We start from the raw sequence: 72089 nt of genomic DNA, 5'->3' as shown, positions 1-72089 counted from the left end.
CTATAATCAAAACCTTCTTCTGACATACAACTCATCTGATTGAACACCGGTTCTATCACTTTTAACTATATCCCAGCCTCAGTCAGATTAGTCCCATAAAATCAACAACTTCTACTTTTTCGAGCTCTTTAAATTTTCTACCTCTTTACCTCATCATTGGTCCATGTACTCTTTGTTCTAAAAGTCTGGGTAATCCCCATATGATGCAACATGTATATGAGATGTTTCTACAATTAATTGATGATGCAGGGCGGCTGACCCTTCTCTCCTCAGTGACACATGTTCATGATAATACAAATGCTCATGAAACTTAACCAAAATGTATCATATGATATACATGAATGCTATGTCCCAGCGGGATTCTATCCCCGCTCTGATACCACCTAAACTGTCACACCCCAATCCTTTCTGATGTATAAACTTATAATAAATAAATTCAAAATTTATTTATAAATAATCCACTCGTCATGTAAATAAAACACACATATTATATCATTTCAAAAACAAACATTTATCAAGTACATATTTTAAAACATTCTAAACCTAGTGGGACCCTCTCACCACTCTATATACTATACATTTATGTAGATGCAAATATGATGAGGAGGAGAAGGTTGCCAAAATGCGTCAGCCGCCGACCCTGATAACATGTGGAGTTCCTATGACCCACGTCAACGAATAATTTCACTGATATCTTATTCCTGAAAAATATTAGTGGTTTATATGAGCCACAACTCAGTGTATATAAATATTACCTTTAATTCCACATCCCAGATATCAATATATTCTTTAACCAATATATAAAACAATAATCAGCAAATATTAAAATTAATTTCATATACGTATGCATATGCCACTCTGTTCAGTTTATTATTCTGTGACAAATCAAGCCTGGTATCTGCCCGGGATTCCTCTATGACCCAAAGGTCCCTCTGTAATTGGACTCATAGGTCCCTCTGTATTTGACCCGAAGGTCCCTCTGTAATTGGACTCATAGGTCCCTCTATGACCCGAAGGTCTCTCTATGTTTTTTTTTTTCAGATCCAGGGCAAGACCGTCACAGATCCTCTTTAATCACATGATTCATGTACTTTCAAAACCACATCATATTCCACCATCAATATCAAATAACATATAACCATTTCAGGCTCACATCATATAACTAAAATATTTACTCCAATTTAACATATGACAATCAACCACATAAAATATGTAAAATTAAAAGTGTGATTTATACACACCTGATTACGGCAGAAAATCTAACCAAGTTCTGAATCTGCCATGCTAACCAAGTTCTGAATCTGCCTCCTAATCAGTTTCTCGATCCTTGAATCTAAATAGTGCAATTCTATTTGATTTTAGTGCATAACTATATAAAATTTTGTTTTTTCAATCCACGTCTCCCTCTCTATTTTTCTTCTGTTTTCTTTTTCTTTTTCTTTTTCTTTTTTTTTCCTTCCTCAAGCTCACTGACTCTACGCATATATATAAGCATGCAAGGCGGTTATTCAAAAACAATAACTTAAAGCTACTTATATTAATTATAAATATTAAAGCAACATGCATGCTGTATATTATACTTTTGTTACACTTGTCCAACAAGATTAGTGGCACTGCTAACTACTACCACGTACATACTAACACATTTATATTTTTCAAACTATGCTACTATTATTATTTATTTATATTAGTTTAGGATCAATATCATTTTCTATTTAATATACATAAATATGTACGTACATAAATACTAGTACTACATATATAGTACACATGCACACACATTTACATAACTAATATATATATGTACTAATTTATACTATAATACAAAATATATATATATATATATATATATATATATATATACATTCATTTAATGATTTCCGTAAATAAGAGCTATCTATATATTCGATTATAGTGAGTCGATCATAACCATAAATATATTCTCTATGACACACTCATATCTCTGTAGTATAAATGACAATAAAATATGTCATGACAATATAATATGATAATATGCAATATAATGTAGGTTTCGGGTTAGGGATGTCACAGTTAGAATTTTTCAAATGAGTACACCACAGCCAGCATCTCCTTCTCGGTGGTGTCATAGTTCTTCTAGGCCTGGTTGAGAGTCTTTGAGGCATAAAATATGACATAACTTTTTCCTTCGATCCTCTGGCCCAAAACCGCTCTTATTGCAAAGTCACTGGCGTCGCACATTACCTCGAAGGGGTAATTCCAGTTGGGTGAGCGGATTATCGGAGCTGTTACCAGACGATCATTGAGTAGCTGGAAGGCTTGTTTACACTTATCATCAAGCCCAAACTCCACATCTTTCTGAAGAAGTCTTGTCAGGGGCTAGACGATTTTTGCGAAATCTTTAATGAACCTTCGGTAGAACCCAGCATGCCCCAAGAATCCTTGAATTTCCTTCTGATTCCTTGGGCATGGAAGTTTAGAGATCACCTCCACCTTCGCTTGATCCACCTCGATGCCCCTTTCCGATGCAACGTGTCCCAGCACTATCCCCTCCTTGACCATAAAGTGGCATTTCTCATAGTTTAGCACCAGGTTCTTCTTCCTGCATCTCTCCAAAACAACATCCAGGTGCCCCAGGCAAGTCTCCAACGAATCTCCATATACAGTGAAATCATCCATAAAAATTTTTATGCAGTCCTCCGGTAAATCTGAGAAAATGCTCATCATGCATCGCTGAAATGTCCCAGGTGCGTTGCACAGACCAAAAGGCATTCTCCGGTAGGCGTATGTTCCAAAGGGCCAGGTAAATGTGGTTTTCTCCTGATCCTCCGGATTGACATAAATGTGGTTTTCTCCTGATCCACTGTAGCCATCTAAAAAACAGAAGTATTGCTTTCCCGCCAACCTTTCCAGCATTTGGTCGATGACGGGTAGTGGGAAATGATCCTTGCGTGTGGCCGCGTTGAGGTTCCGGTAGTCTATGCACATTCTCTACCCCGTGACTAACCTTGTGGGCACAAGCTCGTTGCGATCATTCGTGACTACTTGTATTCCTGATTTCTTCGGCACCATGTGAACAGGACTCACCCACTCACTATCGGGAATGGATTATATGATTCCCAGGACCAGCAGTTTCAATACTTCCTTTAAGACTTCCCCTCTCATGTTGGGATTGAGTTTCCTCTGGAGATCCCGATGTGCCTTGGCTCCTTCTTCCAAACGGATGTGGTGCATACATAGATCGGGGCTGATCCCCACCAGGTCAGATAGAGTCCACCCTATTGCTTTTTGGTTCATCCCCAACACTTCCAATAACTTAACTTCCTGCTCCTTGGTCAGATGGTTGTTGATTATGACAGGTAGAGATTCGCCTTCGCCTAAGTAGGCGTACTTCAGACCCGGAGGAAGGTTCTTCAACTCTTTCTTTAGAGGGGGTACTTCAGGGGGCAACGAGTTCTTCTCCATACCTTTCTTGACTAGCTCGTCCAATTCTGGCAACTTTTCCACACTGGCCAGTTAGACTGATCCCTTGGATCCAGGGGATCCTGCTTCGCCACAGAAGTCCATTATTGTCTTTGTGATTTCTTAATCAGATAGCCCTTGCTTAATAACGGCTTCACACCATCCTGCAACTTCTTTTCTCATAGATTCAGTCATCTCCGAAGCATCAGCAAAATGGAGGTTTTCCACGTCAAGTGGTTTCCTCATAGCTTCATCAATGCTAAAGGTGAATTTCTCCCCACTGTAATCTAAATAGATGGTGCCATCAAAAATATCAATTATAGTCTTAGCGGGCCTCAAAAATGGTCTTCCTAAAAGAACGCCACTAGACTCAGCAGTTTCATTTTCACTCATCTTTATCACATGGAAATCAGCAGGGTACAGAAAATCATGCACTTTTACTATCACATTTTCTAATACTCCATCAGGGCTAATTCATGATCTATCCGCTAACTGGATCACCACTTTCGTATCAGTCATTCTTGCTCCTACCAGTTTTTTATATATGGAAAGTGGTAACACATTAATAGACGCACCTAGATCACACATAGCATGATTGACTCTAACACCTCTATAGTGATAGGTAAGGTAAACATACATGGGTCAGTCTGCTTCGACGTCATTATCCTATTCTGAATTACTGCAGATACATTCTCCCCGATCACGATCTTTCCGTCGGATTTTGCCTTGTCCGCAATGAACTCCTTAATGAATTTGCTGAACGGGGGCAGCTTCAAAGCTTCCAGGAATGGGAGATTGATTTCCAGTTTTCCAAAGATCTCCATGAAGTTCACAGGGTTGTCCTTTTTCTTCTTGGCATCTCCTCGGTAGGGAAAAGGTTTCACCCTCTTTGCTGCATTGGTAGGATCTTCTTTAGAGTGTTCTTCCGCCTCTCCTTTCTCCTTTTCAGTTTCTACCTCAGGCTCCGGGTCTAGGAAAAATGGGCTAGCCATTCGAGGTAACGGTATTCCCAAATCACCGGCTTGGATACCATCCTCTGCTTTGACTTCTTCTTTTTGCTGGACCGGGTGGATAACATCCTCGCTCATCGGGACTGGCATCTCATCATTTACCTTCAACTTGGGTCCTTCATATGCTTTCCCGGATCTCAGGGTAACCTGGCTGACATTTGCCCTTTCTGGTGTCTTTACTGAGGCTGAAATTCTCCCTTCATTCCCTCGCATGTCGCTCAGGGATGTCGCGATCTGAGATAATTGCTTCGACATCAGATCCATTGCGGCCTTGTGTTCCTGCTGAGCATCCTGGAGCTTGTGGACTACGTCATTATTGGCTAGTAAGTTGTTCTGCATGTGCTGTTGAGAACTCACTAGGTCATGGACCATATCATCCAGATTCCTCTGGGGTCTGGAGTTCGGTTGACTGCCACTTGGCCCTTGACCATGATTTGGTCCACTCCCTTGGTGCGGGCGAAAGTTTCCTTGACCTCCTTGGTTGTTGTTGTACTGATTCCCTAGTCCCTGGTAGTTGTTGTTCCTCTGGTGTGGGGGTACATATGAATTTCCCTGGTTATTTTGATTCCTATTGTTCCAGTTAGGCTGATTTCCTTGACCTCCTTGACTCCAATTACCTTGTCCTCCTTGATTCCAGTTGTCATGTCCTTCTTGATTCCTTTCGGACTAGTTGGATTGGCTCCCTTAGTTTCCTTCTTAGTTAGTAATCTGGAGTTGAGGGTTTTGATTCCCATCGGACCACCTGAAGCATGGATTGTCCCTCCACGGAGCTTCTTTAATTTTCCACTGGTTCCAATTACTGCCCTGATTATTTTGGTTCCAATTTCCCACAGCATTTACGTGGGCTGGACAATCCATCCCTCCTTGAGGTCCGTAACAATTGTATCCATCCTCTGGACCCAGTGTTTGTTTATCTTTTTCTATTGGACCCGGTGAGTCGTTCTTCCCCAGGGCGGTTAGAATAGTCTTCTCCAGCTGCTCCATTCTAACATCCATCCTTGCATCTACTCGAGCATCCATTCTTTCTTCACTTTGCACTATTACTGCATCTACACTTCCTCTCCTTAGAATGGTACGAGGTGAACCGTATGCCTTTTTTGCATCAATTAATCTTCCCAGGATATCTCGGGCTTCGCTCACCTTCCTCTTGGTGAAATTTCCTCCACTAGCGGTATTCATCAGGTCTTTAGACTCAGGTTTTTCCCCTTCATAGAATAGATAGTAGGTTTCGGCTTCCATCATCCTGTGGTTCGGGCAAGCATCGAGCAGCCCCTTAAATCTGAACCAGTATTGACTCAACGATTTATCATAGTCTTGCTTGCATTCCTGAATCTCCTTCTTAAGAGCATTCGTTTTGTTAGAAGGGAAAAAGTAATCCAGGAATTCCAACTTGAAATCCTTCCATGTGTGAATCGAGTCGGGTGGCAACCTAAACAACCACGTGTTAGCCTCTCCTTTCAGCGCAAACGGGATCTCGCGTAGGCGGTAATCCTCCTCTGTTATATCGTTGGGCCTCTTCTGAATACTGCAAAGCTTGCTGAACTCGTTGAGGAATTCGTATGGACATTCATTCTTCCGACCCGAGAAATTGAGTAGAATGCCCAGCACATTAGTTTTGATGTCGATCGCCCTCTGGCGCTGGGTAGAGACGATAGCCTAGGCAGGCTCACCATCTAAATGGGCAGTGAGCGAGCCGATCTCCGGGTCGTCTTCGCCTGCGTTGGCCATATCTTCAACGCTTTCCTCCTCTGTTTCTGAGGTTGACTTCGATTCCTTCTTAACTGACGAAGTTGACTCCTCGTCGCTCTCCGAACTAAGGTGAACTGGATCCCCTGTTGTAAGCCCCGATCTGGTGGTAACTGGGAATATCGCTTCCTTGACCCGCCAACTAGTCTGGGCGCTTCTCCAACAAGGTGAGTTGTTCCAGTGTCCGAACCTGGAGCTCCTGTTCATAAACTGAAAAAAGAAATAAAAGAAAACATAATAAGTAAACTATTTATACCAAAACATTTATAAACACACAAATAACACCATGCATCCCCGGCAACGACGCCATTTTGAAGTGACTGATAGAAGTGAAGTGCGTGCTGTTTGATATCACTCGATCTAACAGGTCCAGAGGATTCAACTAGGTCTCAGAGCCTAGAATATCATGAAACTATCAAAAAGGGGTCGTTGGGTGCACTTTCTTCAAAAACCTCAACCCACTATACTACAACTAGCACAGGAAAGTAAAGGATCAATCCCACGAGGACGAAGGTGTTACGGAACTGCATTTGAGGATGTTTTGGGAAAAAGGTGTTGGCTGCTGCCACGCAATTTTGTGGGTCGAGAACTTAAAACTACTGGGTCTGAGAGATAGGAAAAAAACTTTACTCTAACTACTGGGTCTAAGAAATGAGAACGTACGGAACATGCATGACTTTAGAGAAACGAGATATTTTAAAATTCTAAGACAACTGGAGTTAACTTAACTAGACGGACTTTCCTAATTTGGACAGACAAGTATAAAGCGAAAAGTGGGGCCAAGTTTCCTTAAACTACCAGGGTCTGGAAAAGCATGCAGAAAGTAAAAAGACAATGCGGATGGTACCGACAGGGTCTGGGGGACATGCAGAAAAAACAAAGTACATGTGCAGAAAGTACTGACAAAAGCAGATCTGGTTCGAACTACCAACAACTTCATCTTCTTCGGGAATCAAACGAGATTAGCAGATAAAACAGAGTATTAAACACCATGAAAACAGAGCAAACTTCAGACCTAAACTTGAAATGAGAAATTAAAGCCTAAACTAACAGATCTACGCTACTGGACCTAAAGGATGCAGAAACAGAAAGTAAATAGCCATAATCATGCAAACGTAAACAAAAAACATCAGATCTACGAAACTCCAACTCAAATCCACCACGATTCAACAAATCCAGACACCTCCATACGCAAATCCACAACCTCCATCAACAAACCAACAGATTTCAGCTCCAAACATCCAACAATAAACAAGAACGAAAGCTAAAAGCAAGAAATAATCATCAACTCAGCGAGATCCAACAAAAACCAACATAAACTTCCATAATAACGAGAACTAAGTTCGAATCCAGTAGATCAAAGTTAGAAACTAGAGTTACGAAACTTGAAAACCAACAAGTACTTGAAACGAAAACAATCTAAGCAAAGCAAAGTAAATATTGTTTCTTCGCCTTCACAAGACGGTGTTACACAGCAGCAAAACAACGATGAGAACCACGGTGGCCAGAATCACTCCATCTCCAAGTGTGCAGCAAGTGAAATGAGAAATTTGAAGTGTGGAACTAAGGAATGGAACAAGAGCTTGAACTAAAAGTGTGTAGAAGTGGTTGTCTTGTTCTTCAAGGTTGAGCTCTTTATATATGTGAGGCTCTGATCCCTAGGGTATCCCTCTGGTAGTTAGACACTTTTGCCCTTGAATAAGACTCTTTAAAATAATCTGCTCTTACTCCATTTTGCTCCTGTTGCCAACTTTTAATTCTCCCAGGTCCGAACGACGATTTCTGATTTTTACTTCAATTCCATCTCTTTTGCATCTTCCAGGTCAGGTAACAGCAACTCCTAGGTCCGGCAGATTTACTACGCACCTGAACTGATAAACACAAATTAGCGCCCCAAATGCACAGAATTTTAACCCAAAGCCAATGCATGAAATGGGCCTTATCAAAAATCCACATGCATTTATAAGGTGATCAATCAAATAAATGTATAAGCACAAGAGAAGTCAAAATAACCACATGAGCCAAGACATAGAAAAAGGAAATGAATTAAACATAAGAATCATTGTATCTCCCCCGTAGAACTCTACGAAAGATTTAGCTACTCATGTTCAACACAATAGTCAAAGAAATATTCAAAAACATTGTTTGAACAAGAATAAAACTAAAAGTAGAAACTCCGAGAATTGGATTGGGCGGATTGGAGGCTTCGTCAAATTCCATCAAGTTAAGTCGTCGAATGCACTTTTACTACTAACTCGTATAACACCTTGGATTCATGCTTCACTCAGGATGTACATGTGTGTGTATTCACCTCACTCAAAGTGTATAGGATACCAAATAACACTCAAATCAATCAAAAATGCATGGTTTACCATAGGCTTGCTCAATGTCTAACATCTCCTCTACTTCGTGTGACAATAAATCTAGAGTCCGAAGGTCTTTTATTTAGGTTATAATGTAGGCTCTTTGGTAAGTTAGGGTAATATTTGGCTAAAGTAACTAAATTTCCAATAAGATAAAATCCCAAGAAATCACAACAATCAACTTTTAACTTCAACCATTCTCAAAACACTACTCGATAATAATTAGACTTTGTCTAATTTCTTCCCAACTTCCAAAGAACTCAAATTATTCTCTTTATACAATTTTTTTTCTTTTTTTTCCTCTCTTTTTTTTCTTTAAGTACAACCAATTACCAACTTGATAAGCTAAACACAACCAATTTCTTTCAACAACTAAACTCTCCAAACTCTTCTTTTCATAACTCAACAATTCTAGATTCTAGGATTCCCAACCTCTTTGATTAGCTTGACAAAAGGAAAGGCAATAGGCTCAAACTTGGCTATCAAGGGTATTATATAATAAGGTTAGTGTTTAGGTAAAAATGAGGCTAACAACGATGGCCTAACATCTTCCCCTATCTTTAAGGTCACTATGTAAACTCAAGAAGACAAGGAGCAAGTTCTGGAAACACATACACAATTGATGATAAATCACACATGAAAAATTTAAAAGCTCAAACCTCACTGGGCAAATAGCATGAATCAAGGCAAATAAGCAATTCGTTACTTATGCATCCTATTACTCAAACTCTCAAGTCAATGATCAAGTGATAGCTCAAAATGGAAGGTTCTTTTATCATAGACGACTAGTCTTCACCCAAATTACTACCAACTTTTTCAATTCAATTTCAAAACCCAACCAATCAAAGCAAGCATTCAAAGAGTTCTAACAAAATAATTATATCCTAAAACAAAATAAAACAACAAAAGCAATAAGATACGTACCTCGTTAGTGTCTCTATCCACCATATCATCCCCCCAAACTTATTCAAAGCTAAGCAAAGAATTAGTTTGAAAAGTTGGTGGAGAAGAGAGACATACATGGTAAGCAAGCAACAAAAAACACACCAAAAACAAAATAAAACGATAAAATTAAAAGTTACCTACTAGGGGTTACCTCCCCTACAGTGCCTTTGGTTATCGTCGTTGGCTCGACGTCCTCCATGAGTTGCATCATGTCATGCCATAAATGGTGGTGTTGGATTTTCTATCAATCTTGGAAGCATATGATCTAGTCAATCTCTTCTTCCACCAAGTAGTTTTCAAACCTCCATCACAAATTTTGGTTTCCACTTTGGGTGAATTTGCAGCTTTTGTTTTCTTCTCCTTCACTTTAGAATTTGGTGCAGTCTCTTCTTTAGAAAGTGATCCACCACATGAACCAAACATCCACTGCGGCAATGAAAAATCCCCCAATGTGGACTCAATTGCTTGTGTCTTTTGGACCTCTACAACATGCACAACTTTGCATTCCATCTTCATAACAAGTTCCTCATCTTCACGACTCTTCATAGCATTATAGATAGACAAAATGTGTCGCTTCTTGCCCATACGAAGAGTGAGCTCTCCCTTTGCTATATCTATCAATGCATTTCCCGTTGCTAGGAATGGGTGCCCTAGGATAAGCGGCACATTCATGTCTTCCTCCATATCCAACACTACAAAATCGGCGGGAAATATGAAGTCATGTACCTTCACCAGAACATCCTCAACAATTCCTTTAGGATGGGTGACTGATCTATCTGCCATCTGCAGTGTGATTGTAGTCGGCTTGAGAGTGTCGATCTTCATCTTTCTAAAAAATGATAATGGCATCAAATTTATGCTCGCCCCCAGATCACACAGTGCCTTTGTCTGTCTGTCATTACCAATGACGCATGAGATATGAAACTCCCAGGATATTTAAGCTTGGCGGGTAGCTTCTTTTGAATTATCGCACTACAGTTTTCAGATATGTTTACCGTCTCATAATTAATCCACTTCTTCTTCTTGGAGAGCACATCTTTTAGGAACTTAGCATACGTAGGCATCTCTTGCACAGCTTCCACCAATGGTATATTAACATGCACCTTCCTAAAGATATCAAGAAATTTGGAGAATTGCTCATCCAACTTCTTCTTCTTCACCGCAAATGGGAAGGGCACTCTAACTGTCGTAGGAATGGAGGGAGGGGGCAGCTTTTCTGGCATTGCGTCTTTCTTGGTCTGAATGTCTGATGCACTATTTTTTAGCACTAAATAAACCTGCAAGTATACAGAGTATATATAGTATAGCCAAAGGTCAGTACCGGATATCGAACATGGGGAAGGCAAGCACAAAGTGTCTATCATCTACTAAGACTCAATTACTATCTGGAAAGCAGTAGGTTTCGGAAAACTTTTAAAAACTAAAAACAATAAAAATCATATAACAACTAAATGCAAATAAAACACGGATATAAACGATAAAGATAAGGGAATCTCAGGGATGTGCGTTCACAGTTATGGTTATACAAGTTCCAAACTACAATACCCTAGCATAGTTTATACTTTGAAAGGGCGAGTCACCTAGCTTATGCTCATGCGATGTAAACGTTGATTACAAAATTAGGGTTGTCAATCCTAACACGTAACTCCAAAAAACTCCTAAGACCCTTGAAAAGTCCTCACTCTCAATTAACAGTGCCATTTTAAGGGAAGCTAACTGTATCGTCTACTAAGTGAAGCTAACTCACTAGAACTCTGTCACAGTTATGAAGCAAGCTATATTAAATCATACACGATTGTGTCACTCAATCATGCAACATCAAAACTACTTAGGGAAGAAACAAAGTAAAAACAAAATGGATATTAAATAGAAAAATGAATTGTATAACCAAAGTCGTTACTAACATATCCCATGTTTTGTTGATACCTTCTTTTAGAAGAAATTTAATTTCAGTTTCTAAATTGGTTTTTGATGGATATTCGATTTCTTTCAATGGCAGTTGTGTTATAAAGAAAGATGGTTCTTATATCTGTCGTGGTATCATGGAAAACAATTTTTACACAATCATATCTACACAATTTAATAATCGCAAATTAGAACTCAATAATGCATCAAAAGTTTCAAAGAAAAGGAAACAACCTTCAAGTTCAATGAACGAAACGTACTTATGGCACCTAAGACTTGGTCATGCCAACGAAAGAAGGATTCAAACTCTAGTGGACCAAGACCTTCTTAAAGGTCTAGACACAGAGTCATTTTCTACGTGTGAATCCTGCTTGGAAGGAAAGATGACTAAGAGACCTTTTAGGGTGAAAGGTAATAGGGCCAAGGAAGCACTAGAACTCGTTCATACTGATGTGTGTGGACCAATGTCAACCGAGGCAAGAGGTGGCTTTCGCTATTTCATCACCTTTATTGATGATTACTCGAAAGTCGGATATGTTTATTTGATGCGCTTTAAGTCTGAAGCTTTTGACAAGTTCAAGGAGTTTAAGGCTTATGCGGAGACGCATCATGGAAAACGTATCAAGTGCCTGTGATCTGATCGCGGAGGCGAATGCATCAATGCCGAGTTTTTGGACTACTTATTGGTAGAGGGAATTGAATCCCAACTGACTGCGCCGGGCACACCCCAGCAGAATGGCGTAGCTGAAAAAAGGAATAGGACCTTGTTGAACATGGTCCGATCTATGCTGAGTTATGCACGACTGCCTATTTCATTTTGGGGACATGCCTTGCTTTCCGCGAGTGATATTTTAGACAATTTTCCGTCAAAATCTGTTCCTGCCACTCCATATGAGTTTTGGACTGGGCGCAAGCCCAATCTAGAACATCTCAAGATATGGGGGTGTCCAGCTCATGTATTGGAAAAGGATACAACTAAGCTGGGGTCAAGGACAGAGGTATGTTTGTTTATAGGGTACCCCAAAGGTTCGAAACCTTATGAATTCTATAGTCTCCGAGACAAGAAAGTCATAGTGAGTACTCACGCGACATTCTTAGAGGAAGACTTTGTTATGAATCATAAACCCAGCAGTGAGGTAGCTCTTGAAGAGCTCACTTCAGTCACAAGTTCCATTAACCAAGAACAAGTACCAATTGTACAACCTATTCCCGAACCTTCAACTTCTACACCTAATGTTGTAGTGCCGCGCCGCAGTGGGAGGGTCTCTCATGAGCCCGATAGGTACATTGGTTTGGGGGAATCCGTGGATCACTCCTCGGACAGCAATGTACTAGATCCCTGGAACTTTGCAGAGGCGCAGGCGGATGTCGATCATTGCCAATGGGTAAGTGCAATGGATTCGGAACTACAATCTATGATAGACAAAGACGTCTACGATTTGTCCGTCCTACCCGAAGGCTGTACTGCCATTGGGAGCAAGTGGATATACAAGCGTAAACATGGACCCAATGGACGAGTTAAAGTCTTTAAGGCAAGACTAGTGGCTAAGGGGTACACCCAAAAGGAAGGTGTCGATTACGACGAGACCTTCTCCCCAGTGGCCATGCTCAAATCGATCCGGATTCTATTGTCTATAGCAGCTTATATGGATTGGGATGTGTGGCAGATGGACGTTAAGACTGCGTTCTTGAACGGTAGTCTTGAGGAGACCATCTACATGGAACAACCCGAGGGTTACGCTGTCAATGGCAAAGAGCACATGGTTTGGAAGCTTAAGAAAGCCATTTATGGCCTCAAGCAAGCATCTAGATCATGGAATCAGTGCTTCGATCAAACTGTTCACAAGTTTGAATTCGAAAAATGCCCTAACGAGAGCTGCGTGTACAAGAAGGTTGAGAAAGGGAATGTGGTGTTCTTAGTTTTATATGTAGATGACATTCTTCTAATTGGAAACAATAAAAAGATGTTGTCATCAGTACGAACTTGGTTGTCAAACCAGTTCGAGATGAAGGATATGGGAGATGCGGGACACATCCTAGGTATCAAGGTCCTTAGGGATCGTGAGAAAAGGATGTTGTGCTTATCCCAAGAACCCTACATCGACACTGTACTTAGCCGTTTTAGCATGCAAGATGCCAAGAAAGGTTTCTTACCTTTTAGACATGGCATTCATTTATCTCAAGAGATGTCTCCTAAGACAACAACTGAGATAGCTGACATGAGAAGGATACCATACGCTTCGGCAGTTGGTAGTCTCATGTATGCTATGCTTTATACAAGACCTGATATTTGCTTTGCTGTTGGCATGGTAGCAAGATATCAGTCGAATCCGGGCCAAGGACATTGGACTGCAGTAAAGAACATACTCAAGTACCTTAAACGGACTAAGGACTATGTTCTAGTTTACGAAGCAGGCGAGCTCTGTCCTTTGGGGTATACTGATTCAGATTTTCAAGCTGATCAAGACTCGAGGAAATCTACTTCTGGTTATGTGTTTACCGTAGGAGGTGGAGCTGTGATTTGGAAGAGTGTAAAGCAGAAATGCATTGCAGACTCTACCATGGAAGCCGAATATGTGGCCACTTCAAAGGCTGCAAAAGAGGCTGTATAGCTCAAGAACTTCCTTATGGACTTAGGTGTCGTTACGAATCTGCCCAAGAGCATCACCATTTATTGTGACAATTCTGGTGCTGTGGCTAATTCGAAGGAACCAAGAGCTCACAAAGCGAGCAAACACATTGAGAGGAAGTATCATATCATCGAGATATAGTGCAGAGAGGAAACATACAAGCGGTCAAGATTGCGTCAGAGAACAACCTGGCAGATCCTTTTACTAAGGCATTGACGGTCAAACCGTTCGAGCGCCATGTGGAAGGGATGGGAGTTTGACTCGCTCCAGACCCAACTCGCTTTCAGTATAAGTGGGAGAATTAGACGTAGTGCACTTTTTTTTGTATACTCGAAAGCTGTTTTGAGTATAAGTGGGAGATTGTTAGAGTTTGTATACTAGAAATCATCTTTCGAGTGATTGAATACTGTTGAAACTCTTATTTTATTTTCCAAAGGAATAAACAGATTATTTTTGTCATAATGTTGTTATGTTTTACATTTAATGGATGTTTAATGCATGTTTAAATGTACAAGTAATTTAACAAAGTCTAAGTCTTTGTTTTAGTAGACCGGTTGTGGGCGTCGTTCACTTTAAGGTAACACGGTCAGTTCTAAACAAAGAAAAAGAATAATTTCACTTTAAGTCTGATTATTTCTAATCCTTACTTGAAATAAGATGACGTTGGTGTGGTATAGCACTGAATGGATCTAACAGCGAGATAGTCTTTATGCTATCTACTGAAAGACGAGGTCTCGTAAATTATTTCTCAATCAATGTACGTTAGCATTGAGCATACGGTATTGATTATGCACTACTTTGACTTACCAAATGGTGCGGGTTTATCGTAACCCAATAAGCCTGGTATATTAGGTAGTGGTGATTAATATCTAGCGGTGCTAGGATTACTATTATGTTGAATCGTGCACGAGGTGAGTCTCGTTTGATAACATCCTCAAGAGAAGCTTGAAATAAGGTTTTATTATTCGGAACCTAGCTAGTTGTAGTGTAATCACTCTATGAATAATAAATAAGATTTTCTTGCTGAGTCCTCTCTTGGAATAAATAAGATATTAATTAATTGAGTCCATAGCAGACAATAATTAATTAATGGATGTTTCTATCTTAAGCGCGGGAAATAAATATTAATTTTTGGAAACCCAAAGTACTTGTAATTTCGGATTTGGATGGGGAGTGCAATATTACTTCTGTAGTGGCTGCTCGTAATATTCCAATTTTAAGCTTAATTTAATTAGTAAAAAGCTAATTGGAGGAGCCCATATCCAAAGCCTTCCATAGATCCATGTCTGGGCCCAATATGTGACTTATTATAAATAGGAGAATAAAGGAGACAGAAAATATACTTGCTATATACTCCAAAATTTCGTCCCACTCTCTATCATCATAGGGGTCGAATTTCTCTCCTTTGTGGGATAGGATTTCTGTCTTCTTTATTTAAGTCCTAGTATACTGGTGAGATCAGCCTACCCTGATATCAGTTTAGAGTCCGGGAACCAGTCAGAAGATCTGTGGTTTTATACTAAAGATCTTCACGTGGAGAAGACCTAGCAATTTTCGATTCTTTGGAGAATCATCAAGGTATAATGGCTAAACCGTAGAAAAACATGTTTTAGGTTTCAATTGATTTAAAGCATGAGTTATTTGAGTTTTGAGCATGATACATGTGATAATTGCGCGAATAGAATTTATCTAAATAATCTGCTAATAGATCAGAATTATTATGTAATGATTTATGATAACCTAGCGCTTCCACTGCCAGTCCCTTCAATTGGTATCAGAACCAGTCTTTGGCTCTGATTATTTGGATTTAAATTTCACGAAATTCATGTATGCATGCGTTTTTATGTTCGAAGAATGTTCTTGTTTTTAATTGTTATTTTATTATGCATGATGAACTCAAGAACTATCGAAACAAATAACTCAAATTGTTGGAACGCACGAGACGTGCGATTCGTCGGCACTTGCGCCGAGACGAATCACGCGACATGCGATTCAAACTAGGGTTGTCGAGTGAGTGGGAGATTGGAGGGTGATTGGCCGGCGACACACGGACGAGAGAGGTCTCGTGTGCGCTGCCTGCGTGACCACCAGTTCTGCGGTCTCCGAGCACTAGCCGCCGATCGAGTGGGAGCTAGGGCGCGATCATGCGGCGACGCGAAAATGAGCGTGGGCTCGTCCGCACCACCGGCAAGACCGCAGCACCTTCTCCTTGGTTCAGACGGCAATCGACGATGGCAGTGGTCGATAGGAGCCGCTGCTCGTTCGAGAGCAGCGGCGGTTCCACTGCCAAGAAACCCTAAAGCTAGACCTAACTCTAACCCTAATCGGATTCCAGGATGCGCGGCGCCGAGCCGAGAGCTTCGCCGCCATGGGTGGACGTCGCTGGCTTAGGGCGAATCGCCGTCGGTAGAAGCAAGCCGCCAGAGCAGCGCGGCGATGCCCGCGCGATCGGCAACGTCGACGGGAGGGTTTTTCTTGGCACTCTCCATGTACTTGTCAGTTTTCTCCATGTACTTGGTAGTCTGATTCATGAATGCTGCCAAGATATCTTCAGTAGTAGGCTTTTTCTGTTGTTCTACCAACCCATTAGACACTGTGAATCCTGGCGGTGGTTGCAGAGCATTGTTTGGATTCCCATATGAGAGATTGGGATGCACATTGTTACCATAGTTGTTATAGTTACCACCACCTTGGTTGGGGCGATAGTTGTTGAAGTTCATGTTATTCCCTCCTTGGTGCACATAGTTGACACCTTCAACTCCTCCTTGCAGTTCTGGTCCAGGTTGTCTCATCTCCATGATCCCCAGTTGAGTGGTCAAAAGATCTAGCTACATTGACATTCTGTCTATCATATCATCTTCTGTAGCAGAGGCCACCTTGTATGACTTGTCTCTTTCATTATACCATCCTTAATCAGTGGAAGCTACTCTCTCAATTACTTGCATGACATCATTCTCTCCTAATTGAAGGAGTGCTCCTCCTGCGCTCCAATTCAGTTCACGCATTGCATCTGGAGTACATGTTGGAACAGATATACTAAAAAACATTTTTTGAGTTTATTTTGAATTTGATAAATTGCTTGTATATTGTAAGCACTCTTCATTTAATGAGAATAATAAATGTTTTCTTCATACTGTGTATTTTACTTTAATGAGAATTGACCGTATCTAACTATATATTAAATTATATAATTAAAATGCCGGAAAGTAAAATCAGTTTAAGTCTTCTGCATTGAAGGTTGGGTCGTAGAACAGGTCATCACAGTAGGTGGCCCAACCGGTACCTTGTAGAAGTAAAACTTTTTCACAACCTAGATAGGCCTTGGCTACCTATCGTGAAAGGTTGCAGTGTCCATCTGAAAGTCGTCTTTACCTTGAAAATGACTAGTGACATTGGTGTGGTATAGCATTGAATGGATCTAAAGTATAGACACGTCTTTGTTGCTATCTACTTTAAGACGATGTCTTGGAGATTTAATATTTCCTAATCTTTGTAATAATATAGGACACACGTTATTTAATCATACGCTGCTTTGACTTATCAATAGGTGTGGGTTTTTCGCAACCCAATATTCCTGATATCTTGGGTAGTAGTAATTAATAACTAGTACGGTGTCAGTTTTATTATTTATTACATTGAATCATGTGCCTGCGTGGTTTGACTATATCCCCAAGAGGTGTTCGAGAGAAGTTCTATTATTCGGAAACCCGGCCGGTTTGGATTTAATCCAAGAATAAATAGAAAAGGAAAAGTATATTTTGATATACATCTCGTACTAGACAAACTCTTGGAAATAAAAAGATATTAATTAAGTTAAAGTCTATAGCATACTACAAATTAATTAATGGATATAAAAAGTCTTAGACACGGGAAATAATATATTAAAGAGGTTAACCCGGATTGCTTGTAATCACGGATTGGATGGGCGGTCAGTATTTCTTCGATAGTGGCACAAGAAATATTCCATTGGCCTTATATTGAATTATAGGTTATAATTTAATTAGTAAAGAAGGTCCAATTGGGGAGGCCCAATCCAAACCCCATAGATCCCTAACCTAGCTCATCATAAATTTTATAAATAAGGATGTAAGGAGAGGAGACAAAACAACAACACAAAAAACCCTAGCCTCCACACTTAGAATTTTCAATCCTCTCTCTCTAATAGAGGAATTCGAAATTCATCTTTGTGTGTTCTTGGTTTTCTTGTCTTCTTCTTCAAGATCCTTATAATTTCTAAAAGATTCCTCCCACAAGGAATTTAGATCTATAGAGTTAAGGGTCATAGGTTAGAAGATCTTTGGTCTTGCATTCACAATCAAGCTTCAAGATCTACACGTGGAGAAGTAGCAAGCCACTTCGATTCTTTGGAGAATCATTATTATAAATATTCAACATCATAATTTAATTTAAATTATGTAATTAATTGCGCAATTATATGTCTCTACATGTTCAAGCGTGAAATTGAATCGATCCACATAATCACCTAAATAGATTCTTTTGTGGATTTATTTGTTTTTGCAATTTCCGCTGCGTTATTCCCCAACAATTGGTATCAGAGCTATGCTTTTAGGCTCTGATTATGTCGGTTTAATCTTTTTTTTTTCAAAATTACATGGATCAATGAAGAATATTTTAGATCTATAAGTGAATATTCTAGATCGGCTAAAGAACATTCTAGATCTATGAATTTTCTTCAAGATTGATGAAGAATGTCTTGATCTACAATAGAGTACTCCAACATCTATAGAACATATTCTAGATCTATTTTATATAGTTGTTAAATGGAATATTCTAGATCTATAAGAATATTCTTGATTAAGAATATTGTAGATCTATGATAGTTTATTCTTGATCTAAGTTTATTATGTTCTACTCATGTAGATGTACATGTTTGAAAAATGTGATGGATGATTGTTTTCATGCTTGCAATATTGCGTGATTGTTGAATCTTGTTGTTCTTCGTTTTATTGTAAACCCACGGGGGTTGACCGTGGTAGATTTGGTCTTGCTTTTCCTTGTATTTTCTTTTGTAAACAAATGTAATAGTTAGAATACAAAGTAATGTAATACAATGGAGCAAACAAGACGAAGAACGAGACCGGCGAGAGAGACCTAGGCGGCCGCCGAAACCCTAGCGGGTTCGGCCGCACACAGATCTGGTCGGCGGCAAATGGCGGCGGCAGCAGGACGCCATGCAATGGCAGCGGCTGCTTTACGAAGCAGCTGCAGCAGCGCTGCGTCGGCGGCTCCAGGCTGGCGGAGCCGATGGCGGCTGGGCAAGGCGGTGGCACGGGCTGACGGCGGTGGCTGGCAACGCTCGGCAGCGGGAAGGCGGTCCCGATGAAGACGACAGCGGCACGGATCCCTACAAGGCGGCGGCGGCTAGTTGTTTTTATTTAAGGGCGAAACCCTAATTAGGGTTTTAGATGACCCGATTAATAGGCAAGGCCCAATGTGTGGTCTTGACCTAATTTTTATGCCCTGGATATTTGATTTATTCAAATGAGGTATATATATCTTATTTAATCCTTTTTATCCGGAGTACCATGGAAAGGATAAATTGTGATTTATTTTAATTATTTAGTTTTAGACAATTAGTGGTTTAAAATCACATTATTTATTTGGTTATGTGTGATGTTACAAAGTGTGCAAAATTATTTGCCTATAAAATTTACATCTTATGTGAATTAAATAACTTTTTGCTTGCATGATAATCAAATGAAAACCATTTTATCTAAAAATGATTAAGCGATAATTACGAACAGTCATGTTGTATATGGTCTCCATAAATGGTATTCAAATGTGAAGTAAATTAGATAACATTTCGACCTTTCTTTAGAGGAGTTGTGTTATTAGTAATATTTACAGATTTCATAAGATTTGAATAACTAAAATGGTTCTTTTAAATGAAAGGCATATTTCTGAAGGAATATTGTGATTAGTAGGAGCAATATTATCATGAAGTGAGCATTGTTTAAAAGATGTTAACCATGGTCTTAGATTCTCATTGAGTGGCGTGCGACCTTTCTTTAGAGGAGTATTCAAAGCGAGATAAGATTCTTGAGGACTAGAATTATGGTACTAGCTTAGGCAATATTAGGAAGTCATGCCATTCTTATGGTCTCTGGACTATCTGTCAGTATTGTGACCAAGATTTTTTTTTTAAATCTAAATAATCCATGACATCTTTTGGTGCTTGTTTATTTAGCGTTTTAATAGCATATGTGATTCTAGAATGTTTTATGGTTTTTACCTTCCTTTATCATGTATGGTTGTGTGATGGATACCTTTTATTTTCTCAGTCAATATCAATTATGTCGCTCAATCCATTATCTGTGATCTTGAAAGAAAACAAACTCGAGGGGCCAAACTATGTAGACTGGAAACGTAATTTGGATATTGTTCTCATCGCTGATGATTATAAGTTTGTGCTTGAAACTGATTGCCCCGAAAAACCTGTTGGTACTTCTGCGGAAGATAAGGCCATGTACAATAAGTGGATAAAGGCAAATGAGATGGCGAAGTGCTATATTTTGGTTTCTATGTCAAATGTACTTCAACATCAACATCATTCCTACGAATCCGCTTTTGAGATCATGGAGAACCTTAAATCTCTTTTTGGGACTCAGAGTCGATCTGCTAGATCTCTAGTGATTAGGAGTCTCATGAATAAGACGATGAAGGAGGGCACGCCAGTTAGGGACGATGTCCTTGAAATGATGCGCCATCTCAATCAAATTGAGGTCTTGGGAGGATCAATAGATCCAGATTTTCAAGTAGACATAATACTCCAAAGTCTTCCGGCAAGTTTTCAACAGTTCAAAGTCAACTATGAGATGACTAAGCAAGACCTTAACTTGGCTGAACTTCTAAGCAAGCTATGTTGGTTGACCGCGCCTCCAGTTCCAAAGTCACTAGACCTAGGAAGGATGGCAAGGCGGAGCAGGGATTGAAGGCAAGGAGGGGCAAGAAGAAGGTCAAAGCAAGAAAAACTGGCAAGTGTTTCAAGTGCGGTGAAAAGGGACATTGGACACCTGATTGCCCCAAAAAGGGGAGCGATTGCAGTGGGAGCTGTTTATATTCATTTTTCTAGTAGTAGAGTTTTGGTATTAAACAATGCTTTATTGATACCTTCGTTTAGAAGGAACCTGATTTCGGTTTCTAAACTGGTTTTTGACGGATATTCTATTTCTTTCAATGATGCTTGCATTATAAGGAGAGATGATTATTTTATCTGTCAAGGTATCATGGATAATAACTTGTATACTATACGCTCTACGCATCATCTTGTTGAGTCGAATAACATATCTGTTTCTCGCAAGAGAAAAACTTCACCACACGATATGAATGATATGTACTTATGGCATCTAAGGCTTGGGCATGCGAATCCGAGAAGGATCCAAAAGTTGGTAAGCCTTGGCTCAATTGAGGGACTAAGTTTAGACCCTTTTCCAACTTGCGAATCCTTCTTGGAGGGCAAGATGACCAAAAGATCCTTTAAGATCAAAGAAAATAGAGCTAAGAAAGTACTAGATCTCATTCACTCGGATGTTTGTGGTCCATTCCAAATTCAAGTTAGGGGAGGCTATGCATATTTCATCACCTTTATTGATGATTATTCAAGATTAGCCCATGTCTATTTGATGCAACGCAAATTAGAATCCTTTGAGAAATTCAAAGAGTTTAAGGCATTTGCAGAAACGCGTCATAGTAAGACTATAAAAGCCTTACGATCTGATCGAGGAGGCGAGCACCTTAGTGAAGAATTTTTGGGCTACTTGGCAGAAGCTGGGATTGAATCCCAATTGACCGCTCCTGGCACACCTCAACAAAATGGGGTTGCAGAAAAGAGAAATCGAACATTTCTTGAAATGGTTCGGTCAATGATGTGTTATGCTCAGTTGCCAAAATTGACCTTAATACCCTTATTGACGTTTTTAGTTCATCGTATTGACATTACGGGGTTGATGATCTAGGCCCTTAATTTGAATATCTAATGACTATTATTTAGTTGTAGTTAGCAATTAAGTATTGAGTTAACAATATAACACTCCCCATTGCACAGATTTACTTTTAAGTAGTGATTCTGTTTGACAATCTTTCATACTACGATTCTAAAAATATTACTCCCTCCGTCCCATTGAAGATGACTCACTTTCCTTTTTAGTTTGTCTCAACTAAGATGACTCATTACTTAAAATGAAAACACTTTTATCTCTACTTAATTCCCTCTCTCTTACTTTACTCTCTCCTCTCAACACACAAAATAAATTTGCATAAAATCCCATGCCGCCCAAGAAAGGGGTCATCTTCCTTGGGGCGGAGGGAGTACTTCATACGTTCTGATAAATACTCCAACCGTTCCAAGATAAACGAGTCATATTCCTTTTTGGGATGTCCCATAATAAGTGAGTCATTTCCCTTTTTAGCAAAAAAATCCACTCTCTTACTTTATTCACCATCTACTTTATTCTCTATTTACTTCTCTACTTTTCTTTCTCTTATGTGTTATTCTCGCTACTTTAATTATTTAAATATCAATTTCTTAAATCACGTGCCCAAAAGAAGTGTTTCGCTTATTTTGGGATAGAGGGAGTATGACATATTGACCTTTTTAGTCTCAAATAAGATGACAGGAGTATATTTTTAGTTTTGGAAATTTTCTATCTTCTCTTTCCAATTAAAATAAGAATAGTGATTTAGAGACATAATGTCTTCATGCCATAATACACTTATGTATTTTTGCTATACATATAATTTACAATGTGACTATATTACCCTAACATTATAGTATTAAATAGATATATATCTGATTAAGGAAAATTTAACCTAAACATTATAGTATTAAATATATATATATATCTAATTAAGGAAAATTTAACCAGATTAATTATTCTTATCTAAATGCATATATGTTAATTGGAGATAAACTTACTCATGGACTAGAGTGATGAATTTAAAAAAAATTCAATCAAAACCATTCTTGTCGTGTAAATTTTAAACAATTAATTAAAAAATCAGTAATTTAGATTATCAGTATTAATGAACACACTACATAACTAAATTTTTATATTTAATTGTAAAATAATTTGATAACTTAAATAGCATTATATGATTTTTCAAATAAATTTTTATTCAATCATTCTATGATTTAATATTCAGCCTTTTCTTTATCCATTGTGCTATTCTTTCATAACTTATTTTTTTCGTTAAATTTTTTGAAACATTTTCATTGTGCTATTGCATCAAAATATTAAAGAATTGAGCAAAGAGCTATAAAAAAGAAAATATTAATTATATATATTTAAATATTAAATATAGATGAGTTAAGAAAACGTACGTATAATTTTTTATATTGAGATTCTATGTAACGTTCCAAAAATTAAGAATTAAGAAACTGAAATTTTGGATAAAAAAACTAAAATTAAAATTATGAAATTATTAAAATCGGAACTGTAAACTTAATGCATACTATATCCTATATAAAATTCTAATTTATAGCATGCTACAGTAGTGACGAAGCCACTATGGGGCCTGAGGGGCCATTGGGCCCCCTAGCTTATACAATTATTATTATATATATACTATTACAAAGATAAAGATTATGAGTAGCCCAATTGGTTTTAGCCCAAGTCATTGTTCTTGCACTACCTGAGTTCGAATCCCTAAGCCAGCAAATTGTTCATTTTTTTATCCTTTGCACAATTTACTTGCATTTTTATGCTCCCAAGTCGACCCCTTGAGCCTAAAATTCAAATTTTTTTCTTTGCTTTATTTTTTACACTCTTATATCTAGGAGTTTGTTTAATGTTCCCAAAATTCAATTCATTAAGTAACAAATCATTATTTTTACACTTTTACTTCCTAGAATTTGTTTTAGTTTCTTAATTACAGTATATTTTTTTGTTTCCAAGTTCAAATCCTTCTACCTATAAAAAAAAAATATCCTTATTTTATTTTCTTACACTTTTATGTCTAATAGTTTTACTCTAACTGCTATTTTATTTGCATATATCCAACTTTTAGTTTTATATTACTCTAATTTACTTGCACCTTGTTTTATAAGGATAATAAGCACATATAGTACTAGCATAATTCTAATTTCTATTATGCATTCTTTTTTTTTTTCCTCTCATTATTCATCTACTATATCTTTTGCAATTCTCCATTGCTGATGCTAAAAAAAAATTCAACGATGCCAACACTAGAAAATACCTAGCCTCAGGCCCCCCAACGTAAAGTTTCTGGCTTCGTCTGCTACAGTGATTTGAGCTAAGGTAATGGTCCATACAGAAAAGAGAAAATATTAATTACATATTTTAATATTAATTACATATTTTAAAAATATTAATTACATATTTCAAAAATTATAAATTAAAGAAATTATAATTCTATAAAATAAAGAAATAAAATTAAAACTACAAAAAATTCTATAAAATAAAGAATTAAAATTAAAACCGTAAACACTAAACTCAATTAGTATTAGTACACCATATCAAATTTTAATTTATTGCATGTCATAGTTAAATCAGCTAAAAACTCTAATATTGCAGTATTAAAAAGAAAAAAAAATATTTTAATATATTTAAAATATGAAATATATGATATAAGAACATATGATTTTATCGAGGTTCAACCGTAATGATCCAAGATTTAAGAATTTAAAGAAATCAAAATAAAAAAATTAAAAATTAGAACTATAGAATTCTTAAAATCAAAACCACATACTTATTAGTCTACTCTGATTAAAAGTATGATTTATACACACCTGAGTTTGATTTATACACACCTGAGTTAAGATAATAAGTCTACTCTGATTCTTTATTTCACCTATTGATTTACACCCTTGATCTATCTCTCCTGGACCTGCTCTCTCCAGCTTTCTTCTTCCTTTTTCTATAAGTCGACGTGTTTCTCAGCTCTATTGTTATTCCACACTCTTACAAAGCTAATCAATTCTTAAATTGAGTACCATAGCATTTTATAATAACTTTAAGAACACATGATTTTCTTGAATAAATTCTTCCTCTCCTACACTAACTATTTATTGAGGCCAAAGTCGGCTAAACTGAGTATCGATTTTAATATTCTTTTTTATTATTATTAGTATAAAACTTTGCTTTATTTATATAATATCACAGCATGCAAAATTTTATGATCAAACGTGGACGTGACGTTTTATTTATTCGGAGAAGCAATTTGTATGTTTATCGTCTAGGAGCTTTATATTTAATTCTCTTACTAATTAAATGAAGTTACATATCTCGTAACATGCATGGAGACTATCGGTTGACAATAAAAATATTAATGCATTTCCAAATTACATGCTATATATATTTGCATCACTTTAATTATATTTTTATATAATACATTGATGTAATTTACAGATTTTGTATTCATCTCCTCCGTAAAAATACTTTCATAAATATTCAGTCAAGTGTATATAATTAATCTTTCATGTCTTATATCATTTAATATACTTAATTCAATTAATAATAAAATAAAATAAAATAACATATAGGCTACAGTATCATATACTCCCGTAATATATTTATTTTACAAAGCTAATATACACCTACATAAAATATAGTATTAGGTAGGACATGCAAAATTGAGGTAGAGTCTCAAACATGCAGCAACGAGGAAACGAGAAAAAAGAATCGAGCAAACTACGCATCGGTTAGGATGACACATATAAAGAAAGGACCGACGGTAGTAGCAACCTTTAAAAATCATGTTGCTTGGTCTCCAGTTTCAGTTGGTGAGTTTGCTGAAATGAATAAGGATTTCTCATATCTTCTCTTCTTTGGCTACCTAAATTTCAAGAAAATAAGCGTTGTCGGGAATATCAAATATGTGACTTTTTCTATCTCAAGGAATTATTTATGTAATTATACACTACATGAAATCGTCAATAACAAGGAGTTTTCGTTTGTTATGAACCTCCTTTTCCTTAACAAAGAAAATCGATCCGGTAAGGTACGAAACTCAAGAATCCGGCGCCCTCGAGATGAGAGTCGGCGGCCAACGGTTAAACTGGCGTGGAAGAGATCTCCGTCGGCAGTGATTTAGGGTTGAGTGTGTTACGCAAGTAATTGGGCGATAATATTCTTCATTAATTGATTGTGAAATTAATGAAATGCCCTATTTATAATAACTAGGACCCTAGGGTTGGTTCGACCTAATCCTATTCATCGGGAAAGAACCAACAAAGAAAACCCGACGGAGCTTATAAAACGCTCGACTCAATAATTGTTTAAAATTAAATAAATAATAAAACGACAACCAAAAATAACTAATATTCTCAATCTAAATAAACTAAGCTAGCTGATGCATTTCCTCGAACATCTTCGGCGCCTATTTGGCGACGAAGTCTTGAAAACGATCCGGCGCTTTTAGGTCCTTTCTCGGTCTCAAGTTCCTCGCCGGTTCTCCTCTTATCACCTTCTCTGTCCCGGTATCTGCTGGCTGTTCTTCTGAACGTGGAGCTGTTGAACTTGGTTGCTCCTCAGTCGGCGTGGTGTTCGTCGTATCCTGTTTCAGCCTCTGTTGTAGTAGATGAAGATGCATTCGTAACAACTCCCCTCTCCTTAGCAACCGCCTTGTCCTCAAGGTGGAGAGTAGGGAAACGGCGTCGCAACACCTCCAGCGGTTCCCACGAGGGAGAATCGGAGCCGTCAGACCACCTAACCAAGACATGTTCAACTGCCGCTCCTTCATGCCACATCACTTGGGAATCCAAAATGGCGACGGGGTGCACAATTGGGCGATTTCCTTTGAAGTTGGACGGTAATGGTTCGACCTCATCGCCCTTCACAAATGCTCGTAATAAGCTCACATGGAAGACATCATGAATTCTGCTCCCAGCTGGCAAACGGAGCTTATAGGCGACCGGCCCAATGCGCTGCAAAATCTCGAAGGGGCCATAGAAGCGCTTTGCTAGTTTAGCCGACACTGGCTTCGCCACCGAGTGCTGGCGGTACGGCTGCAATTTCAGCCAAACAAAGTCCCTAACTTCAAACTCAATATGTGTCCGGTGTTTGTTGGCTGATGCGCTCATGCGTTGCTGAGCCTTTGCTAAATTCTTTCGGAGCTCAACCAACAATTCTCCCCGTTCCCTAATCAGTTCTACCATATTAGGTGGTGTTTTCACCGAAGGAACAACGGCTACCAGCAAAGGTGGTTCCCGCACGCTTTAAATGGAGACGTTCCTAGCCCTGAATGATGGAAGCAATTAAGCGATAGTTCAGCCCAAGGCAGGAAATTGGACCACGTAGATGGGCGATCGGCCGTAAAGGCACGCAAATATTGTTCAAGCCCCCGATTTCGGATCTCCGTTTGACCATCGGATTGGGGATGGTAGGCTGTGGAGAAGTTTAACTTGGTTCCGCTAAGGCGCAATATTTCCTCCCAAGTTGCATTCAAGAACACGGAATTGCGGTCCGAAACCAAGGTCTTTGGAAACCCGTGATGGCGTACAACCGTGTTGATAAATAAATGGGCCACGCGCAGGGCGTCGAAATGCGTAGGAAGTGGCGCAAAATGAGCGTACTTCGAAAGTCTATCCACCACCACCATTATAGTGGTATATCCTCTGGATTGCGGCAACCCCGTGATAAAATCCATTGAAACATCCTCCCAAACTTGTGAAGGGACCGGCAATGGTTACGATAATCCCGCTGGTTTTTGGGTGGAATATTTAGTCGATTGGCATATGACACACTCATCAACAAAGTCCTTGACGTCCTTCCGCATTTTAGGCCAAAAGAAGCTCGCTGCCAGGAGTCGGAAGGTACGTTCATGGTCCGGATGACCCGCTAGAGGGGTGCTGTGATGTTCCTCTAATAGTAGCCTCTTCATGGTCGACGAGGGGCTGACGAAAATTCTGCGATTGTAGTAGATAAGGCCATCGACAAATGACAGGTGGATAGGAGCCGCGCCCGAACTGATTTTCTCTGTCAGTTCAATTAACTCCTGTCGAGTTGCTGTCTCCTGCCGCAAAACGTCGAGCAACTTGGGGATCGGGCGAGCTGTCGCTGCGAAGATGACCCCATCGGTGTCCCACCCGTCGTGACCCAGGGCAGACCCAGCTGACGGCTGGGCTTCCTCCGCCGGCTCCTTGCCTTCACGGCGGGATAAGGCGTCCGCCGCCCGATTAGTCGTTCCCTTCTTATACTCAATGCGGAACTTATACCCCATCAACTTCCGCACGTAGAGTTGCTGATCGGGAGTCTGCACCACCTGTAGAAGCAACTCTTTAAGGCTTTTCTGATCGCTGCGGATGACGAATTCTCTTCCCAATAGGTATTGACGCCATTTCTGAACCGCTTCTACTATAGCAAACAACTCCTTGTGATACGTAGACGCGGCTTGGTGGCGCGGGCCCAGCTTGCGACTGAAAAAAGCAATGGGGTGATTGTCCTGAGTTAGCACCGCCCCGATGCCAATGTCAGAGGCGTCTGTCTCAATAAAAAATGTCTTGTTGAAATCTGGTAATCGCAGCACTGGGGCTGATGTCATGGCTGTTTTTAGCGCCTCGAATGCTGCACCCGCCTCGTCGGACCACCCGAAGGCATCTTTCTTCAACAAATTGGTCAACGGGGCGGCTATGGCAGCGTAATTTGCAACAAAGCGCCTATAATATCCCGTTAAACCAAGGAATCCCCGCAGTTGTTTCACCGTGCGAGGCAAAGGCCACGCCGTCATGTCCTCTAGCTTTGCCGGATCTGCTCGCAATTTGCCATCTGAAATCAAATGCCCCAAATATTCAACAGTGGTGCTACAAAAAGAGCATTTCGATAATTTAACAAAAAATTTGTTGGCGAGCAGGAGCGATAGTACCTCGGCCAAGTGTAAACAGTGTGACTCCAATGTTGGACTATATATCAATATATCGTCGAAAAATACAATCACACACTTCCGAAGGAGAGGCTGAAAAATGCCATTCATTGCTGCTTGAAAAGTCAACGGAGCATTGGTCAAGCTAAACGGCATTACCAAGAATTCGAAATGGCCGTCATGCGTTCGAAACGCTGTTTTAAAAATATCATCTTCATGCATCCTGATTTGATGGTACCCCGAGCGCAAGTCAAGTTTTGTGAAAAATTTCGCCTGCCCCAACTCATCAAATAATTCGCCTGCTGTCGGGATGGGAAAATGATCTGGTACCGTCGCCAAATTTAATGCTCTATAGTCGATGCAAAACCGGAAGGTACCATCTTTTTTTCGAATTAACAGCACCGGAGAAGAAAATGGACTCTGACTCCGTTGGATGATCCCCTGATCCAACATTTCTTTGACTTGCCGCTCAATCTCATTTTTTTGGAAATACGGGTAGCGATATGGTCGCACATTCACTGGTTTGGTGTGTGGCAGCAAATGGATTCGGTGATCGAATGGCCGAGCTGGTGGCATTCCCTCTGGCAGATCGAACACCCTGCTATTCTCCTCTAGCACGCGGCAGAAATCTGCTGGCAGATCCGAAGGAAAGTCCGCCGCTGCAGTCAGCAATGTTGCCGTCGGTTCAGCGGGGTCCAGTGGAATCAATTCATAGAATTCGTGGGCTGGGGAAAAAGAGGCTAGCAAGGCCAACGAGTGTAATGAAATCTGGCGGGGAACTGGCAGATCGCCCCGCAATAAGATGCGATGATTATCGCGCTGAAACTCCAATGTCTTTCCCACAAAATCGGCTGATATTTTGCCTAAAGATTCCAGTCATGCCATACCAAGAATCACGTCAGGTCCATGGATATCTAATATATGAAGATCAATTTCGAACGCTACCCCTTGCATAGAAAGTTTGGTGCGCCGAGAGACATGGGAGCAGACCAAAGACCCTCCGTTCCCAACATAAAATCTGAACGGCCGAATGGGGGTTAAGGCTAGCTGAAGGCGCTCAGCTATACATGGGTGAAGAAAATCATGAGTACTGCCCGTATCAATTAGGACCGTGACCTCAGTAGTGCCAATTTTGCCCACCACCTGGAATGGCTTCGAGCGGCTGTTCCCGTTTAAGGAATGTAGATGGGATAAATCCGCCGTTATCACCTGGTCCCCAAGCTGGTTTCCTTCTTCAAGTGCCTCACCTTCGTCCTCCTCATCATCACCAATGTAGCAAAGGAGTTTAACGGCACACACATGGCCGGGGACGTACTTCTCTGGACAGTGCCAACATAGGCCCTTGCGCGATCGCTCGGACTTCTCGGCATTGGATACAAGAATGGGAACCACTTTTGGCCTCTGCGAATCGCGAACTGTCGGGACTCCACGTGGCTGAGTTGGCAGTAATTTCGCATTCTGGGCTGGGGTGGAAGCGGCACTCAATCTCGAATCCCGGCCTGACCAACTCCGTTTCTGGAATGAACCTGCCTGCTGGGAACGGCGTTCCTGCGACGCCCCCAATCGGAGGGCCAATGCCATCGCCTCTGCGAGCGAGTGCAGTTGTCTGAGCTCCACTTTCTCCTGAAGGTCGGGTAAGAGGCCCTCGACAAAAATTGGGATCAAGGCCTCGTCCGAAAGGCCTTGCACTCTGTTCAAGTACTTTTCAAACGTATCATGATAATCCGACACCGATCCGGTCTGGACTAACTTCGCCAGAGGTCCGATAAAATTGCGAAAACTCTGTGGATCAAACCTGTGGCGGACATCCTCCAAAAACTCCGGCCAAGTAACAAATGGATTATTATCGCGATAATTAAAGATCCATTCAGTAGCAGGAGGGTCAAAAAGCATTACCGTGTAGTGAAGACGATCCTCCTCCGGAACCAACATATGATCGAAGTAGTATTCCACGCGGGAAATCCAATTTGTGCCATCGGAACCGTCAAAGTGCGGTGCGTGAATTTTAACTCCTCGTTGTATGTCCCGGTGGCGGTTTTGATGGTGATTCGGCATATGCGGTGGTTCCCAATACGTGGTGCGACGGCCACCCCGTCTAGCGCGCTGCCTAGTTTCTGGCGGATCCCAACACGAGCGTTGCCGTGGATACGTGATGGCCAATCGGTTGTCTGAGGCATATCCGCGTGGGGAATCCCTCATCTGACGCCGATCATGACGGGCATGGAGAACCCCACGCTGGCAGCGCCGGCCGTGTCGCGTATCACGCAAGTCATCTCTCCTGCCCACGGGTGGCAACGGAGACCAGTCGCGATGTTCTGCATACTCTCTGTCATCAGAATCAAACCCGTCATCAGGAGGGTCAGAATCCTGTGGAATCGGGTTCTCCAATCCATCGATGCGGCCTTCTAATTGATCGAATCTGGCCATGATTTGGTCTAAGCCACGCGTGATGGGGTCTCCTTGGTTATCAGCGTGCGGCCTTGTAAGCGGTAGATCGCCGCGTGGTGGGGGGCGAGGAGCACCCTGCAGATTGCACCAGCCCCCTTGTTGTTGCCGGCGTGACGGACCGATCGCCAACTCCTGGGCGTTGCCTCCAGTCAGTGCCACCGGCGAATTGATCGTGTTATCTACAATTTCCATTGAGTTCGAGATGAAAGACACCAGTTGTTATGAACCTCCTTTTCCTTGACAAAGAAAATCGATCCGGTAAGGTACGAAACACAAGAATACGGCGCCCTCGAGATGAGAGTCGGCGGCCAACGGTTAAACTGGCGCGGAAGAGATCTCCGTCGGCTGTGATTTAGGGTTGAGTGTGTTACGCAAGTAATTGGGCGATAATATTCTTCATTAATTGATTGTGAAATTAATGAAATGCCCTATTTATAATAACTAGGACCCTAGGGTTGGTTCGACCTAATCTTATTCATCGAGAAAGAACCAACAAAGAAAACCCGACGGAGCTTATAAAACGCGCGACTCAATAATTGTTTAAAATTAAATAAATAAAAAAACGACAACCAAAAATAACTAATATTCTCAATCTAAATAAACTAAGCTAGCTGATGCATTTCCTCGAACATCTTCGGCGCCTATTTGGCGACGAAGTCTTGAAAACGATCCGGCACTTTTAGGTCCTTTCTCGGTCTCAAGTTCCTCGCCGGTTCTCCTCTGATCACCTTCTCTGTCCCGGTATCTGCTGGCTGTTCTTCTGAACGTGGAGCTGTTGAACTTGGTTGCTCCTCAGTCGGCGTGGTGTTCGTCGTATCCCCTGTTTCAGCCTCTGTTGTAGTAGATGAAGATGCATTCGTAACATCGTTGCTGGAGTTATAGCAGACGCATCGATGGATGATCGTGTTGCAGAATATTATCACTATTTCTTTAATATTAGAAGTTACGTATGGATAAATATAGTTATCTTAGTGATCTTTTTAAAGTACTATGTTTTAGCTTTATAAATTGTAATTGGTTATGTTTTCCTTTCTTTCCATTCATTTACATTTATTGCTATATTTTCTTTTTTAGATATTAATTTTTCTATTTACTGTGTGTTAATTAAAATTTGTTTATCTCGCATTTTGAAGCGGATATTCTTTTAAATTTATGATAATTGATATTTATATAAGCGGTAATGCAAATAACTTTAAGACTAAAATTATCAACAGCATGCACCTAATCCATTATCGTTTTTATTAGAACATCGAACTTAAAATGCAGTAGAGAAACACCTCCAGCAGTACTGCAAAACCATTCCTATTATAAATTTTTAAAGAAAAAATACTTATTTTTAGATTTACATTAAATATATACTAAAAACACTTTTTTATTGCATTCAATTCCAAATTATTTTATATTTATCAAAATAGAATAAGGGAAGAAAGATAAAAATACAAGAAGAAACGATATGGAAAAAACTTGCTTAAGCAGAACAGATGCAGACGGCGCTGGAGAAGAAGATAACAAATAATAACCTAAATAATCTATTTATACTATGTTAATTACTACTTAATTAGTGGGCTGGCCCATATATACACGCTTTTTCAAAATTAAAAGTACAAAAGCAAAGGCTAAAATATGATTAAGAAAATTAGAAAAAAAAATACTCAACCTAATTAAAACAAAAAATGCATAAAAAGATATGTGACCTAATTAAAAAATGATTAAGAAGATTAATAAGCCAAATACGTAAGAAAACAGAAAGATTAATAACTAAAATTACATATTTTTTAAATTATATAATTTTTATTTAAAAAATATAAATTTTATATATAGTCATGTTCTCTTACTGTATTATTGAATTGAATTTAATTAAAGTTATTAACAAATTGCTATGGGGTTAGTATGTATAGATAAAATGTGTATTGAAAAGTATAAAAAGTAAGTGGCTACAAAATATCTATTTGGTTTGAGTTTAGCGTAAATGATTGGAGTAAAACCATTATTATTTATTGTAACATTTACACTAAAATGAGCCGGAGATGGTCTTACTCACAAATTTAACATTTTGAATATTATAAATTTTTAGATTAATTATTTCATACGTATGGTATTCTATTATTGAACGATATATGTGCTCCTTTTAATAAATCCAATAATAATCTAATTAACATAGATTTTATGTTTTTTAGTTGTTTGATAAAGTGTTATTAAATATTTAATTTTTATTATATTTATAGTTTGTACTATATCGTTCTCATATTTATTGATTAATTAATAATATGATATTAACTCAAAAATAAAATAAAATAGATCGTGCAACGCACGGGTGTGATACTAGTAGAAAATAAAGAGCGAGACTCCTGACCACTTATATGAAGGAATGAAGGGTTGTGAAACGTAGTTTATTGAGTATGAAATAAGATTAAAAAATAGAAGTAGTTGTAGATCACCTAAATAGTAGAGTAAAGGTCAATTTTGATCATAAACATACGACCAAATGAAAATATTCATTTTGTAAAAAACGGATCCATAACAAATAAAAATGTCGTCAAAGTAATCCTTTTTTAGACGGTTCAGTCAAAAAACTAATGGTCCAACGCTACACAGTGGCATGACCGTTAGTTTTTTGACGGAACCGTCAAAAAAGTACCTCTCCGACAAGAATTCCATTTGTTATTGACCCATTTTTCAAAAAGTGAATGTTTTTGGACAAAATTCGTATTTTGGTCATATGTCTAGGAGTAAAATTGACCTTTACTCCATCATCGAAAACACTTTTATTTTATTCATTTTTGGGATGTCTAGCTTCATCGGCTTTTTACGATCCAATAGGCCTCCAAAACCAAATGCATCAAGCCAAGGCCTCACATTGTGATGGATTTCCAATGCCCAAACCTTGCTTTCAATTCGGCGACAACTGAAAACATGTGGTTCTCCCCATGCCAAAAGGTTGCTCGTAATGTGCTTACTCTGAAGATATAATATTGACGGATCTTCAGATCGTAAACCAATTGAGCCGTAGAGCTGGAAGATGTCATCTAATTCAAACACTTTAAAGACTATTCACAATCAGAACTCAAGAAGAAGATAGATAGAGATTATATAATCTGTTGTTGTTTACACAGTTTAGCACAAAAACTAAATTAACAAGTAAACAGAAAGAATGCACCCCATTAATTTTTGTTTGGTTAGGAGAAGTAGAATGGGCAAGTTTAGTAAAGGGTGGCACGAAATTAACAGCTAAACACTACAAAAAAGTCGGGGTTTTCCGAGCACTAGAAATTAACATGTGCTCGGAAACGTGAAAATGTGCTTGGAAATAACCATATACTAAGCACATATCGACCACAAGATTTGCTCTGGCAGATGGCTCGTCAGAAACATTTCAGAGGAAGTTCCGAAAACGACCATGAAAAGTGTCCGAGCACTGTGTGTGTGCTCGCAAAAAGACTCGTTTGAAAGTTTTCCGAGCAGCTTGGGAAATGTGCTAGCACTTACAAGTGCTCGGAATTCTCCTCATCGTATATGCGCTAGGAAATTTGTAATAAGTGCTCAGAATTCTGCTCATTCGAAATGTGCTAGTACTAATCTGTGCTCGGATATTTGTGAAAATTCTTTTTGCAGGGACTTTTTTAATTTTTATTATTATTTAAAAAATTAATATAATAATTATATTGTAATGAACCTAAAATAGCAAAATCCAAAAATTGCATAAATCAAAATAACATCGTTTTACACTTCAAAGGAAGTTAATTATTTTTTAATATGAAACACTATTAAAATATAAAAAGCACTAATTAGTACTCCAGCATTAAATAATTATTTTTAATAAAAAATACACCGTCCGTCCCATAGTAGATCACACTTGGGTGATGGCCCGGATTTTAGAAGATGTAATTTTGTGTGTTAAATGGTGAGAGAAAATATAATTTTATAATTAATGTGAGAAGAAACTTTTTCCAAAAGAGGAAATATGATATCTTTTATGGGAAAAACTAAAAAGAAAAGTGTGACATCTATTATGAGACTGAGGGAGTACTTACTATTAAAATATAAATAGCACTAGTTATATTGCGGGACATAATAGTTAGCTTATTCAATGAATATATAAAAATGACTTAATATTGTTTTATTTTTACATATATTCAATAAAATTACTAAAAGTCAAAATATATTCAACAAATAATATATTATGATATCCTATAGCACTTTTAAAACTAGGCTTATTAAAAAAGTAAAGTAATGAAATCAATAATCAAAATTATTACTATAATTATTTAAATTAGGTTACAAATAAATTTATAAATAAAAGCAAAAACCAGCGAATATACCAATTATTGATTAGTACTACAAAGTTGAAAAAAGAAAATAATAGTAGTAGTCTCCCTATAGAGAGTAAAATATTATTAATGTTAAGGCTGAAACTTATAATAAAGTTTTATATTTTCATTCAACTTCAATTATCATGAAGACTTAATTTAATGTTGCAACTTGTATTAAAATTATAAGGTAAAATTGAATTGGGCTTCAAAATTAATTGCGGCCCAATCAATAGAAAACTAATATTCAAGGAACTAAACCCTTCTTCTCTGCTAAAGTAGGCGCCGCTGCAGAGCTTAACATCCATTGAGGGCGGGGCAGAGAGGTGCAGACACTGTGGGGTCGGCGGCCGATTGAGGGTATTTTCCGGCGATTCTCCATAACCGGCGGTGGGTTCGACCGACCCCTATTAGACCCAACATTCCACTAACTTTTTTCCACTCACATTTTATTATAAAACTAATATAAAATAGTAGGACCCACATTCCACTATCTTTTTTCACTAATTTTCCTTTACATTACTTAATACTCGTGCCGAACTCAACTGGGATTCCTAAAGTGGGACGGAGGGAGTAGTTGTTTACGTGTGTGTATACTAGTAATTAGTATGAAAATGATAGTATACTAGATTATTATTTTCTCTCTTACTTTACTCACTCCGTCCCAGCTAAGATGACACATTGTTTAGTCGGCACGGGATTTTATGAGTTATTGATTAAAGTGTTTAATTGTAGAGAGAGAAGGTGGGTGTAAGTATTAATGGCCTGCTATTGTGTAATCCACTGTATATATCACACAAATAATAACCCCTAAGCCCAATGTATATATAAATCAAATTGCATTCATCATATGGAAGCCCACAACATTTTTGTTAGTGTTGTTGCTCACCACACTCTGTGCAGCAGAGCTTATACTAATGTTCGAGGCAAATGACTCAAATTGGTCGAGCTAATTATATTTTTTTTGAATTATTAATTATATTTACTAGCTATCATTCGTTCTTGCCAAAAATAAGGTTGATACCCCAACCTAGGGGTGTTGAAACGGGTACCTGCGGATACCCGCACCCGATTTCGGCCAAAATTGTTGTCCCGATACCCGCCCCGCATTGTGTCGGGTATTACCCGATACCCGAGTCGGGTATCCCATACCCGACACGGTGGGTACCCGACCCGACCCGATATATATTTTTTTTGAAAATATAGTTTCTTTTGTTTTGAAAATATTTTTACTATTATTATTATTATTTGCATTATTATCAACTTGTTGATTATAATGTTAGTATTTTTTTGAAATAAACATAAAAAAGTCCACAAATTATTAGACATTGAACATCTATAACTTAATAAGTAATATTTATGCTAATGTAGTCTGTATATTTTATGCATGTGTGTGTAGCATATGCTAATTTATAAATTAATAGAATGCATATGCTACTGTATCTATAATATTAGTAACACGCTTTACTCATAATAGAGACTAAAAGAAAAAAAATTATATATTGAAATCTGAGTAATTAATTGGCCGGGATAATTTTAAAATTATATTATATTAAAAATTATAAAATACTAAACTAAAATCGGGAAATTTTTTAGGATTATCGGGTATCCCGAGTGGATATAGGGTATCACGAGTGGATATCGGGTAAACCCGACACCCGCAAAACTAAAAATAGATTACTCGATCCCGACGCGTTACCCGTTTCCGTCGGGTAGCGGGTATCCAATACTCGACAGGTATCGGGTTGGGTGTGTGGGTACCCAATACCCGCTACCCGTTTCGACACCCCTAACCCAACCCCACGGGCCTCCCACATCCCAACCCAACAATATTGTCTTGGACTCTTCCGCCGCAGTAGGACTATGTGCTAGGAATGTATTAATTCAGTCTTGACCCTCTGAGTTTCTTTTGACTATGTACCCATTCGCCTTCAAAACTATTTCTTCGAGTTGAATTATTCTTTTATCCTTAATTCATGATTGATGAACTTATATTGGTCGCGAAATAGCTACGCTCACTAGCACTAGGGAGTTGTGGTCATGACAAGCTGATCTGAATCGGCTTGCACTTTTTCAAGTTGCAGCTGCATTTGATCTCGGTGTTCTTTAACTCGTTGCTCGACCATTTCATTGATCTGCCTAGCATTGATGGGGGTAGAACCCACATATGAGTAAGTGGCTAATGGGAAGTATATGCTTGTTGCTTGCCCTGCGTCAGAATTTTTTTTTCTCTTCTTCACCTTCCCAAAAGCTCCAAAAAGATGACTTCATGATCCGGGTTCTATATTCCTTCAGCCCGTTGTTCTTCAGGCCGTGCCATAACGTCATCCTTCCCTTAAACAAACATGAAAAACATTCAAAATGCGTGACAACAAAGTGGAGACCTCACAAGCAAAAGTCATCATAGAATATCAATTAAACTTCATAGGAAAGTAGTAAATAAAGTCAATCAAGTCAATCAGACAATTTTGTGAGAACTAGAAGAGAACGAATATGCAGCGACTCTACAAATTCAAGACAGCCTCTACTAACAAAAACAAAAATAGGAGGCAATACAGAAAAATTTCAACCAAAGTATCCATGAGTAAACAGGTCCACTTTGAGTATATAGTATAAACCGAATGTGAAGCCTAATTTTAGTCTGCTATCAAAAGCATTTTTCAAATCCTAAAAAAGCAAAAGGGACCACAATATACTCATTGCTACTATAATTTAGCATTTTATAAGCCAAGAGTCTAAAATATGAATTTTGCATTTTCACTGTCGAAATAATTTTTCAGTTAATTGAATAAACTTAGCCAATGGTTCAAACATCCTAATCTATTTGGTAGATGATTTGCTACCACTCATGCACCTTATGATGACCATGATCCTTCATCCACCTAGAGTGAGACTCTCTATATCAAGTCCATCATCATGGTACCTTGACTTGTAGCCACTCCTACTATGTCTCTCTCGGTCACTAGGTGTCATGAAATGGTTATGTCTAACTCTATCTCTAAGGTGGCTTATATCCTCATGATACACCGTAAATCATCCTTGCATAGCATTTACAATACCCCGCACCTCGTGCATCTCCTTCATGATTGAGGAAAAAATCTCTTTGAGGGTGTCGTCGGATGTGGACGCGATGCCGTCCCCATCCTCCCTTCTAGGAGAATTGTGCCTAGAATTCCTCGTATGTGGTGGCATTTTCGGATACCTACAAAGAAGATAAGAAGGACTAGGGACACATCCCTTTTGTTAGTAACACAAACAACGCACACACCCAAGAATGGAGATTTTAGTAAGGAGCTCACTTCCTAACCCACAAAGTATGTCCCCAATTCCCCAGACTCACACCCAATGTCACTCGAAAGGCTTAGAGATTTAGTAGCTAGATACACTCCCTCACTTGCTCTCGATGATGTAATCCCAAGGGTTGCACAAATAGCACAAACAAACAAGATACACAACTAGGCAAGTGAAAACTAGTTCAAGAAGCCACAAGATACACAACAAACAATTTGTGTGCACAATTTCACTAAACAACAATAGACCCAACAATTGATGGAATTTTGGCCTATAACTTTGTAACATTCATATAAACATACCCAACAACACATGCAAGTTTATAGCTAATGCCCATGGATAGATTTGGAGATATCTCTTTTTTTTTCTTACAAGAACAAGAACCAATGGCTCTTGATACAAAATAATGTGAATCTTATAGATTGATGACTCATGACTTTCTCCGGACTTATTCTTGTAAATAAACCCAACAAATAAATAAGATAAACCAAGAAATGGAACAAGAAAAAAGGATAAAAGAATAGAGGATGGATTAGTGTTATGATTTAGGTGAAGGAAAGAAAGAAATCCCAATGGCACTTTCACATACAAACACCTAATGGCTCCACAAACTAGCAACACAAGAACTAGCAAGCATACCTCTAAAATCAACCTTAGCCCAGCAAAAGATCGAATGCAACCCGAAGGAATTTGATAAGTCTTCAAAAGATGAAGAAGGTGAGCTCTCATATATGGAGAAGTTGTCTCTTACAAATATTCAAAAGCTGATTGAAATGAACCCTAGCAAGAGTATTTATACTAGGAGTTAAAAAAAAACAAAACAAGACAAGTCTTGGTCAAAAAGTCACATTCCGGACAAAACACCCGATCGGGTGTTTCCCACGGCTCATTTCACCCGCCCGCGTGAAGTCTCTGGAAAAAAACTGATTTCTCGGCAAAAAAACCCGACCGGGTGTTTTTGGGTTGGCAAACCACCCGTCCGCGTGTTTCTTTCTGCATTGTGCGGCTTTCTTAAAACGATCATAACACACTCATCTGAACTCCATTTGTGGCGTGTGAGGTACCCACGCGAAGCTCTTTTGACGATGAAGAAAATGGTGGTGTTAGAAGAGTATTTGGACACCATCTTGATTTGTATATTGATGTTTGAAACGGAACCCAGCTCCGGTGTGGTTCATTGGATGCCTTCATTCCTTCTATTGGTATGGCATGTCCCGGATTAACATGAGAAACTTAAACAGGGTAGCTCTTCAAAGCTTATCTTCGTAAGTGTGATGACCGTTAGCTCAAATTTTAGTTTTAACGTGGTAACTATCATTAAAATATAAAATGTTCCCAACAATAATTTTTGTTGATCATTCATCTTTAATGAGTTAAAGTTAGAATATATAATTTCTCAACTTAGCTATAATGTTACTGGTAGGGTTATGAAACACGTGAGAGCGTGAGGTGTCACTTTAAAACAAACGAGAATGAGTCTCGTGTTTCTTATACATGTGAGATGCTCATGCTCTTCCCTAAATATACCATCTGTCGCTTTTCATATTCCCCAGTGTTGCTGCCCCTCCATTTTGTTTTAATTTTCCGGTGAAATTTTATGTGAACCCATTCCCATATTGACCCTTAATTTTGATTATTATTGCCATTTTTTGTATTATGTTGTTGAATATAGATTTAGGGTGTTGAATATAGATGGGTTTATAATTGTTGGTTGTTGTATTAGGTTAAGATTTATGGTTAAATTTTGTTAAGAAATTTGTTCACGGATATATTGAATTTTGTTGAACTAGGGTATTGTCATCGAATATTTATACATAGGTTTTTGATCAAAACAAGAATGGGTTTAAATAAAGAAATACATGCCGAATACTAACCTTAGGATTAGCTGATCTCATCTTAAGATTACAATATCTAATGGCTGTATTAATATCTCAAATATTATTTATTTAATCACTAATAATCTTAAAAGGTCACTTATGTCAAAACATGATATAGGCTGTTATGGAAAATCCTACAATGATGCATATTTCTCTTTCCACTAACAAATCAACAACGTGAATCATGAGTTAACATTCCATAACTTCAACTCCTTCATATCTTTCATATTTTTCAGACGATCTTCCATTCATCTTCCATTATACATAGTTTAGAGAATTCTTGGTTTGTTCATAGCCTTTAACACTTCGACGTTGCATCATTTGTGTTTCTTTTTGCCTGATCCATTATATACTGTAATTTCATCTCTTTTTTCCAATTCAGCGGGCGGTTATTATATAACCTAGAGTTTTAGTTTCTACATTTTTATTGATTTTGTTTAATGCTTTGATAACAAAATTTGTTGTTTATGTTTTTGTATAGATTTTAGTTTCTTCACTCCAAAAATGGAATCCGAAACACCTTCTACTTCGCATGTAGATAACCAGTCATCCTCCGATGACATTCTTGAGAATACAAGTTATGTTTGTAATTAATATAATATTACTTTAGTATGATTAATTTTCATAGTCAGTCGGTATAATGTGTTCATAATAGTTTTTGTGAATGTAATTTGTTTGTTATGCTCCGATTCTTAATTTCGTATCAGTGTCATTATCTTTAGTTTTTGGAATGCTTTGATTTGTATTTAGTATAACCTGTTATCATATTAACTCCAAGAGTCATTGTTACTTTTTTGGAATGTACTATATATGACTTATTTATGGTTTTAGTATGACATGTAGTTGTTATGACCTCAATCTGCATTTACAGTTTGTGACAGTATTTTCAACTACTTGTACTATTCGCTTTCGATCATCAAACACTTACTTTCTTTGTTTTTATTATTATAGATTTAAATACACCAGACTGCCCTATAGAACTCAAACCATTTGTTGGTCGTAGCTTCCCAACATTGGACAATGCTATTGAGTTTTATGAGAACTATGGTCGTCGTGTTGGTTTTGACACAAGGAAGAATGGTTCAAAGAAGGCTGAGATGATCGCACCATATGGTTTTATATGGTTTGTAACAGAGAAGGTGAACAGGAATTTCATGATCAATAACCCAAATGCCGTCGTAAATTGAAAAAATGAGGATGTAATGCTTGGGTGGCATTCAAATTTGACTCTAACCGTGGTTTCGGGTGGCATTCAAATTTGACTCTGACCGTGGTTATGTAATTCATCATTTAAAAGAAGAACACAACCACCCCATGGTTTTGATACAACACCAGAAATTCATGAGATTAAATCGTCAACTTGATCCAGTTCACCAAAAATTTATTACGGATTGTGCCGGTGCTAATATTGGACCATCTCTAAATTTTAAGTTGTTGACTGAATTGATGGGTGGATATGAGTCCGTCGGGTGTACTGTGTTGGACATTCGTTACTACACCCTGGACATCAGAAGATACGCTGAAGGATATGACGCCTAGATGATAATAGGAGATGAAGAAGAAGAAAGAAAGTTGTGATGCCTTCACGTTCGAGCATGAAATTGATTATTGTAGTCAAATGTCGCATTTATTCTGGTGTGATCCTATTTCTAAGAAGAATTTCATGCAATTCGGTGACATTGTCTCGTTTGACACTACGTACTCAACTTATAGGTAAATGTTGTCCACAAAAAATAGTTTTCTTTTTCTGTTATGACATTTTTGAACTTTTTAAGCTATTCGTATGCTCAATTTGTTAACAACTGGTGGCTGACACATTCCTATTCCATTATATCTTCAATTATAACCTTTGTGAATTTCATTTGTTTGTTATGCTTTGATTCTTATTTTCGCATGAGTGAATGTCATTGTCTTCGGTGTTAGTAATGTTTTCACTTATTTTGAATGAGTTTATTATAAAATGTTTTCTGTTATGCCTCGATTTGTATTTGTTATGACCTATTATCATACTAAATCTAGGATTCACTTTTTCATTATTTTCACCTTTGTTATGTTGTTGTGAAGGTACTCTATGATACTTGCTCCGTTCACCGGGAAGGACAATTATAATTCATCTCATGGCTATTCAAACAGTTTGTCAAGTGCATGGGCCTAGCTCCCAAATTGATAAGGTTCTTTTGAACAAAAGTCGCTGAAAAGGTTCCTAGATCACTACTTGGTAATTCTGAATTTAAAAAGGATTTGAATTCATGTGTTTGGTCTGAGTTGATTGAACCCACCGAGTTCGAAGACAAGTGGAAGACTGTCATGGAGACATGAACTTGAAGGTGATGAATGGTTTGTTTCTATCTTCGAATCAAGAGAGTACTGAGTTCTGGTATACTTTAGGGGATTCCCTTCTAGTTCTTTGATAAAGACGAGATCTGTTTCGAAATCTCAGAATAGTTTTTTTAAGAGGTTTACTCAGTACATGGCAAAACTTGTTATGTTTTAAATGAACTTCAACAATGTTATTGATGCCCAACGAAACCAGTCTGCAAAGCTGGATTATATGGATGCTAATACTACCACAAAGATGAAAACAAAGTGGTCTATTGAGAAGCATGCATCTATAATATTCACAGACGGTGTATTTAAGGAAATTCAAGAACCGATACTGGAGGCTTATAACCACTGCAGCCTTGTATCGATATCAAATGAATCTAGTCCTGACATTTACAAGGTATTAGATTATTTTTCAAACACCTAGACTGTCACATTCACCGTGGAGGATTCTGTGATTCAATGTGGATGTAAAATGTTTTCTTGGACTGGTCTTGTATGCTGCCACATCTTCCTTGTGTTGAAAAACAAAAAGTTGTGGTTGATTTCTGACAATTTGATTGGAGGTCGATGGTTGAAATCTCCTCTAGTTAAGGTTGTTCATGCCGTCCAATGCCAAGATGTAGCAACGCATGTTTATGCTGATAAGAAGAAGGCATCCACAATTTTGTTATGAGAGATTTTGAGTTTGAACTAGGCTGTATATGTCAATATTGAACCAGACTGTATATGTCTACATGCCAGAAGAAGTAACTAATTGAGGAATTTTATGTGGCAGAGGCACCCCAGGAAATAGTTGTTCATCCACCTGAAGTCGTCAGCACGAAGGATCTGGTAGTAGCGTCCCATCAAGAGTGGACAAGGCTTTGAAGCTTAAGAACAAGCCTTTACGTCAATGCAAGAAATTCCAGGAGTGGGGTCACCATGATTCAAGGAATTGCGTCAAATTCAAAGAGAAAGAACAACGGCGGTGTAGAAGAAATTCTGAAGTTTGACACTATGAATTAATCTTTTTGAACTAACGTCAGTTTAATTTTTATTTTGGACGCTATTTTACTTGCATGTCAGGTTGTTTGATATGAACATTTACTTCAGCAGCAGTTTCAAATGAACATTTCAATCAGATTTGTATGACGCATTCTGGTACTATGTATTATAATGACTCGAATATTGGATTGTTATGACACAATTTACCCATAAGATGACATGACCAAAATATTGGGTTAGTATGCCAAAGTATAAAATAAGTGTCATGGTTTGGTATTCGACAACAATAATCAAGAGTATTGCAATACCCTTAACCGTTAAAAAATTATGACAATACCATGAGAATAATTTGACAGACGAAGAGCTTTGATTGCTCTGTATTTTAATAACTGATAAATTACACTATCAGTTGGATTAGTAGTACATAGAGACTCCAAAATAAATACAACTGGAATAATATATATAGTGAAGTAACAATAACATCCAATGACATTTTTAACATATGGTCCAAAAATCAAGAATTTCATGGTCTAAACATCGTTTACTTAAAATAGTGGTAAACTTTAAGGAACTGAACAAAAGATTCCGTAGTTTTATGTATGACATAGCCATTGATTAAGATCTGTGGTTTGCTATATCATCTTTTCTACGTTGATCTTCATTTTCTTGTTTTCCTTTTCATAATGTTTGGATGCCCCCGCTTTATTCAATAAGGCACTATGATTATTTTTGCAATCATCAACATACAATTGTATTTAGCTCTTAAATACTAAGCACACCTTTGTTTCTAGTCGATAGTCCACAATTCCAATGACCCTCTCTTTCACCCATGTAGACTTCAAGGTGTCTAAGCAAATAAACACCATTGTCATAAACATTTTCTGTTGTTCTCCAACTCATCTTCAACCTCTGAATAGGTATGTTGATCACTGTTTTGCATTGATTGTGACACCCAATCCTTGTTAAATACTTGCAGAAGAACGCCATGAACGCCATGTGCTAAACATGCACTTTGTGTTAGTATCAATAAAATTTAAGTAGTACTGTGAGGACTAATGTGCCAACCATAATAATGCCTCTGGAATATAATCGTAGGTGAATCGCAAGTCATGATCTTCTCCATCTTTAGAAGCGTCTATAATCACCACTACTTTACGATGGAAACAGAAGCACAGAAGCACACAATGTAGTACCTTTTTGCAACGCTGAATGCAAAGAAAACCTATATTTTGTAAAACATTAGACATTTTTTGATAAAGAAGTGGAGGCTCCTTTTAAACAAACTTGAAATTGTATCATGGATGCAACAACAACATACCATATCTATGTCCCCCCATTTGAAGTTTGGTATTTCACCGACCTTTTATCAAGGTTTGTGGCAAATTCATTAAATTGTTGGCATCATCAAATTTTCCATTTGCCTCCACAACCGTGTACAGCTGCACAAATTTATAGTAGCAAGTGAGTATCAGAATGAGTATCAGAATCACAGCCCTGTAGTTGGTACATCATTTAATAGTGCGCGGTGAATCACTTCAGACGGGTTCGACAAAGGTAAATTAAGCGTAGATAAATACACTTGTACGGATATATAATGACCCAAATAATCATACAAAATAACGTTATTCAAAGTTTATTGCACAACTTAATCTGATTTTTCTTATAAATAGGAAGTCGCTATCGATGTGGAAGAGATTGTAAAATCAGCCATGACTGACTACATGGAATGCGGTGGTGATGATGCTGCTGATGAATTTTATTTGGAAGCTTCAGCAACGAAATCAATACCAAATTCGGATAACAAGCTTGGTATCAATGATGAAAATAAGGCATGTGTCTATCATTAATTCTATTATTAAAAAAATATTGTAGTTTTGTTGGACCGTGTTTTCTACCGTTTGGTCACAATCACTATTTAGGATAATGAACTCGATGTGGAAGCCATTGTAAAGTCTGCAGTTGAAGCGTTCATGGAATGTGATGAGGTTGATGAAGATTTTGTCACGCCTTTCGTGAATAAGTCAGAACCAAAACTGGGGAAAGATTTGGTCGTCTTTGCAAACGAACAAGTAAGTTTTTTTGTACTGATCTATTTGGTTCAACGAAGTAGGGCATCATACAATGCATAAACTGAACGTATAGTATCTTTATACATCATATGCAAATGACCTCTACTTTCTACTTGTAGCCACATGACAACCATCTAACATTGAAGATGAAAGTTCGATCTAAGGCAGAGATGAGATATTCTAATGCATTGCGTTCGCCATTTCTTGAGAGAGCAGTTACAGATAGTGCCATGCAAGCTTAATCCAGATGAACGGATTATGTATTGCTGCTTGATGATCAATTTCCACGGAAATGAGTAAGTATTATGCAATCAAAATACATATTAAATGTTTGAACTAATATCTATTTAATAATTTGTTGGAATTGTTAGAGAAAAAATTATATACAATGACAAAGTTGTTGAAGTTAGCCTTCTTGAATTTTGTTCCTTATTGCTGCATCAAAGAGGTTTCTACTGGCATAAGCGCCTTCTGCTCAGTACTGAACAATATGGAAGATTTGAAATCGGTCACTTCACCAAAAAGGATGTTTTTCACCACCGACCCTGCTGTGAGTTAACCTAACCCACTTACATTGAGACGAATATATAGTTTTCATGACCTGTTTTTTATGATTCAATGTTATGACCTAACTCTGCTACTATAAATTTGTGCAGTTGTACACAGTTGTGGAGGCAAATGGAAAATTTGATGATGCCAATAAATTAAATGAATTTTCCACAAACCATGGCAGAGAGATTTGTTGCTCTTGCATCCATGATACAATTTCAAGTTTGTTTGAAAGGAGCATCTACTCCTTTTTCAAAAAATTTCTAAACATTTTACAAAATATAGGTTTTCTTCGCATTCTGCAATGCAAAAGGTACTAGTATGGTTGACACATTAGTCCTCACAGTACTACTTAAATGATTATAGACGACGCTAGAGATGGAGAAGATCATGACTTGTGATTCACCTACGGTTATATTCCAGAGGCATTAGTATGGTTACACATTAATCCTCACAGTACTACTTAAATGTTATTGATACCGACAAAAAGTGCATGTTTTGCAGAGAACATTCTTCTGTAAGTATTTAACAAGGATTGAGTGTCACAATCAATTCAAAACAGTGATCAACGTACCGGTTTAGAGGTTGAAGATGAGTTGGAGAACAACAAAAAATGTTTAGACCAGCAAGAAAATGAAGGACAACAAACTACGGATCTTAATCATTGGTTATGTCATACATAAAACTATTGAATCTTTTGTTCAGTTCTTTATAGTAAACCACTATTTTAAGTAAATGATATTTAGACCTTGCAATTCTCTATTTTTGGACTATGTGTTAAAAATGTCATTGGATGTTATTGTTACTTCACTATATATATTATTTCAGTTGTATTTATTTTAGAGTCTCTATGTACTAGTAATCCAAGTGATGGTGTAATTTACCAATTATTAAAATACATAGCATCAAAGTTCTTTGTCTGTCAAATTATTCTCATGGTATTGACTTAGTTTTAAAAAAAAAATAATGCTGCCATGACCGAAAAATACACTAACAATGACCTAAACAGCAACTATTCTTTGTCCATCCACCAATTTAAATATGACTGAAAACTACACTTACAATGACCTAAAGTTGCCCTATTGAATAGTACATCGGTCGTTTGAGTAAAAATAGATTCGGTTAAGGGTATTGCAATACTCTTGATTATTGTAGTCGAATACCAAACCATGACACTTATTTTATACTTTGGGTCATTAACAATATAGAGTAACAGAATGCGTCATCCAAATCTGGTCGAAATGTTCATTTGAAACTGCTGTTGAAGTAAATGTTTCATATCAAACAACCTGACAATGCAAGTAAAATGGCGTCCAAAATGAAAATTAAACTGACGTTAGTTCAAAAAGAGAAAACATAGTATCAAACTTTGCGGTAGTATATGTTCTTGAATTTCTTGGAATGCACCGTCTATGAATATTGTAGATGCATGCTTCTCAATAGACCACTATGTTTTCATCTTTGCGGTAGTATTAGCATCCATATAATCAAGCTTTGCGGACTAGTTTCGTTGGGCATTAACAACATTGTTGAAGTTCATTAAAGACATAATAAGGTTTGCCCTAGACTAAGTATACCTCTTAAAAAAATTGTCGTCTTTATCAAAGAACTGGAACAGAAGTCCCTAAAGTATGCCGGAACCTAATACTCTCTTGATTTGAACATAGATTTGAACCATTCAAAGCCTTCAAGTTCAAATTTCTCGATGACAGTCTTCCACTTGTCTTTGAACATGGTGGGTTCAATCAACTCGACCAAAAGCATAAATTCAAATCCTTTTTAAATTCAGAATTACCAAGAAGTGACTTAGGAACCTTTTCAGCGACTTTTGCCATGATGTGCCACATGCACCATCTATGACGTGTGTTCACAAGAACCTTTTCAATAGCAACTTTGATGCCCAAGTCTTGATCAATAATTATAAACTGTTTGAATAGCCATGAGCAAACTAGCTCCAAAGGACACAACGCGCCTGATCCATCTTCTGCTTCTCTCTTCATTCTTTTTTTTTTCTTGTTATCGTCATGGCTTGCTCAAGTTACTTGCATCGCATAATCTGTTTTGAAGTTAGGAGTCACGTTGATGTAATTACTAATGTAGGACGTGAACCTTTCTCTGCAAGCATTAAACGGTGCAAGGAGCATGGCCTTGCAATACCTCCCCCTCAAAATCTGCAGCAACCTCACACTGACTCCTTGAAGACCCATAGTCATTAAATTGGCAAGGTTACCCATGTAAGCCTCCATGTGTCTCATCAAGAATACTGCTGAGTCATTAGTGGTCTGGGCTGTCTCTGTCTTCCAGGGCAAGTCCTGCAGGCGCGTATTGCGCTCCTTCATTATGACTTCAGTTCGTCGAATCTCTTTGACTTGAGATAAAAACTGAGAAAATCCATCTGCAAAAAAGGTTAGCGGCGATGTAAGCTCCTTTATGTCAGCCTTTATCCAAACCAAAATAATGCAAAGAAATAAGTCGATTGGCAATCTGGAATGTCAAAGTAAAGAAAATTTTAAAGAGAATGATCACACAACAGCTTCAAACGACTCTGCCAACACAATGCAGTAATAACAAATGTAAAATGGAAACGGTAAAACACAACCACATATTGGAAGTCATTTTCAGCACAGTTTGAATTCAAGCGCTCCCACAACAGAGCTGCAAATGTCAACACCAATATCTCCCATACAATGTCAACTTCAAGAACACGATGTCAGTACTCCCATGTCAACATAGCAAGCAATATGAATAGGAACAACAAAAAAGACATAATATCACTCGACCACACCATCATTCACGACAATCCAAGCAATGTCAATATGATGAACAACAAAAAAGATGCATAAGCACAATCTAACATGTTATTTCCAACTCCCACAAATATCAACACAATTTTAACATAAAATCAACAAATGCATCCAAGTTTCAGTATTTCAACATCATACAATGTCAATGCATCCAACCATTCCCACACCCACTAATATAAACACTACTTTATCACAAAGTCAACAAACACGTCCATGTTTCAACGAAAATCAACACTGCTTTAACACAAAGTCAACACTGCTTTAACACAAATCAAAAAACAAGTCTATACATGAAAATCTTATAATTCTATTCTAAACAATATCCATAGAAATGTTACTAGTAGATCCAAGTCTCTCTCATATTTGTTCCGATCTGGAATACCGTTCTCGGGCACGACATGGTCTAGCACATCCGCAACCCTAGTCTTCAATGAAAAGCAAACTAGATAGTAATGCTTATTTGAATATATTGGGAAAAAATCTGCACATAATAATACCCTTGCTTCAATATTAATTTTCAATCACATCGCTTTTGGTTCAACAAGAGAACAATTACCAAATCCTATTTTGTGATGTCAAAAGTTCCCGTGTCGTTGAATTGACTATCTATCTCCTCACATAATGTAGCCGCAGCTTCAGATTGTTCCCAAGTAGGTCTCCGTTCAATCACATAGACTGTCTGCAATTGTTACACAGTGTCATTAGACAAAAAAAAAAAATCAAAATATACCATATTAACAGTACACTTACTAGTACACTTACTGTTAGAGCTATTGTCACAAACAATCTGTTGGGCTTCTGTGTTAGTTTATTCACCTCCATGCAATTCAGATACGAAGCCCAAGTATCGACAACTTAAACGTCAACAAGTTCAACGTGCTGAATTTCCTTTTAGTAACTTCCACAACATCGTCGAAGTAGATAACATGATACCTAGATTTAAACCATAAGTTATTCAATTCATGCACTTTTGTTAAACCAACACAATAATGATAATACAATTTTTTGCTTTCGTCCACATGTAGGGTGTTGCAAGTTGGAATTGGTAACAATCCCTCTCTTCTCTAGTGTTGGGTTTATACGCGTTGATGATGATCCCTCTCTTCTCCCTGTAGGCAATCTGAGTTTCCTTGCTGGAGTAGGTTGAATGGCATACATGCTCTCTTCACGATTCATCACTGCATCTTCTTCACGATTCATCACTGCATCTTCACGTACAGGTAATGTACCCACATTACCGTCTCTCGTAACTATTTGTGTTTCGAAAGTAGCATCACCTAGTTCAATGACTGCTTCCACAGCAGAACAAATGGCCATATCTATTGCGTCGTGCTGCATCAGCAAGACAGGGAATTCTACAATGCCAATAACTTATGCCAGATTTGAAAACCCTTAATTAATGTCAACAGTATTTATTTCAGATATTTTACACACCTCCGACACAACATCACGCGTTATAGCCGTAGCCACGTCAAGTGCATTATCCTTATTGGAATGAAGTAATATATTCTGAAATGAAGTGAAAAAAAGTCTATCTAATGATGGATGTCCGGGTCATAATAGGCCTCTTTTGAGAATTTTTTCCTATCAATTTGGTATTAGAATATATCAAAAGTACATCAATATATAAATGAAGTCTACTACGGTGGTTTTAGGTTTCCTAGATAAAAAAAAATACCAAGATATAATCTAGGATTGAGTTGTGAGATTATTTTAGTCATAGTAGGTTATATATGACTAATTATCCCATGATTATCCATCTAAGATTGAGTTGTGGGATTGAATCTCATTACCAAACACACTACATAATTAATCCGGGGATATAATCTTGGAAACCGAACACCCCTACGTATATTTTGCATACCACATTAATTTCAGTTATGGCATATATTAATTTTGTTTGGTCAGTAAAAGTAGAATGAGCAAGTTCAGTAAAGGGGGCACGAAATTAACATGTACTATTGCTAATTAAGCTACCAGTGGTAGTAACATTATAGCTAAGTTGAGAGATAATATATTCATAACTTTAACTCATAAAGATGAATGATCAACAAAAATTATAGTAGGAAACATTTTATATTTCAATGATGATTGCAACATTAAAACTAAAATCAGAGCTAGCAATCTTCATGCTTACGAAGATAATCTTTGGAAAGCACTCTAGCAACAATCCAATTTCATTCATGTATAGAACACATTGATCAATAATATATTCATACTTCATCAGTCTTTCAGTCTTGAGATTTAGTGAAAATTTTTACCTTATGGCAAGAGTTTTTTTTCCGACGTCTGTCATCTCATTTGATAAACATAACATTTCCAATGCCGCCAATCCCGATAAGTGAACAAGGATTACAAATTGAGAAGATAATCCAGCCGTCAATCCACTAAAATGTATCGTTGAGAAAATAAATTGATCTACTTCTACTTCCTCTGACATCTCCTCTTCCATGAGATGCAGGGATGATTGAGAAAGAAATATGTGGAAATAGGATTTACAAAATCCTGCGTATTCATATATTGAGAGAAATAGTTTGGCGGCGGAAGAGAGGAAAGTTTGAGATTTAGGGCTCACTGTTATATTTTTTCTCAGGCTTATTCTAATGTACTCTATTTATTGGCATATTTTAAAATGGTAATCCACATCACAAAGCTATCATGTCACGTGCAATTGGTACATATCCTTTGATGATACAAATAAATATTACTTCCTCCACCCTCAGTCCCCTAATAACCGATTACCTTTATTTCAAAAAGTAATGGGTTAAAATGTAACAGCCCGACATTTCTAGAGTATAATAAATACGACGATTGTTAACTATGCGAACTTAAAGCAACAAGAAATGTAGACTAGGGTTTCATTTAAAGAGATTTGACCAAGTGTTTAATGAACTGTCAAGGCAATAAGTCAACGGCTTACTCACGAAAATCAAGATTTAATAGAATCATAGGCTAAGCTCAAAAGTCAAGGGTTTGATGTAATTCCAACAAAACGCAATAATTCACCATATTCCAATTCAAAGAAATAAGTTTGAATCAACCAAAGATAACAAGTTTCCAAAAATTTAGCGGAAGCAATCCAAGAGAAAGCAAAGCCATGTATGAAGACACGACTACACTCAAAGTTCCAAACATCCATTTTATTCGATTCAACTGTCTCAACACCACCGACCGCCCGTCGCCGCTCAACCTGCACATAGGGAAAACACATGCAGGGCTGAGTATTTTAAACATACTCAGTGGACTCATGCCAAAACGTTTTAATAGTTATGCCACCCTTACCATAGTGAACTCGAGGTTTAGCATTTATTTTAAAGGATAGCATCGAGTATCACAAAATATTTCATGGATTGGCCAGTCAAATATACATCCCATTTTCTCATCAATCAACAATTCATATGGTGCGACGAAGTGTGGCCACACTTTCGCCCACAAGACCGGCCGACTAGCAAGGACGGTTCCCGATCTCCCGTGTACACTAGCCTGATAGGGTTTGCGGCCCTACTCAGACCCGAATTCGTTTATATAGCCCTATAGCCTAATGGAGCGCACTCGCAAACTAGGCATCAGACACACACAATATCCAAAATAATCATAGGCATGACATAACAGTTTAATCCACCCTTATTGCTCCACTTTCATAAATTTGCAACATAATAGAGAGTTTAAGAATAAGAGTGATGCTAAATGGCCACATTATGGCCAGCCATAATCTTAAAATATTATTAAAATTCTGTGTAATTAATGCTCCATTGCTGAAATTTATGTCTTTAGAGAGTAACAATATGTTAAAGACTAATATAATCTCAAATATTAAATACTTATGTAGTACTAGAATATATTTAGTTATGTAGTAGAATATATTGTATTTGTATCTTAAATAAGTAGTACTCGTATATTTATATGATTAACAATTTCATAAGTGTTACACATTATATTTATAAATATTATTAAGTGTGACACAATAAAATTCTATTACAAAATTGCAGGAAGTCTTATTGTTATCGTAAACAAATTCTCAATTTAAGTATTACTCACTATATAAAACAAATTCTCATTTTTTCAATTTACTATTCGTTGTTGAATTATGCTACAATCAATTTGAAGTTATATTAACTGAATTAATCCCAAACGATAATTACGTAAAATCCCAAATGATAGTTTTAATCAATTTTGACTATACTAGCACTATTTAATTCTAATAACATAATCTATCCTAATTAAAGACATGCATTAATAATGAAATTTACGCATCAACAATTATTTAATCTTCTCATAATTGGTAAATGCTTTTAATTACTAACTGCAATTTTAATTTTAACTAATTCTTGATTTAAAATACATTTAATCATAATATTCAAGTAACTTATACTCCCTCCGTCCACGAAAATTCGTCCCGGTTTGACCGGCCACGGGTTTTAAGAAATGTTATGGAAAGTGAGTTGAAAAAGTTAGTAGATTGTGGGTCCTACTTTTATATATTAGTTTTATAATAAAATGTGGGTAGGAATGAGTTAGTGGAATGTGGGGTCCACTACCAAAAATGGTAAAAGTGAAATGGGACAAATTTTGGGGGACGGACGGAAATGGAAAACTGGGACAAATTTTCGTGGACGGAGGAAGTAGTAAATATTAGTATTGATAAAAATATCATTTTAATATTTTTTTCGGGGAAGAGTATTTCAATATTAAAATATAATGTCATATTTTGATATTATCAATTACGAGTAATTAATTATATATACTCCCTCTGTCCGAACTAAGTTAGTCGTAATCCTTTTTGGGATGTTTCAACTAAGTTGAATCATTTCCTTTTTTAACAAAAAACAAAACATCTAATCACTTTTACTTTATTCAATCATCTACTTTACTGACTCTTTATCTTTCTTATTTTATTTCTCTCTCGTATTTTTTAACACAATTTTTAAATCTCCGTGCCCAAAAGTTTTGACTCAGTTTAGTTGGGACGGAAGGAGTATAATACTATAATTTTATATATAAAATATTATTATTGATTTTTGTAATATTTCATGATATAGTGGTGTGTATATTATACATTGATCATAGTATACTTACTAGTCCAAAAATATATTCTACTATAAATACTCGATGCAATTAAATATATTATACATTGTATTATGTCATAGTATGCAATTAAATAGCTTAGTCTCTTGAATTAGTTTTAAACCCATTTATAGTTGATTTAATGTTTGAATTGGAAATTTCAATTGTTCTTAAAATTCGATTGATCATGGATCAATTGGAAAATTTATTTAATCTTGAGTTCAATTGAATAATTGAGATCCACATTAATTTGAATTCAAAATAATTGAAGATTTAAAATTATTTTTATTTGATCTTAGGTTCCATTGGATAATTATGATATAAATTAATTTTAACTTAAAATAATTCTTAAAATTCATTTGATAATTAAAATTTCAATCATATAAAAGTAATATGAGTCACTTATAGTGAGACAAATGGAGTATTTGTGATGCCATAATATAACAATATACTATATATATAGGAGTACTAATTAGTCAGACGGATGAAGTAGTACTATATATACACAAATATATCAGTTGAATTTTAAATATATATTCAGGTATTATGGAATTTATATACAGATGAAGTAGTACTATATATACAGATGAAGTAGTACTATTTAAATAATAGTATGATATATTTAAATCTATATTCAGGTATTATGGAATTTATATAACATTGTGTCACAAATTTAGTATGAAGAATAGTTATATGACTGTCATAATGTCATGTAATAACAAAAGATTCAAATAATGCGTAATTACTATCATTAATTGAATAGAATTCCCAATTATCAAATGGAGGTTCATTTGATTAAAAAAAGAGTATTTGATGTTCAATCGATTAATTGTAAAAGGGGAATAAATATGAATTCAATGGATGACTCGGAAATTTGATCAATCTAAGTTTTAGTAAGTATGGAATAGTGAATGTTGAATCAGTTTATATATTTCATTCTTATGTATATTCTCACAATCTAATTATATAATTGTTACCGAAATTAGACAATGCGAAACAAATAAAAATAAATCAGTGAAAAAATTATTATTAAAAGATAATGAACGTAATAAAATTCAAGTAGAGAACTGAAACATAATAAAAAGCGTTTGCCTTGAAAAAAAAGAAAGGGTAGTAATGTAAAAATATTTGAGCATTAAATGAGATAATTAAATTAATAGTATCTATAATTGATATATTTACTAAAATGCCATTTTATGGCCAGCCACATTATAGCCAAATTATAGCCGCATAGCTTTACCCTAAGAATAAAGCCCACCTCGATTTCCTTCGATATCAAGTACGTACTTCTTCTTGTTATCACACCGAGAACGCGAGCTATCACTTTTACTTCATGTATTTCAAATAAGTCTCAATTATGGATCAAAATCATGCATGATCTCACGTTTCCCTTTTTCCCATCGATTATTTTCAATATTCTCATTCAAATTCAAAGTACGATTATCACAACGGTTTTATTCGCACAACAACTCCAGATTTATCATCAAATCGTGCCATGCATGAGTGTTTCAAAACACACCCACACGGTTTCACACACACACACACACACACATGTGCATCCCATTCATCAATTAATTTCCCCTTCACTCATTCTAAATGCATGTGGATTCAAAAACACCGATTGATCGGTATAAGAAGAAAAGATCAAAATAAAACTACCTTTTCAATAGAACAAACGGTAGGAAACAAATAGGATCTTGATTCTTCAACAAATTCTTGAATTTCAGCTTCAATTCTTCACACAAGATGAAGAAGTAATGGAGAAAAGTAGATGAAAAATTGAGAGAGAGTGGGGGAGAGAGAGATCGAAATTTTGGGAGAGTGGGGGCGTGATTTTGTGATGCTAGGGTTTAGGATTTCTCATGTATTTATAGAGTGCAAGATATAATCCAATAATTAAATAAATAAAGATTTGGAAGAGATTTGTTGGTTGAAGTTGGCGTGATTTACTAGGAGAAATAAGGGGGCATGATTTAATTCAAATATTTCACGGAGTAGAATAAAATATCACGGAGCAGAATAAAATAATAAATCCTCCTCAATTAAAAGGAAATAGGCGTGAATTTCGATCCCTTTACAAGGAATTAATTAAAATCCTAATTTAATTAGGATATTGCAAGATCTTCTTAGATTTTGGCAAGATATATGCTAGGATATTTGAATTTATTTATAGAAGAGAATAAACAAGGGATCAAATAATAGAATAAAATAATCTCTTCTCCCATAATATAGGAGATTTCGAAAATCTCCTTTAGAAACAACATAAGGGCCGAAAATTTCATCAAATAAATAAGGAATAATCGGACTTTGGATTTAATTTGGATAATTATCCCAAGCAATAATTAAATCCAAGAAAAATAGGATTTCTTCTTCAATAAATAGGAGGGGTCGAAAATTCCACATACTTAAATAATGCTCCTATTAATTTCTCACTCATCCCTTAGGAAAATAATTCACCACAATTATTTTCCCCACATCAAAATATTCGCATTTTCGGATTTCCACCTCCTCTTCACATTTTCCACTGACTTTAACCATTCCACGGCCACGTCATATTTTCCACAATATTGACTATTCAATAGCCACGTCACATATTCAACAAGTTTGACTATTCAACTCAAACTCAACTCCATATCGCAATTAGGTCACAAAGAATATTGCAACAAATCACTCATCATTTAATTCCACATAATCATAGCATTAAAAGCATTTAATGCAAAAATTTTCACGTCTCAAAAATTAGGGTTCGAAAAAGCGGGATGTTACATAAAAAGTCAATGAAATATAGATCCAACTTTTATATATTAATTTTAGGTTTGTGTTAAAATGACAATACCTCTTAAAGTGACACCGTGACACTACATATTCAGCAATATTATAAATGCTACATAACAATATTATAAATGTTACACAACAATCTATAGATTGTTGTTTAGTGTGTTGGATATTGCTAGCAGAGAAAAAATTACTGTATACAGTGTTGTATATTGCTGACCGAGATTTTTACACTTGAGCATTTTTTTTATTGCCACATGACAGCTTATTATTCGTCCACGTGTACAAATGATTGGCTAGGAATGGTTGTATGATGTTATTTTAAGAGGTGTTATCATTTTAACACACTTCATTTTATAATAAAATGTGAGTGGAATGAGTTAATGAAATATGAGATCTACTTGTCATTTATAGTAAAAATGTGAAAATGGATAATTAATTGGAGACAGACTAAAATGATAAAAATGGACAATATACAAGAAATAATATATTTTTTATTTTGCAATTCGTGCCCCATGTATGTCAGTTGTGTTGGAATGAAGAAATTAATTAATTGGAGAACAAGAAATCAAGAGATGACGTTACGGCAAGAATAAAGAAGGAAATCAATTAAAGATTATGGAAAATCAAATAAAAAAGATATTAGTATAATTAGAATATATTTTCCATGTATAGCTAGAATTAGAGCCTATAAAAGGTTGTGTAACCATTGATAGAATTCAAATTGAAGTCATTCACAATGTAGTCTTTAAAGTTCTCCCGTCTTTTACTTTCTGCAATGATATTTTATTTTCCGCATTTTACTTTTCAGCATGGCATCAGAGCAGGTTCGATCACATGGATCGATCTGTCTATAGCAAAAACAAAAAAAACAAAAAAACAAAAAACCCTAGCAGAAAAACATAAAGGAAGAGGCAACAGTGAGATCAAGCAATAACGAGGGCGTCGCAGCCGAGCTGGCGGCGAGGAGACTGGGCGAAGGCAGCACAGTGCCAGCAACAGCGAACGGCGGTGGTAGCCAAGGCGATGACAACGGAGGCGGAACCCCGGCAGCAATGAGTAGACGTCGGCGACGACGAGGCTGCTGTTCTACAGACAACTGACTGTGGTGGAGATGGCAGGGGCGAGAAGCAAGGTTGGCAGCTGAATAGCGCTGGAAGAAGCAGCGAATCGATTACCCGCTAAGTGAGAGCGGTGGCGCCAGACGCCCGAAGCGAGCCATGCGAACGACAGTGTTGTCACCGCGAAATCGATGGGAAGGCGGTGACCTCACAAGGCCGCTGCTTTGGAGAATTGAAAAAAAAATGAGATGAGTAAGAGACGTTGCTCGTAGGGTTAATAATTAGACTCCATTTTTGGGATTTTAATTTCTCAAGAATTGGGAGTAAAACTTGGACATGAGGTTAGCTATTCTATTCCATTTTAAGATTAGCCTGTTGGAAAGAACTTGGGAATTGAAAGAGAACGAAGAGAGTCCCGAATTATCCGGATGAGGGGCAGAGGAACTAAACAGTCGAACAATGCCTCCGTGGACGGAGGAAAAGGCTCCGAGGGAGTAGCCCGCCGAATAGATCGAGAGCCCAAAGATGGGCGCTCTGAAGGATGCCGAGAAGATGGCCACATAGAATGAAGTAAGCTAAAGGAGCCACGGTGAGAGACAGCTTGTGTCGGCTTCTAAAGTGGAGTCCGTCACAGGGGGAGAGAAGCTGTCACTTGGAAGTGGGGTTAGTGGAGGCCGGTTGCTGACAGGAGAAGCTCTGAGAAAGCAAGCTTGGAGAGCCATGGTGGCCAAGCTGAAGATTAAGGGCTGGCCAAGTTTACACCTATGAGTCGGCGGAGGGGCCGCCACAACGGAGAAGAAGGCTGCAGAGGAGCAGCCATGGAAGAGATCGAGTCTCCACCTCAAAAAGAGAAGAAAACATTGAAGCAGTTACTAGTAGAGGGGGTGAGGAAGTACCATGCAGGAAGAGAGATAACGAAAGGTCATTGAGAAGCGTCCGATGAAGAAGTCCAGAGAGGCCGTTGAGAAAGCCAAAGCTGAAGAGGTTGAGAAACTTGCTGTCGATGAATTGTCCCTCCATGGAGGAGAGGAAGTATCTGATCGAACAACTTATCAGATTGAGTTGAGCCAATTTCCGGAAAAGAAGGTGATCGGAACTATCTAAGATAGCTCCTAAATATGAGTATAAACTGTTCAAACAAGCTCCCGAACACGAGTTAAAACTGCCAACAAAAAATTGAAGAGCTCCTTGACACGAGTTAAAACCGTCAACAAAAAATTGAAGAACTATATGAAATGAGTCTAAACTTTCAATGATGAATGAAGAGCTCCTTGATAAGAGCCTACACTTTCAATGAAGAAAAATTGAAGAACTCCTTAAAACGAGTTTAAACTTTCAATGATGAATGAAGAGCTCCTTGAAACGAGTTTAAACTTTCAATAACTCTTTGATAAGAGTATAAATTATCAATAATGAATTGAAGAAGCTCTATGATACGAGCATAAACTGTCAATGAAAATTGAAGAACTCTTAAATACGAGTATAAACTATTTATCCAACTAAAGGTCGTACAAGTTAAGTGTCGAAAAATTCGATACTTAACTTGAGGGGGAGTGTTGGAATGAAGAAATTAATTAATTGGAGAACAAGAAATCAAGAGATGACGTTATGGCAAGAATAAAGAAGGAAATCAATTAAAGATTATGGAAAATCAAATAAAAAAAATATATTAGTATAATTAGAATATATTTTCCTTGTATAGCTAGAATTAAAGCCTATAAAAGGTTGTGGAACCATTGAGAGAATTCAAATTCAAGTCATTCACAATGTAGTATTTAAAGTTCTCCCCATCTTTTACTTTCCGCAATAATATTTTATTTTTTGCATTTTACTTTTCAACAAGTTGATTAGTGGCGTGCTATTGTTTAATCCACTGTATCGATATCACAAATAATAAACCCTAAGCCCAATGTATATATTTTTCAAATTGCCATTCATGATGAAAGCCCACAACTTTTTATTAGTGATGTTCCTCACCCCATTCTGTGAATCTGAGCTTATACTAATATTTGAGACAAATGTTTCAATTGGTCGAACTAATTTTCTTTTTTAATCACTAGCTATCATTTGGAATTTGGGAGGTTTCAAGGATAAGATGGAATAAGGATGTGTTGCTAGTTATCGGTTATCGGTTTCCTCAGCTTTTTCGGACAAGTGATGGAGGGGGCTACCCATCCACGTCCCCCTTGTCGACCAATGGGAAGCGGTCGTGAAACCCCTGATGAGTTTCTGCGAGTATGTTTTGTTTTATCCTATTTTAAAATTTAACATATACTTCCTACGTCTCCGATTATGAGTCACATTTTTCCATTTCGGTCCATCTCTAATTCAGAGTCACACTTCATTTTTATCATAAATAGTAAATAGGTCCCACATTTTACTAACTCAATTCACTCACATTTTATTATAAAACCAATATAAAAAATGGGTCCCACATTTCACTAACTTTTTCAACCAACTTTTCTTTCTTAAAACTCGTGCTCGGTCAAAGTGTGACTCTTAATCAGGGACGGACGGAGTACTAAACCACCACCGTCTTTGTCTCTGAAAAGAGAAACTTTTGAAACGTCACGATTTTTGATACACAATTGGTAAATGGAAGAATTGGTAAAGTAAGAGATAGAAAGAAAAAAAAATAATAAAGTATTGTTAGTGGATTGTGCGGTACATGTCCTAATATAGAAGGTTTCTATTTTTAAGGGAAGACCTACAATGAAATAGTTTCTATTTCTAAGTGACGGGGGTAGTACATATCATTAATTTTATTTATAACTAAAATTTATTTTTAAAATAAAATAAAAGTATAATTTCGCAATGATATGTACTTAAAGTCAGATCCGTGAACTAGTTAAAAACTTGTATAAGTTGTATAATCCTTGACAATAGAGAAGTAAAATTATGCATTGTTTGAGAGAGTATTTTATACTCCATCCGCCCCAACTTACTTGAGTCGTATTCCTTTTTGTGTTGTCTCAAGTTACTTAAATTATTTCTTTTTCTGGCTAGAAATAAAATATATAATACTTTACTTTTTCTTTTACTTTACTCTCTCTTCTTTTTCTTACTTTATTCTCTCCACTACTTTCTTAACTCACAATACACAACTTTCTTAAATCTCGTGTAAAAAAGAAACGCCTCAAATAACGTGGGACAGAGAGAATAGATAGTTTTTCAACTCCGACATTGCTTGTGATTTAAATGTTTGACAATTAGTTTTGCACTTAAAAAAAATATTTTTTTGATGTCTATATACATTTGTCGGATTTCAATACAAAATCAATGTTTAGTTTAGTCCTAAATGTGCCTGGGTAAATCCTACAGGTTCTTGGTGCATAATCAATTCCATGATTTTTTATATTTAATTTTTATAGTATTTTCATTTTTATTGCATTCTTTTATTTTTTTTACCTATTTTTTCTAGTAACATGTTTATATTTTTATTATCAAGTGGATTTGATTTGAATAATATTTATGTTTAGGTTACCATGTGAATTTAATTTGAATAGTAATTTAAAATTTTAATTTAAATTCATTTGCAGGTGAATATGTTATTTTAATGAATATAGTATTTTAATTAAATTAAAATAAGTAATTTAATTATATTCCAAAACAAATAAGTAAATAAAAATAAGAAATAATACGTATAAAAAAGCGAGACTCATGAATAGTTAAATGAAAGAATGAAGGATTGTAAATACTCCATCCGTCTGTGAAATGTCGTCCGTATTTTAAGAAATGTAAAGAAAAGTGAGTAGAAAAAGCTAGTGTAACGTGGGTTCCAAATTTATATATTAATTTTATAATAGAATGCGAGTGTAATGAGTTAGAGGAAAGTGAACTCCATATACCAAAAATGAAAAGAAAAAAAAAAGTATACAACATTTCACGGATGGATCGAAATGACATAAGGGGAAAATATTTCATGGATGGAGAAAGTATCGTTTATTGAATGAGAAATGAGATAAAAAAAAAAGTTGTAGGTGCCTTAAATAGTCTAGTGAAAGAAAAGATAGTTGTAAGAGATGAGAGGTGGAAATCCAAAATAATCTCTATTGAGCTTATTTTTTTGATTTTATTTATTTTTTTATCATTTTGAATTTAAAAAATTAAATAATATCTATATGCCATAAAAAGTAATATAAATGATATAGAAACAATTTAGCATTGTACAAATAACGAAAAATTGAGTAAATTCACAAATAATATCATACACTAACGCAAAGTTGTGATAACAATCTATAATCTATAACTATATAAAAGGCGAGTTTTGGCGTTAATTTTAAATATTTATAAGTTTTAGGCATAAATTTCAATATGTATAAGTTTTGGAATTTTGAGTAATTATAATGATAGGTTAGCGATTTAATGCCCATGATTTCAATCGACAATATAAATGTAAACTTACAATTAATGTATTCAAATATGGGTACCAATATAATTTTGTAACTGCTTAATGTAAAAACTTGACAATAAGGTAAGCAAAATGTCAGTTACTACTCACGAAAATTGTATAAGCAAATTTCTATAGTTATAAACGTACATTACAACTTCTCACAAAATACCAGTTACAACTTCTTTCTATAAATCTTTAATATTTTAAATATGGAGCCCTAAAGCCTAAACCCAATCATGCTATAATTTCATCCATTTATAAGTTTCTTTCAACTTTTTTTCTATAAATAGGTATCATTTGTTACCTTATAACTCATATCTTCATTGCCTCTTCTCGGCAAAAAGAACTTTTTCCTGTATTTTATTACTCTTTTTTTCAATAATAGTACATTTATTTGAGTAGATTGTAAGCGTTCTTTTTTTGTGACTAATATGTTCCTAACCTTATGATCTTACCATAGGAAAAAATTGAATGGAATTCATATGATCAAAAGCCTAGCAATACTAAATCGGTCAACGGAAACTTGTGTGCGCGTATTTGAAATGGCTAAATATGTAGACAATCAAATGTAGTTTCCTTGGAATGTATTTTCTATGATCGTAAGATATGTGTGTCGTTTCTTATTTTATTATGTTTTTTTAGTTATTTATCTAAAATCATTAATTGTTATTATATTCTTTTTCCATGCAGGCCAATAGGATTCAAGGAGCATGTCTCGGCCTTACAAATTAAGTTTCGTGATCAAATTAGGGAGGGATCCATTGTTTCTATATTTTCAATTTTTTTCTGTGAGAACAAATAGAGTCCATACTCATATTATACAAACAAAATTATCATACCTCGGCAAGGCAGTTCGATCAGTCTTATCGCAACGTGCACATATCAACATGTTCTCAACCTTAATTTGTCACCTTTTATAACACATCCTTTACACAGCACATAGAATCACTCCTCGTAATGGCATTCTATAGTGTCAAATTTGCCAAGAATTCAATACTCCTTCCTATGGAATACAACTCCAAAAAAATTTATTTAAAGAGAAACAGTTTAACTCGAAAAGGACGAAATTTATTAGAAATAAATTATATGAAAGAATAATCACCTGAAACTATTGGTTGTTATTGATTCACTTAATTGTATTTTCGCCATATACATTCAAGCCGTAGTTCACTTAATGTACTGATAATAGCTTTTTTTACTTATGTTTGTTTGGCATAAAATTTCATATAATTTGTGGAATAATTATTTCATATTAATGTTTAGAACATTATTAATTTGTGGAGTATATTATTGATGAAACTACAATGAAGTTTACAAATTAAATGTACTATTAATAAGTAAATCTTTATTAAAATATGTGTCACTCTGTATCTATATTTTACAAGTTAAAATATAGTACATCTCTTAGTACACATATCTTCCAAAACTTATGAATGAAGTATTTTATGATTTTGTTCATAAATTTTTAATTACTCCATATTTTTCATTTGTTGGTGATTTGTTTCACTATTGAATTATATGTTTTCTTAATTATATGTTAGTTGACGTGTGTTTGCATTTTTTTAATTAAATATGTAAATGATTTTAATTAATATTTATTATGGATAGTTGTAAATTTAATTAGATATTATATTTTTTATAAATAACATAGGACATTGATTGCGGGTACAGGGTCATCTTCTAATGAGTTTAGCCCCTTAATCCCAAATTGAGACTGAATATGGACCCTTTGATCTAAAAATCAAAGGCTGCAATTGAATAAAAAAAATATCAATACACTGAATTAACAATCTCAACGAAAGGGTAAAATGGACAATTTACATAAAATTAAGCGCACAGATTTCAATTCCATTTCTCATCCATTCACTCCACCTTCAACAACCATACCACTCACTCCATTTTCTCTCTCAATCTGTCGCCGTTCACTGTTCTCTCTCAATCTCGTGTCGCCGTTCACTGCATTTTCTCTCTCAATCTCGTAGCCGTTCACTCCATTTTCTCTCTCAATCTCTCAATTTCGTCGCCATTCACTTCATTTTATCTCTCAATCTTTTTCGCCATTCAAAACCAGATTCACTACTCCAAAACACATACCTCTCACTCAAACACAGAAGAACTGCTCAAAAACTCCCCTTCTCCTCCGACGAAAAGCTCGACCTAGGGCAGATTCACAAATTTGAAGAAAAACGACGGTAAATATGAAATTTAAACTCCAAAATTTGTTTTGAAATTGCTAAAGTTTCAACAGAAATGAAACTAATAGAATTATTTTGCAGTGAACGACTTCAAAAAAGGTGCAATGGTTTCAATTGAAAATGCTCCTGTAGAATCGAAAAGTATTTTTCAATTTGATTTACGATTTCTGATTTCAATAAAGAATTAGGGTTCAGATTTTAGTGAAATATTTTATAACCTTCTGTAGTTGTGTTGTTGGTAGATTGATTTCTGATTTGATAACATATGAGAATATAAATCTTCATTTTCTGAAATGTCGATAATGTGAAAGCTATATGTTGATAATGTGTAAGCTATATGTTGATATTGGGTAAACTATATGTTTATATTGAGTTAGAATGATTGTATCAACTGTTGTATTTGTTCAATTTTACTTTCTATAACTAAAATAAAATAAACTCAATCATGCTTTCATCTATCTTGTTAATATTCCTAGAACAACAGAGCATGGCACAGTCTCTATTTATTTCTCTTGAAAATCTTGTCACTTTCCCTTCAATAGTACTGGACTGCTGGAATATTGTCAATACTGGTCATTTCCCTGCTATATTTTCTAGATTGCAAATCCTTCTATATGTTGATATTGGGTAACGTATATGTTGATATTGGGTAAGCTATATGAGACACATAGAGACGTACAAGGGACAAATCAAAGATTGGCAAACATGACTCCCAATTAGAGGATTGAAGACTCTGAGAATCTTGCGTGCCAGATATTGCACAACTCTAGTGACGTCTATGTTTAATTGCAACTGCGAGTAGGTGAAGGAGAAGGCAAAACACCATCTGACTGAATGCAACAAATTTGCCAAGGTTGATGTGGAAGAACTTATTGCAAATTGGGAAAAACAGTAGGAGCTTTGGAGGATTATTAATAAACTTCTTTTGTTGCCATTGAATATTTTTGTTTGTAGAAATACTAATGGCATTACCTATATCATTTTGGATATGTGATTGTTCCTTTTGTCAGTATAAGTATCGTAACTCATCTACAAAATATTAAGAAGTACATGATTTAGTATTGTTTCAATGTTGTGTTGATATTATTTTGTTATTCACAGCTATATGAGAATGTGTATAGGCCAATTATTGAGAATTCCAAATAGTAATGTTGAGAAAGTATACACGAACTATTGAGAATTCCAAATAGTAATATTGAGAAAGTATACACGAATTATTGAGAATTTCAAATAGTAATGTTGAGAAAGTATACACGAATTATTGAGAATTCCAAATAGTAATGTTGAGAATTTATAAAGTTGTATTGATGTCCATTGTTTACATGTAATTGAAAATTTAAGCAACACGAAATGTTTTGAACAATTTTAATAGTATATGAAAAATAAAATGAGATAACATTCAATACATATGTTTGAGATTATTATTCTTCCATACAAACATGGAATCAAGAAAGTTAAGGAATATCCAAAACAAGGAATTTATGTATGCCAATAAACAAAAACCACAGTAATAGGAACAACTAATTTATTTCTGTTTTTTACTCTTCTCTTTGCCGTAGTTCCTTGAATCATGATTAACCATTTTATGGTATTTCCCACATCGTCTAGAAGGTTTAGCTGCTGCCTTCTTCGCCGCCTCCATCTTAGAAGGTAACCTGGATCCAGATCCTTTAAACTTCACTACATTAGGCGGATGAGCATGTATAACATCAGGCCTCATGATAAGACTAATTTCATGCATTGGTTATGGGGTTAAATTCTATAATTTCTCGGGTCTAACACAAATTTTAAGCCAGGCATGTAGAGGAAATTGCCAGATCCAGGAAGAAGGAGAAAAACGCCTGGAGAAGGAAGCTGGCAGAGAAAGTGAGCAAAATAGAGAAGAAGTTACCGGAAGAAGGAGCAGCCGAGAACAGGGCAGAATGGGGATTACAAGAAAGACTCTAAAAAATCCATCCCTTATAAATAAGAGCATGCGGCACACGAGAAAGCATCCATCATCTCTTAGTTCTTAGCTCATCTTTTCTCACTCTCTACACACACATACTTGGGGGAAATCAGTTTGGGGGGTTTTACAGTTAAAAATTCCATCGGAGTTGTGCAACACCGTCTCCACGGGAGGCAAAGATACAATTTGTTTCTATTTTATGTTTACGTTCCCGAATTTCCCGCGTCTTCGCTGTTCGAAGCTCGGTCGTATTTTGTTAAATTTCTGTTGGATATTGCACTATTTTGCTATGAAATTTATTGCTAAGGTTTTGTTTCATGTTATCACTGCATTTTCTGTTCACTTTGGATGTTTTTGCGATTGATCTGGTTTGGAGTTGAATTGTGTGGAGATCGTGGTTGATAGTTTGAATCTGGTTTAATTTGTGTGATCGGAGATCGGGATTGTTGTGGTTTGTCGAGGGAAGCTTGGATTCGGAGTGGATGAAGCATCCAGTGTTTGGATCTGTTCATATTGATGCACTTTTTATTAGCACTAAATAAACCTGCAAGTATACAGAGTATATATAGTATAGCTAAAGGTTAGTACCGGATATCGAACACGGGGAAGACGAACACAAAGTGTCTATCCTCTACTAAGACTCAAATACTATCTGGAAAAATAATTGGATTTTGAAAACTTTTGAAAAACTAAAAACAATAGAAACCATAGACCAGCTAAAAGCGAATAAAACATAGAAAAAGACTATAGAGATAAGGGAATCCCAGGGATATGTGTTCACAGTTATGGTTATACAAAATTCCAACTACAATACCCTAGCACAGTTTATACTTTGAAAGGACGAGTCACCTAGCTTATGCTCATTGATGCACTTTTTATTAGCACTAAATAAACCTGCAAGTATACAGAGTATATATAGTACAGCTAAAGGTTAGTACCGGATATCAAACACGGGGAAGACGAACACAAAGTGTCTATCCTCTACTAAGACTCAAATACTATCTAGAAAAACGATTGGGTTTTGAAAACTTTTGAAAAACTAAAACCAATAGAAAACATAGATCAACTGAAAGCAAATAAATCAAGAGAAAGACAATAGAGATAAGGGAATCCCAGGGATGTGTGTTCACAGTTATGGTTATACAAAATTCCAACTACAATACCCTAGCACAGTTTATACTTTGAAAGGACGAGTCACCTAGCTTATGCTCATGCGATACAAATGTTGATTACACGATTAGGGTTGTTAATCCTAACACGTAACTCCAAAAAGCTCCTAAGACCCTTGAAAAGTCCTCACTCTCAATTAACAGGATGTTCCTCTTCCTAAATTCCCCATTGACGGGGTTAGCCTAAATGGCTCTCCGGTGCGCCGGGGTGTTGAGCTTCCAATTGGCTTGGTTCGCCCAAACGTCGACCTTAGTCAACTGCGGGATGGGAACGGGGAAGTGATCTCCCGCCACTTGTAGGAAGAATCCTTGCCCCCAATAATCGGTCTTCAAGAGCCCTACTGAAAATAGCACCTCATAAGTGATGAAGCGCTCCCTGCCATCTTCCGTCAAACCCGCGAAAGACACCTCCAAATGCTTGGCGATTGCTGTGATCAAACCACAACAACATATGACACCGCCATCCTTCTTCGTGATCCGATCCACATAGATAGTAAAAAGGGTTCCATAGTCGAACCCCTTCTTGTTGAGGAGGCACTAAATCACATTTAACTCCGTTTGGGAGACACTTCCCCCATCGACTCTAGCAAACATAAGTTCGGTCATGGCTCGGTGGAGGTACCGCAAAACCGGGTTGCGGATTGAGGAAGATTTTGCGTAGTCCGCGGCATGCTCATCCTCATTTGTCATCGCTCCCCAAACCTCATCAAAATCATATTCATTATCGGTCTCGGGGTCGGGGTCGAAGCAATGGAAGATTCCGCAAAGCTCCTCCATGGTGAGCGAGTGCCATCGGTTGCCTAAGCGGAAATCGATGCTAAGCGGGATGTTTTGCCGGCGATCCTTTGTGACCTTCAACGAGCTTAAGAACTCGAGAGTATACTTCCTAAACGATGGCCACTTCCTCTCAAACATGTACCGGAGGCCGTTCCCGTCACCTACATCACATAATGCCCAAAAGTCCTCCGCGATCCCCAAAGTTTGAAGAGGGAAATCGTGGGGATACCGCGAAGGCGCCGACTCTCGTGCCAACAACTTCTTCCACATAGCCTTTTGCTCGTCCGAGGCAAGGCTAACGCCGTAGTTCTTCGCATTCTCGGGCTTTCCCTTTGATCCCATATTCCTACAAATGAGAAGTATAGCAATTAGAAGGTATACCAATAATGGGAAAATCAAAGGTTCCCCCAAACCTGCACTCTTATAATCAATACCAAAGGATCAACATGTAAGACATGTAACTGCAAGCTTAGGTGTATAAAACTTCCTAGATGGTAGCATGGAAACATATAGCACAAAATCATCCAAACTAGGAAACACAAATCCATCCCCCAACGTGAATTCATCCCCCATGCAGAGACGTATCAACAGTAGATCAATACATATCAACAATCTCTATAGGATACTAAAGTATTGCAATTCATGGAGGTAATAATAGCCTCATAATGTTATGAACATGATTGCAACATAAAAACAAGTAGGAACAAGAAGGAATCACTATTCACAAAGCTTCAAAACTTATCACCAAAACACAATATCACCATGGAAATCCATAAATAAGCATACACAATCATCCCCCATCATAAAATAAGAGTTTTCACCGAACAATTCATCCAAAACATGCTTAAATCCATGGAAGAAGTAGAACAAAACTAAAAAATTTAGTTAGGATGCATACCTTGTGTTGATTGAGAATTGAATGAAGAAATCTAAACTTGAAGAGAATTGAGAAAATTATGGTGTGGGTGTGTGAAATTGGTGATTTATAAAGGCGGGGGTTGTGTGCAAGGAAGGAATTTGAGAAGGAATGAGAAAAAGAATGGAAAACTTACCTTTTAAACTGCATTCCCATCTTCTGGACTGCGCCCGGCGGGCCGCCGCACGGGCGTTCTAAAACAGCGATTTCTGGCGGGCCGCCGCGGCCCATTCAGCGGTTCATCCGGCCTGCCCTAAGCATCCCCTAAGCCTTTCCTATCCTGCACATGTGAAAATACGTGTGGCGACCGTCGTGTTAAATGCGGCGATTGCCACGCGTTGAATTAAATTTTTTTTTTAAATAAAAGGACAAAACTAAATCAACGAAAAAATTGGGTTGCCTCCCAACAAGCGCTTTTGTTTTTAGTCGTTAGCTCGACTTTTGAAGTGGCCCACTAATTGAGCGGATCACCGACCCTAGTGTTGAAAATTGGCATAGGGAGCAACTTGGTCCCTAGCTTCTTCCACCACTTGTATTTCCCCTTATTTGTTTTGATAACATAAATCTCGGGGTCCTCCTTGGTTGCCTTCTTCCTCTTTTGCTTCTTTTTCTGCGGGATAGAGGTGGAGGGGTTAGTATCGTCCTTTTTGGGAGAACGTCTTACCTCGTTGACAATGTAGATAGTGGAGGTAGTAGGATCCTCCACTTCAAAGGGGTCTTGAGATTTGGTCAAATCCATGACCATGATTGCCCTACACTGCTGTTCCATCTTAGCCCGCTTTGCTTCCTCAAACTTGATCATCTCGCTTTCGATCTTATTGATGGACTGGCTATGATTGTCGCTGATTGTGATCTCGCCACGACCTACATCAATCAAAACTTTGCAAGTGGCAAGAAAATCTCGCCCTAAAATTAGAGGGACGTTCTTGTCTACTTTCATGTCAAGCACAATAAAATCGGCGGGGAAAATAAAGTCATCTATTTTCACTAAGACATCCTCAATCATACCAAAAGTTTTGATGGTCGAGTTATCGGCCAACCTAAGTGTTACGTCTGAAGTTTTGAGAGGCCCAATGTTGAGCTTTTCGTAGTACTTCAGCGGCATGAGATTGATGGAAGTCCTAGATCGCATAGGGCCTTGTCAACCTTTCCCTCTCCAATCCGGCATCGGATAATGAATTGGCCCGGATCTCTCTGCTTCACTGTCTTCTCCTTTTGGATGATCTCGCTGCAATGATGTGGTAGCTTAAGATCGGCTTTTGTCGGCTTTCTCTTTCTCATCACTGCCTCCCTTAGTAGCTTCACATATTTAGGTATTTCCTGCAACGATTCAACTAGAGGAATGTTAGTATGAACTTTACAGAACATGTTCAAAAAATGCCATTGTGCCGCACGAGTCCCTGCTGGGTGGCCGCTTCTGCCTTCTCGGTGGCGGCCCGCCGCGTAGAGTCCAGTGGTCCGCCGGCGGCTGGGCAGACTACATTCTGGGCTTCAGTGGCTGCCTTTGCCCTATCCTCATCCAATTTCTTTTGGATTTGCTCCATTTGTGTGTTGATGTTGGCTATGGCTGTTGAGATCGTGTTCATTTCCCTGCTCGAGGTTGTTTATCCTAGCTTCAACCACTCCGATCTTGGTGTCATTAACCTTCCTATCTTGTGCGATTACCTCCAAGATCCTTGTGATCCCTTGTTCATACTTTTCCTCCTTCTTGAGTGTCTCAACTACTCCTCCCTTGCTAACATTAAATCCTGCGGGGGGTTGCAAGTAATTATTGTTAGAATAAGAGATATTAGGGTAAGGTCGGTTTCCATTAGGATTATTGAAATTACCGCCCCCTGGTTAGGGCGATAGTTGTTGTTGTAATTTCTATTGGGGCCGCCTCCTTGCATGTAGTTGATTTCTTCCACTGTCGGGGTAGGAGTTTCGGGCTTAGAGGCTGCTATAATGGAGGTTGGTGGAATCGGGTCCTCCTTCCTTGATGAATCCATTTGGTCCACCTTAACTCGAAGCTCGGCCAATTCCTTTGCAAAGGAGCTTTCCTCGGCTTCTTCAACTGCAGCTATCCTCTTTAGGCTATGCCTTTCTTTCGACCACCCCCTGCTATTGGTGGCGAATTCTTCTATTACTGCCATGACTTCCTCACCTGACTTCCTTAAGAACCCTCCATTTGCACCTGAATCAAGCATATCACAAATTTTCTCATTAAACCCATTATAGAGAATCCCTACCTGGTGGTCCACAATGAAACCATGGTGAGGG

The 72089-nt window shown here is 37.1% G+C and overlaps 1 protein-coding gene and 1 long non-coding RNA gene across 7 annotated transcripts; one reads left to right on the top strand and one right to left on the bottom strand.

Annotated features, from left to right (window-relative positions):
* Positions 1–20354: 20354 nt before the first annotated feature.
* Positions 20355–20993, top strand: LOC125196156. The gene has a single exon (XM_048094555.1). It carries the CDS (start codon positions 20355–20357, stop codon positions 20991–20993), a length of 639 nt encoding a protein of 212 aa, XP_047950512.1.
* Positions 20994–48468: 27475 nt separating this feature from the next.
* LOC125185124 lies at positions 48469–52095 on the bottom strand. Of its 6 annotated transcripts, none has more exons than XR_007170082.1 (4): positions 50295–52095; positions 50089–50211; positions 49915–50013; positions 48469–49123 (listed from the first exon to the last, which is right to left on the bottom strand). It is a non-coding gene; the product is annotated as an uncharacterized LOC125185124 (long non-coding RNA). The 6 variants fall into 6 exon arrangements; XR_007170084.1 differs by lacking the exon at positions 48469–49123 and having other exon boundaries at positions 49679–50013; positions 50295–50465; positions 50532–52095; XR_007170075.1 differs by lacking the exon at positions 48469–49123 and having other exon boundaries at positions 49679–50013; positions 50295–51041; positions 51794–52095.
* Positions 52096–72089: the final 19994 nt, after the last annotated feature.

The sequence above is a fragment of the Salvia hispanica genome, chromosome 1 (genome assembly GCF_023119035.1).
Source record: "Salvia hispanica cultivar TCC Black 2014 chromosome 1, UniMelb_Shisp_WGS_1.0, whole genome shotgun sequence".
Lineage (NCBI taxonomy): Eukaryota > Viridiplantae > Streptophyta > Magnoliopsida > Lamiales > Lamiaceae > Salvia > Salvia hispanica.
This window is presented reverse-complemented; position numbering and strand designations above follow the sequence as displayed.

Bases quoted from the DNA above. Each gene is read 5' to 3' on its own strand.
- LOC125196156 (XM_048094555.1), top strand. From the start codon at position 20,355: ATGTCGCTCAATCCATTATCTGTGATCTTGAAAGAAAACAAACTCGAG.